At 36.9% G+C, this 71661-nt stretch overlaps 6 protein-coding genes and 1 pseudogene across 12 annotated transcripts in view; 1 reads left to right on the top strand and 6 right to left on the bottom strand.

Moving 5' to 3' along the window:
* LOC142628851 (uncharacterized) overlaps positions 1-903 on the bottom strand; it is a 1969-nt gene extending 1066 nt beyond the window's left edge. The window contains exons 1-2 of the mRNA XM_075802889.1: positions 762-903; positions 1-425 (exon numbers count right to left, since the gene is read on the bottom strand). The exon at positions 1-425 is cut by the window's left edge and continues 357 nt beyond it. Of these exons, the coding sequence (XP_075659004.1) occupies positions 1-425; positions 762-903 (567 nt within the window). The remainder of the gene's footprint in view (positions 426-761) is intronic.
* Positions 904-5940: 5037 nt separating this feature from the next.
* LOC142629384 (peroxidase 11) lies at positions 5941-9953 on the bottom strand. Its single transcript, XM_075803361.1, has 4 exons — positions 9651-9953; positions 9186-9377; positions 6843-7008; positions 5941-6632 (listed from the first exon to the last, which is right to left on the bottom strand). Exons 1-4 carry the CDS (start codon positions 9948-9950, stop codon positions 6208-6210), a joined length of 1083 nt encoding a protein of 360 aa, XP_075659476.1. The 5' UTR covers positions 9951-9953; the 3' UTR covers positions 5941-6207.
* A 19822-nt stretch (positions 9954-29775) lies between these two features.
* Positions 29776-31583, bottom strand: LOC142629683 (uncharacterized). Of its 4 annotated transcripts, none has more exons than XM_075803721.1 (2): positions 31424-31583; positions 29776-30799 (listed from the first exon to the last, which is right to left on the bottom strand). In XM_075803721.1, exon 2 carries the CDS (start codon positions 30730-30732, stop codon positions 29947-29949), a length of 786 nt encoding a protein of 261 aa, XP_075659836.1. In that variant the 5' UTR covers positions 30733-30799; positions 31424-31583; the 3' UTR covers positions 29776-29946. The 4 variants fall into 4 exon arrangements, with proteins under 4 accessions (XP_075659836.1, XP_075659837.1, XP_075659838.1 ...); XM_075803722.1 differs by having other exon boundaries at positions 29776-30747; positions 31424-31570; XM_075803723.1 differs by having other exon boundaries at positions 29776-30737; positions 31424-31569.
* Positions 31584-32944: 1361 nt separating this feature from the next.
* On the bottom strand, positions 32945-39850 carry LOC142629411 (ASC1-like protein). Of its 4 annotated transcripts, none has more exons than XM_075803396.1 (7): positions 39474-39850; positions 37785-38014; positions 37476-37631; positions 37064-37249; positions 35459-35643; positions 34088-34163; positions 32945-33257 (listed from the first exon to the last, which is right to left on the bottom strand). In XM_075803396.1, the coding sequence occupies exons 1-6, from the start codon at positions 39609-39611 to the stop codon at positions 34132-34134; spliced, it is 927 nt and encodes a 308-aa protein (XP_075659511.1). In that variant the 5' UTR covers positions 39612-39850; the 3' UTR covers positions 32945-33257; positions 34088-34131. The 4 variants fall into 4 exon arrangements, with proteins under 4 accessions (XP_075659511.1, XP_075659510.1, XP_075659509.1 ...); XM_075803395.1 differs by lacking the exon at positions 32945-33257 and adding an exon at positions 33277-33848; XM_075803394.1 differs by lacking the exon at positions 32945-33257 and adding an exon at positions 33277-33792.
* A 1166-nt stretch (positions 39851-41016) lies between these two features.
* LOC142628850 (uncharacterized) lies at positions 41017-42417 on the bottom strand. The gene is made up of 4 exons (XM_075802888.1): positions 42340-42417; positions 41791-41973; positions 41363-41694; positions 41017-41038 (listed from the first exon to the last, which is right to left on the bottom strand). The coding sequence occupies exons 1-4, from the start codon at positions 42415-42417 to the stop codon at positions 41017-41019; spliced, it is 615 nt and encodes a 204-aa protein (XP_075659003.1).
* Positions 42418-59408: 16991 nt separating this feature from the next.
* On the top strand, positions 59409-61138 carry LOC142626982 (uncharacterized). Its single transcript, XM_075800752.1, has 2 exons — positions 59409-59887; positions 61011-61138. The coding sequence occupies exons 1-2, from the start codon at positions 59456-59458 to the stop codon at positions 61074-61076; spliced, it is 498 nt and encodes a 165-aa protein (XP_075656867.1). The 5' UTR covers positions 59409-59455; the 3' UTR covers positions 61077-61138.
* Positions 61139-64365: 3227 nt separating this feature from the next.
* LOC142629807 (6-phosphogluconate dehydrogenase, decarboxylating 2-like) lies at positions 64366-66137 on the bottom strand (annotated as a pseudogene).
* Positions 66138-71661: the final 5524 nt, after the last annotated feature.

The following is a 71661-nucleotide window of genomic DNA, read 5'->3' as shown; positions in this document are numbered from 1 at the left end:
ACCAGCTTGTCTGTTGGACGATCTGTCCATGTATATATTCCACTGGGGGTATTCTCCTACCCCCGGGCCTTCTGCGTTAGTGAACTCTACAGTGAAGTCGGAGACCACCTGTCCTTTGATGGCAGTGGGTGGGCAGCATTGTATGTCGAATTTGCTTAACTTTATGGCCCATAACGCCATACGTCCAGCAGCTTCAGGACTGCTCGTCGCTCGCCATAAAAGCTTGTTAGTTAGGACGATCACTGTATGGGCTTGGAAGTACGGCTTGAGCTTAAGGGCTGCTGTGACTAGAGTGAAGGCGAGCTTTTCCATTGGAAGGTACCTTTCTTCTGCACCATGAAGTGCCCAGCTGGCGTAGTATATGGGCCTTTGCACCTTGTCATCTTCCCTAACTAAGGCCGCCCTGACAGATGCCGGGGAGACAGCTAAATACAGGAATAACTCTTCTCTTAGTTACGAGGGACTCAATAGCGGTAGGGAAGAGAGGTAGGCCTTTAGATCTTCGAATGCCTGCTGACACTCGGGTGTCCATTCAAAAGACTTCTTCAGCATACGAAAGAATGGTAGACACTCATCCGTTGCTCTGGACACGAATCTATTGAGCGCAGCTACCTTGTTGTTGAGGCTTTGTACTTCTTTTACGTTTTTAGGAGGTGTCATTTCTATTATAGCCCAGATCTTGTCCGGGTTAGTCTCAATACCTTTCTAGGACACCATGTATCCCAGGAATTTCCTCGTCGTCACTTCGAAGGCACACTTGCCTGGATTAAGCTTCTTGTTGTAGGAACGAAAAGTGTCGAATGTTTCCTTGAGATCCTCCAAGTGATCATCTTCTCTTCGACTTTTCACTAGCATGTCATTGACATAGACCTGGACATTTCTCCCAATCTGCCGTGCGAACATCTTGTTCATGAGCCTCTGATATGTTGCGCCCGCGTATTTAAGGCCGAATAGCATGACCTTGTAACAAAAAAGGCCATGGCTGGTTATGAATGAAGTTTTCTCCTGATCAGCTTCGTCCATTTGGATTTGATTGTATCTTGAAAATGCGTCCATGAAGCTCAGCAGCTGGTGTTGAGCCGTAGAGTCTCCCAGGAGGTCGACCTGCGGGAGGGGGTTGCTATCTTTGGGGCATGCTTTGTTTAGGTCTGTGAAGTCTACGCACATCCTCAATTTTTTGTTGCTTTTCTTGACCATCATGATGTTCGCCAACCAGTTGGGGTAGTAAGCTTCCCTAATGAAGTCTACCTCTTGTAACTTGCAGACTTCTTCCACTATAGCCCGGTCTTTCTCTTGGGTGAACACCCGTTTCTTCTGACCGACGGGTGGAAAAGAAGGCGACACATTCAATCTGTGCACCATGACTGACGGGTCGATTCCTGGCATGTCTTAGTGGCTCTAAGCGAATATGTCCCGATTTTCTTTGAGGAAAGTTGTGAGCGTTTGGCGGACCATCGATTCGGGCCATTTTGGGTACTGAACCCATTAGCTGGATGTTCTGAACCATCCTAAGGTAAGTCTTACAAGCCTTTCTTGACGACCCAGCAGTCGCGGTGCCTCCTACGATCATTCTTATATCTCCTATGGGTGGTCGAGGGCGCTTGTTCTCCTGTTGGGGAGCCTATTCCTGTGATGGGTCCATTTTCTTCTTGCTGACGAACCTTTGTTGCCTTCCTTGCCTGATAAGAGCTTCTATTTGTTGCTTCAAGTCGTAGCAGTCAGTTGTGTCATGGTCATGATCACGTTGGAAGTGGCAATATTTGTCCCTTGACCTCTTGTTAGGATCTCTGTTCAGCTTGCCGGGAAAGGTCAGGGCTCCTTCATCCTTAATTTGCATCAGCACTTGGTCAATTGGGACAGTCAGCGAGGTGAAGCTTGTCAACTTCCCCGCGGGTGGTTTGGAGTGTCTATCCTCCTACCATTCTCCGATTCTAGCCATCTTCCGCCCTTTGTCCGGCTGTACGTCTTCCTGTCTTTCCCTTTTCTTGGGCTTCTCTTCTCAGGCCAATAGTGCATCTTCTGCGTTCATGTACTTAGTCGCCCTGTAAAGCACCTCCGACATGGTCTTCGGGTCATTTTTATATAGAGAAAATAGGAACTTACCCTTCCGTAGCCCATTGGTGAATGCCGCCACGAGTATCTTGTCGTCTGCTTCGCCGATCGAGAGGGCCTTCTTGTTAAAGCTAGTTATGTAAGACCTTAGCATCTCATCTTCTCGCTACTTATGTTCATCAGGAATGTGGTGGATTTCTTATACCTGTGCCCCCCGATGAAGTGCGAGGCAAATTGGGCGCTTAACTCCTTGAAAGTACCAATGGAGTTGGGCGATAGCCTGTTGAACCAGATCCTTGTGGGTCCCTTCAACGTGGTGGGGAAGGCTCTATACATGATTTCGTCCGGCACCCCTTGAAGGTACATTAGCGTCTTAAAAGACTCTAAGTGATCTAAAGGGTCTTTGGACCCGTTGTAACTTTTTACTTGCGACATACGAAACTTCGGTGGAAGGGGGAATGAACTGAAGGATGCTGTGAACGGCGAGTCAGTTTGCTAGACCAGGTCATTAAGATCGCTAGACACTCGTCCTCTGAGGGCGTTCATCATACAATACATCCGTTCCTTTATCATCTGCATCTCAGCGACTATGTGAGGTGGGACGGTATCGGTGACAGATGGTCAGCTCGTGTCACATTGTTCTGGTCTGCTTGGGGCATTGCTACCCTCCTGCCCTTCCTGGTTCCTTCTCTCAGCGCTAGTGCCTTCTTGGTCTTCCTCCTGAGTGTTAGCGCCTGCATTCCTTTGGCGCAGCTAAAGTTTAGACCTGTCTCTCGAGCGCAATTGCGCATGGTTCATCTCCTTAAGCGTTGTTGGTGGTCGTCATCGAGTGAGTAAGTACCATGCAACTCTTTGTCTAGGAAGCGATAGCACGGCTTTTTAAGTCGCTAATCTTTCTCACAGACGGCACTAACTGATGATGCCGAAAAATCGTCAATAAGCCACACAGTCCTCACGTGCCCTTGATAAAGAACCTGCACAACACAAAAGCTGAAGACCTTAAGAAGAGTATCGGTGTGGTACCGACCAAATACCCTCCGACGGTCAAGTTAGAAAAATCTCTTGTTCACAACTCTAGAGTGCTAGAGTTGGGGTGAATTATGTGTACCTTAATTTGTGAGGGTTTTAAGGTATTTATAGTAGTGTAGGGTTGACATCCGTGCCTTGGCCAAGAAGTTATTTCGCTCTAGGAGAGAACCTCTTGGATTTGCGTATCTCCTAGAGTTCTTTCCTTATAGGAGTCTTCTTGATTAGGGTTAAGTGTGCAGCGCAAGATGTCTCCTTATACACGGATGCGTGGAGATCAAGTAAGGCCATGTCAGATTCGACGGAGGTTTGCTTACCCTCTTCAGCTTGTCCTCGTTAGCTTCTAGCATCGTAACCAATGTAGGGTCGTCAACCTCAGTATGAAGCTGTAGACTCTATGATGTAGTCGTTTGTCATAAGCAATGCTGACGAGATTATTGTGTCTATCGCCTTTTCTTTCGTCATGGTTTAATTACAAAATTATCCTTATCAGACCAAATTGACATTCAGCCTAAATTTTAGGGACTAAACATATAGTTTACCCTTATATTTACTTTAGAAAAACAAGAAAACCATTAATGAAAGATACATCCTCGGTTCAAGTTCATATCAAGGAGCTAGCAGAGCAACTCTTTCCTTCAAGGAATGTATCAATAGGGATTTGGTTTGGCGCGGTGGAACTTGGGTAGCACCTTCTTCCTTTGTAGTTTTCTTGAGATGATCTACAATTTTTTCAAAGATTTAACAGAATAAGAGTACTTTGACAACAACTTGAGTGTAAAAATGGATTGGAGCCTTTCTTTGAATCAAGTTTATTCTAGGGAAGTTATAAAGTTAAACTTTTGATGGGTAAAGTGTATTGATTGGAAGAAAGGATTAGCAATCACCTAATGGCTCTTTCCTGAAAGCTTTCTCTAAGGGCCCGTTTGGATGGAGGGAGGAAGGAGTTTGAGTGGAAGGGAGTAAAGTAGAGTTTATTGAAATTAGGCTAATTTTGGGCTAAATATACTTTACTCACATTCCCTCCCCCTCAATCAAACTGACTATAGGAGTGAATTATCTAGTGTTTTTTTGAAAATGGGGGAATTTATTATTCAGACAATGGGGAGAGCATTGGTTGAAAAGTTTATTTGACTTTTAGACTCTCCAAGGCTAAAAGACCTAGCTTATAAAAAGTTAAAATATGATATATATATATATATATATATATATATATATATATATATATGTGGGCTAAAAATTGTAAAAAATCATAAAATGGCTAAAAATTCAAGTTTTGGGGATCAAGTGGCAATTGAAACTTAATTTGGGGACCTAAGTGATGATTGACACTCAGAGCCAAAATCCAAGTGTTGTTCTTGATTTCAATATTTTTAGTAATTTTGATGTTTTTTCAGGTCATTTCTAAGTTTAATATTTTTAGTCGTTTTAGGGTTATAAGAGGCCAAAGGATATATAGGAAGTAATTTATTTAATTAAATACTTGTTTTAAATAGATTTATTAAAATAAAAAATTAAGATTATTTATTCTTTAGAATCATAAAATCTTATTTTAGAATCATATAATCTTATGTGTGATAGTTCACCCTTATCCTTATCCCTAATCAATGAGTTTATAACACATCATCAATCCTAATTTGATTATTTAATAACTAATCACAATTAATTAATTGTAATCACATGTTTCTAGTCTCAATCATAGGAATTGTGTATAACAGTTGAATTTTGACTTGGCTATAATTAATCCAATGGTTTGATTTAAACATACAGTACGTCATTTTGATTGTTAGAACTTCTAGATTTGCTTTCAATAGAATATTGGAAGTTTTAATGGTCAAATTATAAATTTTTTCATATATTACAAAATGATAGTTTTGACCTTGAAATGAGTTTTCATAAAGGTTACAAAATTGGGTGTTTGCTCATGTCACATTAAGAAATGGGCTCTTTACTTCGTACAAAGTAAAAGACTTTGGTACAGTGAATAAGGCAATGAATCATGCAGACATCGTGCAAATTGATGATATTTGTGTTAAAGGTAATACTTGAAGGACTTTGATATTGAAGATTGTGTAACATGTAAATCTAATCCACACGCATGCTTTGAATCAAGTAGATTATAATATCTATTTTGACAACAACAAATGGGAACTTTCTAAAGGGTCATTATTGCTTGTTAGAGGTAAGATTTATACACTTTACAAGATACAAGTAAAATGGTGCGGGGGTGTGAACATTGCAGCTTAAAATGATTATTCGCCTAACTGGTGACAAAAGTTAGTTCACTTGAGTGGAAAACGGTTGCAAATTTTGGCAAATGAATCCCTCATTCTGTTTGCCAAAGGTATGTCAATACATACCTGTGAGTATTGTTTATTTGACAAACATCATTGAGTTTCATTTTATAAATCTTTTATTAGGAAGGCCAATGTACGTCTTGGTTTATTTTGATATATGAGGTCCTACTAAGGTTGAGTTCTTAAGTGGCAATAGATATTTTATTAGTTTTGTCGAGGATTCTTCACAATAAGTGTGAATGTATTTTGTGAAAATAAAAGACAAGGTATTTCAGCATTTAAAAAAATTCCCCGTCGTGGTAGAAAGAGAGAAAGAGAAGCATTTGGAGAACCAAAATTGATTTTTGAAAATCGATTCCAATTAGCACGGGTGAAACACCGGCCAACATTGACTGGATGGTCCAACATTGACTGGAATGGTCGGTTAAAGATGGGAGCTTGTTCTGTGCCCCTTGAGACCAAAAAAAAAAAAAAAATGATTGGATGCAAATGAGTTTACATGATCAAATACAAATCTAATGGAACTATTGAAAGGTTTAAGGCAAAGTACAATCAACAATTTGGGTTGAACTAGGAAATAGGAACAAACTCTAATCAAGTTGTGAAAATGAGTACGGTACATGACAGATTTTCACACCAAAATTCCTTTTGACATGTTATTCTTTGACATCGAGAAATACAAGAATGACTATCATATTTAATAAAATAGAATAAAGAGAAACATCAATTTCCAACTAAAAGTGACACTTTTTTGTTAAATGCTTTCACTTTTTTTATATAACAAACATATAAAATTATCAACTCCATCTTTTCATCAATTCAGAGTTGCAGCTCATGTGTTCACAAATCTGCATTTCCTTCTAACTTCTCCCGTGACAAAGCTATCCGAGTTTATAATATTTCCCAATTTCACCATCGAATCCGAGAATTGCTGGAAGAAAGCAACTGGATCTGCTGCATACTTCTTCACAAGTTCCTTTGTTTCAATTCCAAACAAGCTTGAATACATTTCTTGATCTGAGTTAAGTAGCCCCTCACCTTTCAATAGTATTTGGTAGAATGAATTGTCAAAAAGGTTAGGAGTAACATAGTCCATGGCTGTGATATTGTTGTCCCCACCCCCAGTAGGTGGGCAGATAGATTTCAAGCTGCTGAGGTGTGACTCAGAGATTGGATCATGTCCTGAAGTTGCTTCAAAGTCTCCATAAATCCTTGATCGGAAATTGGTGCAGCGTGCTATGCCTATAGTGTGTGCCCCTGCAGATTAAAAGCAGAGAAACAACCCAGAGGGGAGAGTATGATACCGATATCACTTAGGATTCAAGTGCTGCACATTATGTATGAAGAAAAACCAAAAAAAAAGGATTCAAGTACTGCACATTATGTAGCAAAATATGACTACTAATTAGTCACACAATAGGCGTAACTGGAGTCATAATTGCTCAAGATTCCTATACTAGCCCGCACCTGATAGAGCCACCACGTCTGTAACTGAGAGGCCTTGATAAAGAAACTTAGAAATGATAGAGGGCAAGCCCTCATCTGCTGTTGGAATATTTGTGTTTGCCAATGCATAATTTGCAGTTATAGAATCCTTTCTTCCCAGAGGAACTTCCCAATATGGTCCACCAACCTGCAAATAATATGAAGAAAAAGGCACATTATCAAAATCAGTTCTGCTAGAGGTACCAATTTTTTTTTACATTCTCTCTCACATGGCATTGCCACTTCACTCGACTAGGCTTACCACAACACAAATACAGAAGCAAAGATGTGTAAGATTCAATGAATTATTTGATGTCAATAGACTTATTTTATGAAAATACCTCCATTCCCACCAAGGACCAAGCAAGAAATTTTTGTTAAGGGGACAAATTATATATGGTATTTTATAAACTATAAGATGTTAAAAAGTTTTAACTTTTAGGAAATTATGAATTAATCACTTCATCGTTATTCTAAAACTCCTCCTCATGTGCAGATTTAAACTCCTCCTCAATAGGTGGGGCACAACGCATAAGATTTTTAACTTTTCTTTTTTAACAAGAGGCAAGGCAGAGACCAAATTTTAACTATACAATTTACTCTTATGCAATGATGAACTACTGATTATCCTAAGAGTTTAAACTATTAGGAAATTGTGAATTCCATCACTTGACCGTTATTTTAACAATATTAGTACAATAGTCAAAATAAACATATACAAATAATTAATATATTTCAATAGTTAAACCATGCACTGCAAGGTAAAGTTTGACAAGAAAATTATTTATTTATGATACGTATTTAATTAATAAGTATTAATAAATAAAAATTCAAATTATAAATTCACAAAAAAGGCACACCTAATTTAATTAGGATTTATTAGAGAATGTGAACTTTAATTTAATAAAAATTATATAAAAAAAAGGATTCCTCTCTTCAGACTGGACTTTTATGTGGTTTAGAAATACCCCTAAACTTTACGTTTAGTAGGGAAAAAACTTGAGGACAATTCGGTAAAAATATATCTCCAACTCCATCTAAAATGCTTACAAAAAATGACACTCTTCTTCTAATCCATGTATTCAAAACAAATTTATCAAAAAAATTTTTAAAAAGGAAAATTATGACACTAAACCAACAAAAAAAAAAAAAAAAAGCCTCATCACATGCGCAAAGCGCATGTGATGAGGCTAGTGCATGTGTGTGTATATATTAAAATGATGATCTAAACAAGTATGCATTTTCAAAAGCTAATATAACAATATTAATTAGAATTAACAAAAAGTCAAAAGATTTCATGTTAATATTTACACATAATATTACCTTATGTAACTTTTGATAATGCTACACTACCGATTAGATTATATTGAAGGTGTATTTTGACAAATCTATTGTAATATTATATTTCTTATTGTACTTTCTATGCATGAAAATTTTCAAGATGATTAAAATTAATAGCTACCCCATCCATAAAATCTTTAAAATTCTTTTTTTTTTTTTTTTGTATATTAAATTGTACACAAAACTTGAGTTTGTTAATTGAATATTCAATAGCATCCAATTAATATGAAAATTTTCATTTGTTAAAAAAAACTAAAATTTTAATCTAGTAGTGAAATTTTAAAAATATTAATCCAAAAAGAGGTTATTGATTAGTGTAGCATTAAAAAACAATTACCTCCATAGTAAATTATTCATGTCTCCCACACACACTATGTATAAAAATAAATTAATTTTTTAATGTTAAAGTAAATCATAACTAATAAATATATTGTATAAGAGAGTATGAACACAAGTGAATATATATATATATATATACACACACACATACACACAACAGATCATTTTTAGGACATATTATTGTTATCCAAAATTTTAATGAGTATTTTAAAAGTTGTCTAATTTATTATTTACATGTAAAAAAACATTCTAAGTGTTAGCTTAACATCTTGCATCAAAGCTATAGTCGATGTCATCTTTATATAATAAGATACATTTATTATCATTTTTGCAGTCAAATTCTTAAAATTTAATTTCAATATATATTATCAAATAATCTACCAAAAATGAATAAAAAGAAATCACCATAGAACCAATGGAGGCTTCAAAGTCATAAATTCAAATACATGAACAAATTTTATCATGAAAAGAGAAATTTAGAAAGAAAGAAATCTAAGTACGGTGGTGAAATACAATACCTTTTGTGATGCCTTGATTAAAGCAATTACATTTTTAGATTTTTAATGTAAAGCTCTACTAAACTACGCAAAAAGGAAGTTTAATATTGAAATATTTTAAGATGCCACAAACAACTATTCTTCTTACCAGAATGACTGCATCTCTTGCAGCAGTAGTGAGAATATCTGCACAAGAAACGATTCCGGGGCACTCTGATTCAAGCTTGTTCTTTATACTATCAATAATTTTGAAACCTTTCAAAGCGTTTATGTTGGGGGAAGCTTTCTTCTCTCCTTGTAGTGTGATTGTGTCATCCAGCAATATTGACCCATCACATCCCTGTTCATCAACATATCAAATTATTCCTTACTTTAATTGCTTAAGCAATTCTTGCCCATGTTAGCCATGCCCAAAATTAATTAAATAATTTTGGAAAATAATTTATTTAAGCTAATAGTGTAATATCATTTAAAATTTAAATGATGTGACATTTGATACACTTTTAGAGTTATAGTATTTAATCAGAATTATAGAATGTATCAGTTTCAAACTAATAAAATTTTTGAAGCATGTCAATAATAACAAGGAATGTAATGGAATAAAGATGTAGACCTGAACAAAACAATCATGGAAATGTAATCGAAGTATTAAGGCCGCGTTACGTGGATCAGCTAGCACTGCACATTCCATTTCTTTCTTGATAATTTCGAACAGAGTTGGACAAGTAGATGCATAATAGTCCAATTTTAGAACAGGGTCACTTGCATGTAATCTGGTTCCAAGAATGAACAAAGTTAGAAGCAAGAATTGGAGAACAAGGGGCTTTGAATGGAGGGAAGGTGCCATTGTTGCTGTTATGGTTTTCTTGGATAATTGGAGAGTGAGAGTGGGAGAGATGGGTGGGACTGACATATATATATATATATATATAAGTACATTGAATGCGGAATATTGTATCATAAGTTTTTTTGCAAGGCCGTTTGAGTATTAAGCATAGAATTGTGTTAGTAGTCAAGAGAGGATGCAACTAATATTTGGCCTGGTTGGTGGCCACTCTTAAACCAAAATTAGAGAGAACCATAAAAAGACGTGTACGTGAGCTACTATTACAAAAAGCTTAAAAGATTTGGGCAAGTCACCAAACCGAAAATTGTTAACAGCTAATGTTTACCACTTCAACTCTTACTTAAAGATCTGAACAGGCTTTGCTTCCTTTTTTTCAATTTCTCTCTCAAAAATTAAATTTCAATCACCAAAAAAATAAAAGTATCCCTATCCTTTTATTCCACAAACCTCACATCTAAGTGGGTTGATTATTAAAGCTCCTCATTTATAAGAAAGGGATGTTCCGGTAGATATCAGCCCATTGGAATGTGAAAAGGTTGGTTAGATGCTCCAACCTGAACAAATTAGGTTTAACCATAATGCTTAATTGTATCAATTTAATTCATGTTTATATGTATTTTTAGGCTGATAATTGAAATTCAGGTGTGTAATGTCCAGCTCAAGATGTCACAATCTGATGCTCTCCTCGTGAAAGTTCCATTTGTGTCTTTTGTTATGAAAAATAAAATAAAATAAAATACCCCATTCTATTTGGTAATGTGATTGTCAACTTGCACGTAATCCTATTCACTTTTTCTTCAAAGACAAGAATCATACACTCTTTCTCAGATTCTTGATTGCTTTTCTACATGAGAAAATCTAGAATTGCTGAAAAAAGATATGAGTCATGATCGTGAAGTGCAAGATTAGTATACATTTCTCTTCTTAACAGAAAAAAGAAGCACAAACCAGATTTCTGCCAATTGTCAGTCAAGTAGACTTGTATCAAATTTAGACCTAGTGGAAGTTGTGTGATTCCCAAACGTAGGGCATGGGCCACAATACTACTTTGGGCCTCACACACAACTGCAATTCATCAGCTCTAGGCTAATGTGCCCCAGTTAAATATGGCAAAACAACCTGAGATTTGCTAGTCCGACCCGAATCCAGTCGTTTTCAACTCACCCGTTTTGTTTCTAATTAAATATGGGCCAACTCGCGGCTTGCTTTTTTTTTCTTGGGCCAACCCGACCCGACCCTCGGCCTGCCTGTTTTTCTAACCTTTTTTTTCCCTAAATAATATTCAAAAACTATATGGCATTATGGCAAGGTGTGCTAGACTACTCCTAGGTACATAACATTATTACAAAACGCACAATGAACTTGTGTGTTCTGGCAGTTCTACCCCCTATTTACTAAAATAAAAAATAAAAAGTTAAATGAAAGGGAAAAAGAATATACAAAAGGAATAGTGATATACTAATATCTATCTAGTATCTAACCACGTGTCCAAGTTTTTATTTTTGTTTTTTTATCCAAGTTTGTCTATTTAATTTTAATTTAGTATTAACAGTAATAATGTAATATACTGATATCTATCCATTTTAAGTATATAACTAGCACAAAGCCACTAACCCGATCACATTGAGTCAGTGACAATTGACAAAGTGACAAATAGTAAACAAAACAAAATAATTCAATAGTGACTCAAACAAAATAATTGCAATTTTTTAATGATTAGGAATTTGAGCTTTATGAAAGTTGTCATAGTATCAAAACGAAAACATCTCAATTGAACTTATATTTAGAAGGGCCTAGACTTAGCAAAAAGCAAAATCCAAAGTTGGAATTTCTCCCTTGGTGGAAAGAACATTACAACCAGTTTCCAGAGCTCTCTTTAACAACACAAGATCTTATGAGCACTAGAAAAAAAAAATACATTTGAATCAAGTTTTAGCACAAGAAAAAAATCTTACTCCGTATCTATCATGTCTTTTGTTTGAGAACGTGGAAGCTACGTTGTGCACTAAAAGTTGGTTATATGGATTTGAAAGTATTTTAATTTATTAATAGAGCTATATAAATTATACATTTTTAACTCTTTATTGATAAGCTTTGATTTGCTTTCATGATACACTTACATTATATTAAAATATTGTATTGTAAATGAAGATATTGATGAAATTGGACAACTTGAACTACAATTCGCAAGTATGAATATTTATAGTGCTGAATCTACTACCAACATTGAGTAGATTGAGGTATAATTCTTATAAAATATTAACTTGTTTTTCTTTACTTAATTGGTATTGATGAAGAGTGAAAATCCACCAGTTGTCACGTGGTCCTCACTTTACTCGAAACAACACCTGCACAACAACAAACAAGACCAACAAAGGGCACCGGTGTGGTGCCGGCCAAAAACCCTCCGAAGGTCAAGTTAGAGTTTGTTTACAACCCTAGAATGCCAGAGTCGAGTTAATTATGCATACCTTGCTTTGTGAGAGTTTTGGGGTATTTATAGTAGCGTAGGGCCGAAATTCACGCCTTGGTCAAGAAGTTCTTTCCTTCTAGGAGAGTAACTCGTGGATTTTGCATATCTCTTAGAGTTCTTTTCCTTATAGGAATCTTCTGGACTAAGGCCAAACGTGTAGCGCAAGAACTTTCTTTATATGCACGTACATGGTGGACAAAACGAGCTATGGATGAAGGTTGGGTTACCCTTTCAGCTTTTGCTTCCTAAGGTCGTCAGCCTACGTATGTCTCCGATAAGGTCTTCAGCCTACGCATGTCTCCGGTAAGGTCGTTAGCCTATGCATGTCTCCGGTAAGGTCGTCAGCTTAGGACCTTCAGCTTTGACTCCGTCATCTTTTCTTCCTTCAGCCCAACGCTGTCAGACATGAGGTGTAGCCACGGATGTCAAAAGGAGACGTTTTATTGACCAAAGCTGACGGGCTTGGTAACTTGTAAAATCACCCTCATCAGCTGCCCCCTACTCCGTGACCTCGTCAGCTGTAGCTGACGGGTTATGGAGTTAACGTTATTGGGGGAACCATTCATGCGTGGTAATTCGTGCCATCTTTATTAAATGGTGGGACACATGGCTTGGACTGATTGGCCCCGTGTCTGGACGAGTGTGTCGCTTTGTCTTTTGTGCCCCATTTCGCCTATATATATTTCATTTTTCCACTTGTTCCCAACTTTTCACACCCTGTTGATTTCAAGAGAAAGAGAACGTCACTGCTGATCTTTTCACTCCGTCAACCAGATTGCCGTCAGCTTCTTGAGACCGTCCTTTTACTCGTAAGTTCCCTTTGCTTTACCTTTTTATTTTTCTAGTAATGCCCTTTAGTGAAGTCGTCTGCCTAGGTTCTTAGAATAAAAACCCATCGTTTTTAGGTAGTCAGATGTCTAGGGAGACGACGAGTGATCAATCGTCGATTCGCGACGGAGCGGGTTACGACGAGGTCTTCCAATCAGGCCGTGAGCCCGCGGAGGGCCTATCTTGGTCGTTAGAAAGGGAAACATCAACTCCTTCTAACAGGGAAGTAGGGAGTTCTAGAGAAAGTGAGGTGAGCGAGAATGGTGGAGAAGAGAGGGTAGATGACGGAGTCCAGAGGATCAATGAAGAAAAAGAAAGTACCAGTGACGAGGGTGGGAGTGACGGTGACGAGGAAACCTTAGAGAGTACCTCGGGAGCTTCTGGTGATGATCGTCCTTTCATCCTACCCCCAGAATGGTCCGTCAACAAGTTCCTTCCGACGATGTCGAAAAATGTTTTCAAAAGTTTGCGGTCCCGTTACCAAATACCAGACGATATCCCAATCCGCCTCCCCGAGGAAGGTGAGAGATGTTATTCCGGACGAACCTCGAATGTCGGCATGTATGATGCCATGTTCGCTGCCAGATTAAGGCTACCACTAACAACGTTACACCGTCAGCTGGCTAATTTTCTGGGGATATCCGTCAGCCAGATTGCCCCTAACGCCTGGCGAACCTTTATTGGTGCCGAGATCTTGTGGGGTCGTTTGAGTGGTGGGAACCGTCAGTTAACCCTGGACGAGTTCTTTTGGTGCTACCGCCCTCAGCACATCTCCTCGTCAAAGGGCGTGTATCATTTTGCAGTGAGGGAAAAAAAGTTGAAATTGGTGTCGGACATGCCCGATTCCAATAGGAAGTGGAAGGGCAGATATTTCTTTGTAGAGGGGACGAACTGGGTATGTCGTTAGGAGGAGTGGGAGTCAATGCCTAATGGCTTTTTTGACAACAACTGGGCATATGTTAGGAACTTAGGTTGGTCCCGTTGGCTTTTTTACTTCGTCTACCTATTCGGTCCTTTAACCCGTCTCTTTTTTATTTCAGCTAACAATCGTCCACGCATTGCCGCAGAACAAGAGGATTTTATTCGCCGAGTGACGGCTATCCCATTAGAGAAGCGCAAGTGTCGGGACCTAATCACACTAGATACTTTGCATTTATATTGTGGCAGTCCTGAGCCGACGGAGGAGGCTTGTAAACTAAACGCTTATTCTCGTCGGCGTGAGTATCTCCCGATTTCTTGTCTGCATCCTGATGCTGTCTCTTTTTTAACCTTATCTATCTTTTGCAGAAATGGAGTCAGCTAGGCAAAGAGTGCGGGCTGCCGCTGCGGCCAAGAAGAAGGAGCAAGAGAAGACAAGGGGTGAGCTGACACCACCGTCTGCCCCGAAGCCCATCGGGAGGACAGGAGCCAAAAGGAAGCCTGACGGCAAGGATGATCGTCCCGGGAAGAGGGTTACTATGACTGAAGGAAAAATTTTGGTTTTGTATCTCATACAAAACACATAGCGGAAGCAACAAACAAGGATCTGTTTCATTCATGATTGATAACGTACACTATGTAAATTTCAGAATTTAAGAACAAGATAGCGTACCTTGGTGTAGAGAAATTCAAAACAAAGATTAGAAGCACTTGGGAACACTTTTAATCCTCACTCCAATTCCACTTTACACCCAAGATGTGTGGTCTCTCAATCAGTTTTCAAAGGGAGAATGAAAGTGTGTCTCACACTCTCTCACACACCGTTTCTTATTTTCTTTTTTCACTAATAAAAATTATGTATGTTTCTCCCTTTATAACTAACTGATTATCTAATTGGGCTGGCCTATTGGGCCTTTCCAATTGAGCTTTAGTGTGTGGCTTAGAGTGGGACCAAAAGGGACTAATAAGACACTAACTCCAATGGGCCTTGGGCTTTTCCGTCAATCTTGACAAGTCTAAAGTTACCATTAATTATATTTAATACCACTATATAAATATAATTGCACTCTAGACCTTATTAATAATTATATCCCAAGACTTTATTATACATGCAACCCCTTCATAAAATATTCGTAGTAACACAAAGTCATGAATGTAGACTGTCACTTAGTAACACAAAGTCACTTTAATCCTTTAAAGTTATTCATTATATATTTATGAAATCCAATTTCATAAATATATACTTTAGTAATTTCTTACTAAAGTGGTTAGGCCTAACTTTCTGAATAACTGAACCCATTAAACTTATCTCAAGGGAATATTTTATATCTCCATCAAGAGACTATGAATTCCATCTTGAAAATATATGTTCCATCAACACTAAATGTGGCTACCCAACATACTGAGGTTTTGACCGTCACTTCAGATCTCACTCCTGATATATCAAAGCAACCTACACTTCATGATCAGGTCCATTATTCTCTCAGGATTAAGAGTTCACGCAAATAGAAGTCGTGAGATTTATCATTCATTTGACAGTCATTAGGAGAATAATAAATCTCACAGCGGTCCTGTTTAATATATTTTAACTCTTAAACCATATCAACATATCAACTAGAAGTCTCCACTTCCATGATCAAGACAAATCATCTTAGTTGACACGTTATAGTCTTCGCAGATGAAATGCCCAATTTCATCACCGACTACGAACTATAAATTCTGAGTTTACAAAGAACTTGTGATTTACATCTTCTGTGACTTTTCACATAAATCACATACAATGCATCTCATGGACTATATGATAATGTCCCATATTCATGTTACCATTATTTTAGATAATAATAAAATAACTTTATCAATCACAATATTAAGTCATACATCATGTCATACATAATGTCATACATAATATCATACATAGTATCATACAATAGGATTTAAGGGCACTAATCCTAACAATGACTCCTGGGGACAGATCTTCAAAGAGGTCGTCACCCCCCAGGTCTGTCCATGGAGCACGTAAAGGGTCGATGACCTCGTCAGGCCCCGTCACCCAAGGATCCGTGCGCCGCCTTTTAACCCACAAAGACTATGCTGTGGAGGTGACGGAGTCCTTTTTAAAGGATGAAGAGATGGACCCCTATGCCGAGCAGGCTATTGACGAGATAGGGGTGTCAGGCCTATTTGATCTCACTAGGGTATGCTTCTCTCTTCACTTTGGTGCCCAACTAGTTTCAATATTCTGACGCTGTTATTTCTTCGGCCATGCAGGCTATGGTTCGCATGAAGGCTTTGTCAGAGAGGTGCTTTGCCAAGGAGGGTGTGATCGCCCGTCAGCATGAGCGTATCAAGTACTTGGTTGACGGCCAAGCGCAGTACAAGGATGCGAACCGTGTCCTAGGTACGGGGCTGAAGGACTTGAAGGAGAAGCTGGCTAAGGAAAGTCGTCAACGGACACTAGAAGAAGAAGCTAAGCTGACGGCGGAGAAGGAGCTGAAGTCCATCCTAGTCCAAGTGGAAACAGCCAGGAGCGACGCTGTGGCGGAGTTTAAGGACTCGTCATCCTTCATAGACGCTTGTGCCACCTACTATGGTGACAATTTTAAGGACTACTTAAAACAAGTAAAATCCGTTTATCCTGACTTGGAATTATCCAAGATTTCCATGGATGAGTTTGTCCCGTCAACCCCTGCAAGCGACGCCGTCAATGAGGAAGGTGACGATGCTAACCAGAGGGATGACAGCGTCGTTCTTGCCCAGCCAACCGCGGACCAGCCCGTCACTTTGACTCCAGCAAATTCTCATGGCAACGATCCAAGCGCCGTCAGCCGTTCTCTTCCTTGCGCCCAACCGTTTCTCGCCGAAGATGACGGAAGGCCTCAAGATCTAACTTCATGAACCTTAGCACTTTTTCCTTCTTTTTTTTTTTTTTTTTAAAGGTGTAGACAAACTTCAATGCTTGACGCCCGTTTTTTCTGGGCTTTTGTAAAGACATTGTTTGTGTTAATCTTAATATGTTGTTTCATATTCGAAGCATGTTTCTCTCTTTTTATATTTTATGTTAAAACTACTTGCTGGTGATGACCCCGTTAACATATGGATGACGGCATTGTTTCACTTATTTATCAAAGTAATAACGGCGTCAACCTCATTTTAGCTTTGACCTCGAGCTATTTTTACCAATCTGTCAGCCTTATGGGCAACGGCGTCGGATCAAAACTTAGCTGTATGCCCGCCAGCTTTTAATGTCGTCACCTGTCTTAGCTGATTCGGTACCACTTATTTGTTCGCCGTATATCCGTCACTTTTATGAGCAACGCCATCAGCTTTCTTTTAGCCGATTAAATTATTTTGTTTGCCATATATCCGTCACTTTATATGTAACGTCGTCGGCTTTCTTTTGGCCATTTAAAATTATTTTGAGATGTTTGCCATATATCCGTCACTTTAATCTGACGAAGTCAGCTTTTTCTCTTTGGTAGGCGATGGGTTCAACTTTTTCTCTGCTGATTATTCATCAACTTCATGGATTCTAGTTTAGTTTATTTATTTTGTAGGCTGATCCCGTCACTTTTTTGCCCCTGTTCATTTAGTGATAAGGTCATTCACTTTGTGGACTTAGCAATAAGGTCGTCCACTTTGCGGGCTTTAGTGATAAGGTTGTCCACTTTGTGGACTTGGCCATAAGGTCGTCCACTTGTGGACTTAGCCATTAGGTCGTCCACTTTGTGGACTTTGCAATAAGGTCGTCCACTTTGTAGACTTTGCCATAAGGTCATCCACTTTGTGGACTTGGCCATAAGGTCGTCCACTTGTGGACTTAGCCATTAGGTCGTCCACTTTGTGGACTTTAGTGATAAGGTCGTCCACTTTGTGGACTTTACAATAAGGTCGTCCACTTTGTGGACTTGGCCATAAGGTCGTCCACTTGTGGACTTGGCCATTAAGTCGTCCATTTGTGGACTTGGCCATAAGGTCGTCCACTTTGTGGACTTGGCCATAAGGTCGTCCATTTGTGGACTTGCAATAAGGTCGTCCACTTTGTGGACTTGGCCATAAGGTCGTCCATTTTGTAGACTTGACCATAAGGTCGTCCACTTGTGGACTTGGCCATTAAGTCGTCCATTTGTGGACTTGGCCATAAGGTCGTCCACTTTGTGGACTTGGCCATAAGATCGTCCACTTTGTGGACTTAGCCATAAGGTCGTCCATTTGTGGACTTGCTATCTCCTTGAAGGCATAATAAGTTTACTAGTCGTTTCTGAATAAAACTTCTCTTATTATGATGAATGCATAAGTAGAACTTTGTTCGAAAAAGAATAAACTTTCAGCCCTTTGGGCTTAAAATATTTAGTAGACTAGAATAAACTAGGACAGATAATTAAAAAACATAAACTGGCAATGAGGAGTAGTGTTCTGCTTGCTATCCTTTACTAGTAGTACTTTCTGAGATGCTCGTCGTTCCATGGGTGTCGTAGCCTCTGTCCGTCAAGTGTTTCTAAGTGATAGGTGCCCTTTCTTAGCCATGATGTAATCTTGTAGGGTCCTTCCCAGTTTGGGCCAAGCTTTCCTTGTGCAGGATCTTTGGCGGTGCCCATCACTTTCCTTAAAACGAGGTCTCCGACTTTGAAGTCTCGGCGCTTGACTCGGGAGTTGTAGTGCTTGGCCATGAGGTCCTGGTATAGTGCAAGTCTCTGCTCAGCCATCGCCCTTACTTCGTCAACTAGATCTAGCCGTAGACGTAGCTCTTGGTCATTTCTTCCCGGTCATTTCTTCCCTCGTCATGATTGTCCACCCTGTAACTCGTAAGTCCTATCTCGGCTGGGATGACCGCTTCACTCCCGTATGTTAGCTGGAACAGAGTTTCTCCCATGGGAGTCCTCACTGTCGATCTGTATGCCCATAGTATGCTAGGCAGCTCCTCAGGCCATATGCCCTTTGCCCCCTCGAGCCGAGTCTTGATGATTCGAAGCAAGGATCGGTTCGTGACTTCAACTTGTCCGTTTGCTTAAGGATGGGTTGGGGAGGAATAGTGGTTCTTGATTCCTAGCTCTGAGCAGAAGGTCCGAAAGGAGTTGTTGTCAAATTGTTTACCGTTGTCCGAGATCAAGACTCTTGGAATTCCGTACCTGCAAACATTGTTTTTCCACACGAAATTCCGTATATTCTTTTCAGTGATTGTGGCTAAGGCTTCAGCTTCGACCCATTTGGTGAAGTAATCGATGTCGACGACGAGAAACTTCAGCTGCTTTGCTGCTATTGGGAATGGTCCCATGATATCCAACCCCTACTGGGGAATGGCCATGGGGCGATTATGGGGGTCAATTCTTCCGCCGGCTGTCTAATGATATTGCTGAACCTTTGACATTTGTCGTAAGCTTTTACATAAACATGAGCGTCATTTTGCATTGTCAGCCAATAGTATCCGGCCCGAATCAACTTATGTACCAATGACCGTGACCCTGAGTGGTTGCCGCATATCCCCTCGTGTACTTCTCTCATAACATAGTCTGCTTCTTTGGGGCCTAAACATCTTAAGCACGGTCGAGAGAAGCCCCTCTTATACAAGACGTCCTTTATCAGAACGAACCGTGCTGACTAGACCTTCAGCTTCCTTGCGGCATCCTTCCCGTCAGGCAGCGTACCATCTTTTAAGTAGGAGATCAGGGGGGCGGTCCAATTGTTTTCGCAATCAATCTCCTGTATATTGAGAGCGTCTATTAGCAGTGAGGGCTGAATAAAAGAGAGCACCTTGTCGATAGTTATCATAGACTCCGCAGATGCGGTTTTGGCAAGACGGTCGGCTTGCTCGTTTTCTCCTCTTGGGATTTGGACTATCTTGGCCTACAGCCCATCTATCCTCCTCTTCGCTTGCTCCCAGTACTTCTTCATTTTTTCGCCCTTGCACTCGTACTCGCCATTCACTTGGCTTGCAACGACCTGGGAGTCGTAGTGAATTACTACGTTCCCGGCCTCTACAGCTTTGGCAAGGTCTAAACCTGCTATCAGGGCTTCGTACTTAGCTTCATTATTAGTTGTAGGAAAATCGAGACGAATTATACATTCAATCTCGTCGCCTTCTAGAGATTTAAGCACGACCCCTACTCCACCAACCTTCTTGTTGGACGACCCATCTGTAAAAACGTTCCATTGTGGATTTTCTTCCTCCTCGCCTTTCGCGTTGGTGAGTTCCGCAATAAAGTCAGCAACTGCTTGTCCCTTGATGGCGGTGCGGGGGCGATATTGTATGTCAAATTCGCTCAACTCTATTGGCCACAATGCCATTCGTCCAGCGGCTCCAGGGCTGCCCATTGCTCACCGTAAAGGTTTGTCAGTTAGGACGACTATCATATGGGCTTGGAAGTATGGCTTGAGTTTACGGGCCGCTGTGACTAGAGCGAAGGCGAGTTTTTCCATGGGGGGATATCTCTCTTCTACACCATGCAGCACCTTGCTCGCATAGTACACGGGCCTTTGGACCCTGTCGTCTTCTCTAACTAAGGCTGCACTGACGGCAGCCGGGGAGACGGCCAAATAAAGGAATAGTTCTTCTCCTGGTTGCGATGGACTTAGTAACGGTGGCGAAGAGAGGTAGACCTTCAAGTCTTCGAACGCTTGTTGACATTCGGCCATCCATTCAAAGGATTTTTTCAGTGTGCGGAAGAATGGTAGACATCTATCCGTTGCCCTCGACACGAATCTATTAAGCGCGGCGACCCTGCCATCAAGGCTTTGTACTTCCTTCATATTTTTAAGAGGTGCCATCCCCATTATGGCTCGAATATTGTCCGGGTTGGCCTCGATGCCTCTTTGGGATACCATGTACCTTAAGAACTTTCCCGCCGTCACTCCAAAGGCACACTTGTTTGGATTGAGTTTCATGTTGTAGGAGCGAAGAGTGTCAAAGGTTTCTTTGAGATCCTCCAAATGATCTTCTTCCCTTCGACTTTTAACTAGCATGTCGTCGACATATACTTGGACGTTTCTTCCAATCTGTCGTGCAAACATCTTGTTCATGAGCCTCTGATAGGTTGCGCCAGCGTTTTTCAAGCCAAAAGGCATGACTTTGTAGCAAAAAAGGCCTTGACTTGTTACGAACGAAGTCTTCTCCTGATCAGCTTCGTCCATTCGGATCTGGTTATATCCGGAAAATGCATCCATGAAGCTCAGCAGCTGATGTTGGGCCGTAGAGTCCACCAGGATGTCGACCCGCGGGAAGGGGTAACTATCCTTGGGGCATGCTTTGTTTAAGTCCGTGAAGTCGACACACATCCTCCATTTTCCATTGTTCTTTTTTACCATTACGACGTTTGCCAACCAATCAGGGTAGTAAACTTCCCTGATAAATCCCGCCTCTTGTAGTTTGCGGACTTCTTCTGCTACTACCTGATCTCTTTCTTGGGCGAAGATTCTTTTCTTTTGTTGGACGGGCGGGAAAGATGGCGACACGTTCAATCTGTGTACCATGACTGACGGGTCGATTCCTGGCATGTCTTCGTGGCTCCATGCGAACACGTCTCGATTTTCTTTTAAGAAGGTCACGAGTTCTTGACGTACCGTCGAGTCTGCTAGGGTGCCGATTTTGGTCATCCGCTCCGGGTGAAATTCGTCAAGAGGTACGTCTTCGAGCCTCTCGACGGGCTCTGTGGCCACCCGACGTTCCTCTATGTTCATGGCCTGATTGTGGTTGTCCATCTCTATCATGGCTACGTAACATTCGCGTGCGGATACTTGATCTCCTTTCAATTCTCCAATTCCATAATCAGTAGGGAATTTTATCATCAAATGGTATGTCGATGTTATGGCTTTCCATGAGTTGAGGGTTTGACGTCCTATGATGGCATTGTAGGCTGACGAGCAATCGACTACAAGGAATGCTACATTCCTAGTGATCCGTTGTGGATAGTCTCCAATGGTTACTGCCAAAGTGACAACGCCAAGTGGAAATACCCTCGCTCCTCCAAAGCCAACGAGCGGGGCGTTAGTCGGAACTAGTCATTCCCTTTCAATTCCCATTTGTTGGAAAACAGGGTAGTAGAGGATGTCTGCTGAACTACCGTTGTCGACGAGGACTCGGTGTATGTTATAGTCTCCTGCCTGTATAGTGACGACCAGCGCATCGTCATAGGGATGGTGAAGACGTCGGGTGTCTTCTTCTGAGAATCCAATGGGGGGATTGTCAATCTGCGACATTTTGGGCGCAGAACTTGTCATCTAAATGTTCTGAACCATTCTGAGGTATGTCTTTCGGGCTTTCTTGGATGACCCGATGGTCATGGTGCCCCCTACAATCATCCTTATATCTCCTACGGGTTGCCTGGGGCGATCATTGTCTCGTCGAGGGGCTTGATTTTGTGGCGGGTCCGCCCTCTCCTTGTTGACGAACCTCTGTAGCCTTCCTCGTCTAATAAGAGCTTCTATTTGCTATTTCAAGTCGTAGCAATCAACGGTGTCACGGCCATGATCTTGATGAAACCACAATATTTTTCCCTTGGTCTCCTATTGGGATCTCCCTTTAGTTTGCCAGGAAATGCCAAAGTTTCTTCATCTTTAATCTGCATTAGTACCTGGTCGATAGGAGCGTTTAGGGGAGTGAAGTTCGTGAATCTTCTTGTAGGCGGTTTGGGTCATCGATCTTCCCATCGTTCTCAGGTTCTAGCCACTTTTCGTCCTTTGTCCGGTTGTGTATCTTCCTGCCTTTCCCTTTTTCTAGGTTTGTCCTCTCGAGCCAGCAAGGCGTCTTCTGCGTTTATATACTTCGTTGCCCTGTAAAACACTTCGGACATAGTCTTTGGGTCATTCTTGTATAGAGAAAACAGGAACTTACCCTTTCGCAGCCCATTTGTGAATGCTGCTACAAGTATCTTGTCATCTGCCTCATCTATCGAAAGGGCTTTCTTGTTAAAGCGGGCTATATATGACCTTAAAGTCTCGTCTTCTCGTTGCCTAACGTTCATCAGACACGCAGTAGATTTCTTATGCCGGTGACTCCCGATAAAGTCTGATACGAACTGTGCGCCTAATTCCTTAAAGGCACTGATGGAATTAGGTGTCAGCTTACTGTACCAGTCCCTTGCAAGCCCTTTCAACGTGGTGAGAAAAGCTCTACACATGATTTCATCCGATACGCCCTGAAGATGCATTAGGGTCTTGAAAGACTCCAAGTGATCCAATGGGTCCTTGGATCCGTCGTAATTCTCCACCTGAGGCATGCGAAACCTTGCAGGAAGGGGGCATGAATTCACGAGCGCTATGAAAGGCGAATCTATCCTATGGACCAGGTCGTCCAGGTCGCTGGAGATTCGTCCTCTGAGGGCGTTCATCATCACATCCATACATTCTCTCATCTCCTGCATCTCAGCTGCTATGTGAGTCGGCATGGTGTCCGAGGTGGATGGTCGGTTGGTCTCCTGACGCTCCGGTCTAGTCGGGGCGTTGCTACCCTCAGGCCCTTTCGCGTTCCTCCCCTCCGGACTGGCACCTTCCTGGTCTTCCTCTGGTGCGCTTGGGTGTGCATTCCTTTGCCGCAGTTGTTCTTCTAAATCATGATTCTGCTTGGTGAGGCGCTCGACCGCCGCCGCAAGCATTTGGACTTGCCTCTCTAGAGTCGTGGCGTGCGGTTCGTCGCCTTGATTGTTGGTTGTTGCCATCGATCGAGTGAGTACCATGCAAATTTTGTCTCAGGGATAGAGCAAAGGCTAAATAAGTTCCCACAGACGGCACCAACTGATGAAGAGTGAAAATCCACCAGTTGTCACGTGGTCCTCACTTTACTCGAAACAACACCTACACAACAACAAACAAGAACAACAAAGGGCACCGGTGTGGTGCCGGCCAAAAACCCTCCGAAGGTCAAGTTAGAGTCTGTTTACAACCCTAGAATGCCAGAGTCGAGTTAATTATGTGTACCTTGCTTTGTGAGGGTTTTGGGGTATTTATAGTAGCGTAGGGCCGAAATTCACGCCTTGGTCAAGAAGTTATTTCCTTCTAGGAGAGTAACTCGTAGATTTTGCGTATCTCTTAGAGTTCTTTTCCTTATAGGAATCTTCTGGACTAAGGCCAAACGTGTAGTGCAAGAACTTTCCTTATATGCACGTACATGGTGGACAAAACGAGCAATGGATGAAGGTTGGGTTACCCCTTCAGCTATTGCTTCCTAAGGTCGTCAGCCTACATATGTCTCCGGTAAGGTCGTCAGCCTACGCATGTCTCCGGTAAGGTCGTCAGCCTACGCATGTCTCCGGTAAGGTCGCCAGCCTACGCATGTCTCCGGTAAGGTCGTCAGCTTAGGACCTTCAGCTTTGACTTTGTCATCTTTTCTTCCTTCAGCCCAACGCTGTCAGACATAAGGTGTAGCCACGGATGTCAAAAGGAGACGTTTTATTGACCAGAGCTGACGGGCTTGGTAACTTGTAAAATCACCCTCATCAGGTATGTTCATTTTTAAAGTTTTTATTTTATATTTAGTTTAGCTTTCTATATAATCTAATGTTATTGTAGGGACACAATTTTCACCTAAGCCCAAAAGAAGGAAGGGAATAGGCCCAAAGAGCCCAATACAATGAATTTGTAGAGAGTGGGTTAAAATCGAGGTTTTAATGAGTTATATATCAATTGTAGTGGGCCAATAAGACCATAGAACAAAGATGAAGTAGTTTTGTATAATGAAAATTGTCCTTGAACTCAATCTGAGGAGGCTAGTACTTCTATATATCTCACTTAATGACAGATTACAAATATTGTTCTTCAGTCTACAGTGTTTTTCTCTCCTTCTTCTCTGATCTCCCATCCTGAGTGTCTCCTCTCCTTTATATACCATCCTCCCTCCTTTCTCTAGCCTCCACGTATGGATCAAATTGTTGGCTTGGATACTTGTCCCGTTAGCACCTTCCTAAAGCTTTTTGAAGTAGCTGTAAGACTGAACACTACTGCTCAAGCATCACTTCCTCATTAATGCGGTCAGAGAGTCAGCTGCAAAGCATTCAATGCGATGATAGCAGCTTTCTCTTAGATTTTTCATAGCCATTCCTTATCCTATATTCTCACGATGTATATTCGTACCTACAAGATCTCCTAAAACGTTGCTTTTGGGTGGCAGACCGCACCTTCTAACCTCGACTTTGCTTAGCCAAGGAAGTGTCCTTCCTTGGACCATCTTCTCATATGATCTTGATCAGACTTTACCTCTTTACTTACCAACACGGATTCTTGAGAAGATATTTTCCCGTCCTCGAACTACTTAATGTCCTCAGATTGAGCCTCTGGCCCAATAGATACATAGATATATACTCCTGGGCCTATCACCCCCCACAGTTATTATTATTTTAAATGCAACAGGGATTTATGCACTTAAGAAGGTTGATAACTTGACATAGTCCATAACATTTAGTTTTATTATTATTATTATTATTATTATTATTTGGTTCTTTTGTGGGAATAATATTATTAGTGAACTTTGAATTTGAAGTATGTAAAGAATTTTAGTCATGCTCAAAAGTAAAAACTGTTTGAATTGTAAGGATACGAAAATCTTTATATTTTTTTGGTTTGTCTGTTTTTGTCCCTTCACATAACATGTATAACAATAAATTAGTAACAAATAGTCTAACTATTTGATTTGATTCATTCTCTCTAAAAAGTTGGCATTTATTTTCTTTTTAAAATGTGAAAATATGGGCCAACCTAACCAGACCCACAACCCGATTGACCCGACCTGCTTTCAACTCGTTTAAAATGGCCCATTTTTGGCCTGCAACCCAAATAACCCAACCATTTGCCATGTCTAGCACCAATGCCAGTGGAATAAGATGCATTGGAATAAGATTTAAGCCTATAAATTTATTCTTATATAAAAAAATATTAAAAAAAACCTATAAATTTATTGGCAATAATATAGAGACGCCAGAGAAAGGTTCTCTGTAGTTAACATTTCATTATATCTGTTAAACTTGTAAACTATCCCTTTTTTAACCTCATTTTATCTATGTGAGTTCCAATTAACTCAACTAGTAAAGTATTTTATCATATAATAATAAATTTGGGATTCAAACACCAGAAGCTCCTAGCGCCACCATCATGTTAGCCGGAGTCATCTCAATATCAAACAAACCCCCAATGTCCGCCAAAAGGATACCTCCTGTAAACCCGACCCTTTGAAAAAAGCAATCATCATAAAATGGAAAGAGATCTCATACAATTGATATATGCATCCAACTTCTCACAGTGTGTGAGGCTACACACAACTATGAGACCCACACACTGTTAAAGGGAATGCATATACATAAATAGGATAACTATTGGTACTATATTCAGAAGGCACTATCAGGAATCAGCCATTTAATGTCAAATCCAATAACCACGGTCACAATTGAAAAGTTATTTTTTGATTTCATTAACAAACGAACACTTTGATTTGAAGCTACAAGGCTGAGGAAAGCGTCTATAGTACGGGTGGCAAAATCAATCCAAACTCACCCACTTAAATAAAACCCAAACCCACCCATTTATTAATTGGGTTAAATGGGTATAAACCCAATTAAACCCAATTAGCATTAATGTTAACTGGATTTTAACTGGGTACCTAATTAGACCCAATTATGACCCAAGTATTATTTCTACAAATCACCCAACTGTAAAAAACCTCAAAACCACTAAAAAGACCAAAATAGCGATTAAACCTCAAAAATTACAAAAATACCCCCAAAAACTAGAAAATTACATAAATATCCTCGAAACCTAAAATTTACCAAAATACCTCTCTAAACCTAAAAACTAACCAAAATACCCCTTAAACCTAAAAATTATCAAAACACTCCAAAAACCTAAAAAATGACCAAAATACTCTCGAAACCTAAAAAATTATCAAAATACCCTCAAAACCTAAAGAAAATTACCATAGTACCCCTAAAACCTATAAAATGATGAAGTACCCCTCGAAACCTAAAAAATGACCAAAATACCACCTAAACCTATAAAATGATGAAATACCCCCGAGACCTTTATAATGACTGAAATACCCCTGAAACATAAAAATGACCAAAATACCCCCTAAAACTAAAAAAAATTATTAAAATACCCCCTAAACGTAAAAATTGACCAAAATACCTCCTGAAACCTAAAAAATGACTGAAATACCCTTAAACCTATAAAATGACAAAAATACCCATAAATCTTTAAAATGACCAAAATACACCCAAAACCTCTAAAATTACCAAAAAAATACCTTGAAACCTCTAAAACAACCAAAATAGCTCTAAACCTCTAAAAAGACCAAAATACCTCTCAAAATATCTAAAATGACCAAAATACCACTAAACCTATAAGATGAACAAAATACACTTGAAGCCTCTAAAATTACCAAAAATAGAGGTTTGGGGTATTTTGGATGTTTCAAGGGTAGTTCGTCAAATTAAAGGTTCTAAGAGTATTTCGATCATTTTGTAAGTCTCGAGGGAATGTCTATAATTTTTTAGGTTTTAGCGGTGTTTGTTAGTATTTAGATTTTGGGGCTATTTTCAGGAGCATTTTGGTTATTTTTTAAGTTTCAGGGATATTTCGATCATTTTTTAGGTTTTAGGGATATTTTGGTCATTTTTTGGTTAAGGGGGTATTTTGGTCAATTTTTAGGTTTCACGAGTATTTCAGTCATTTTTTAGTTTTTGAGGGAATTTTCATAATTTTTAGGTTTCAAGAGTGTTTTGGTCATTTTTTAGGTTTCAAAGGCATTTCGATCATTTTTTAAGTTTTGGAGGTATTTTGGTCATTTTTTTAGATTTTGGGGTGTTTCGATCAATTTTTAGTTTTAGGGGATATTTTGGTCAATTTTTAGGTTTCAATGATTTTTTGGTCATTTTTTTGGGTTTAAGGGGTATTTTGGTAATTTTTTTAGGTTTAGGGAGTATTTTGGTAATTTTTAAGTTTCAGGAATATTTTGGTCATTTTTAAGTTTCGGAGGTATTTCGGTCATTTTTTAGGTTTATGGGGTTATTTTGGTCAATTTTTAGGTTTTGGGGGTATTTGGTAACTTTGTGGTTTATGAGCATATTTGGTCTTTTTTTAGGTTTATGGGTATTTTGTTAATTTTAAATGATTGTAGGAGTACTTTGGTCATTTTCAAGTTTTAAGGTCATTTTAGTAATTTTGATTGATTGGATAGGTTGGGGTTTACTCATAATAATTGGGTTGGGTTGGGTTGGGTTTGGGTTAGAAGTAAGTAGTTAAATTGACAATAAATGAGTTTTATGTACTCAACCTAATTATGCTCACTCCAAACTCATCTATTTGACACCCTTGTCTATAGTCAAGGGATGCTTGCAATTTAGTCAAGAGAATAGCATGCCCGACAAAGTATGACATGCCACTGGAAAAAACCATTCTATTTGATTGTGAAGATCGAAGTTAGCCTTATGAAATGAGGTTTAAAACAGGGATACAAACCAAGTTTTTTATTTTCAAATTCATGTTAGTCCGCAATAAAAAATAACAAAAAATGCATGGTCACTCTACAGATTTGATTGATCATTTCCATGAGACAAGGACTGGATAGGAAGCACCACTCTAAAGAATCATGTGTTTCAGTGAGGTTTAGAGCCTATCTAATTTGTCTTGTTTCTATTATCCATCACTCATTTTTCATCACTCATTATTCACTTTTGGTGGTTCCCACACCAATTACATCTGTTAGGCCAAGTTTTCTTTCATTCCCAATTCTCATCACTCATAACTCAAAATATTGAGAATGAGTGATGAGAATTGATAACAACATTTTGGTGTTTTCAAAATTTGAGTTTTCAGTTAAGTGGCATTTTGGTAATACAATAAGATAAGTGGGACCCACACTATACATATCTATCACTCTACCAGCAACTCTTTCTTTTCTCTTCACGCCATTTTTTTTTCTCTCAACGTTGTTCTCTTCTTTCTTTCTTCATCACTCCTATTTCCTTTATAGGGATTCGGGTTGCCGATTTAGGGATTTGTGTGTTGATGTGTTTGGATTTGGACGTGTGTATTGGTGTGGTTGTGGTTTGAGGCTTGCATTGTGATGGAGATGGGTTTGTGTGGCCATTGGTAGCTTTTTCGGCTGATCATGTGGGTGTTGCTGATCAATGCTTTTTTCTTCTTCGGTTCATATGGGTTGTTGTGTTTGTTTGCTATTTGTGGTCTTCAAGTTTCGATGCTATGGCGGGTAGCAGTTTCTGATACAGGTCCCACCAAATGAGTTAAGAAGAAAAATTGGGAATTATGTGTTATGAGAATGAGTCATGAGTTGTGGGTAATAAGTTCAGAGAATTGAAATATGAATTATGAGATATGGATGAGATGAGAACCAAATTGTCATTGTCAAATTGTGGCATGAAAAACTAATGACAAACCCAGACTACCCAATACAATAATGTTGTACTCTACTCTACTCTCCTTGTACCAGTCAAATGCTAAGTGCGCTATAATTTTGTCAAAATTGCCACTCTGCCAGTCTTGCCTACAGGTGAGGGTAGTCAAGAAAAATGGTGGTTTTATTTATTTTTGAGGCTTTGCTGAATCAACACAATCGGCATAAGCCAACTTCTCATTGAGCAGCTGCCAGAAGATAGATTAGAGGTAAAAATCTGCCAGCAATATGTAATTTTCACATATGAAAAAAAAAATTCCAATAAATTCAAGAGGACAAAAACATCTAGAAAGATTGAATGATGAATATTAGAGCTTGGCATCATAAAGGCAAATAATGTGATCCTACTTGGTCATGAACTCTTTTCAAAATCTTAAGATGGTACAAAAAAAGGAACAAAATTTAATGAAACAGTTTTACGACAGAGGGAAACAAAGCATCTCAAACCTAGTTCATTAGGTGTACAACTCAGAATCAAAAGGATGGTCCTTGGTCCAGCTAATCACACCATCAGCATTCATGCTCAAGTCCAAACCTGGCAACACATTCCTCTGAAGAAGAGATTTAACCAGGGACACCGCAGCCCCGCCAAATTCAGGCCACGAAACACAGAGAGTCCCCTTGATGTTCCTCATCTGGCACCGGCCCAGCAGAGCAGCTGCCAAGCCATCTAAAACACTTCCTGATGGAAAATAGTTTATACCCTTCAACAATGATGAATCATCCAGCCCTTCTCTTTCTGATGATGTCTCCAGCTTGAAAGCAGATGTCTCATCTGGTGACAGCTTACCTCGGAAGCTTTGACTCTGAACTGAATCCAATATCAGAACCCTCTCAGGAATTATTTGTTCTCCAATCAGCAACTTTGCAACAATGTTAGATCTCTCGGCAGCAATGGAGCACTGAACAGAGATGATGATAATTGAATCATCAGCATCATTATGTGTGTAGATGTTGCAGGATTTGTCTCCAAGAGAGGGTTCAATAGAGTTTCCAGAGAAAGGGATCTCAGGGAGAATAAGACTTCCAATAAGGGTTTTAGAGGACAGTTGATGGAAGACATATAGGGATGGGGAAGATATGGCCACGATGAGGAGAGAGGGGCGGAGAGGTTCATTTGGTTTAGGATTAAAAAACACAAGGAAGGGAGACGGGAGAGGGGGTGACGGAGGGGCGAAGTTGTTGAGATCTTCCTGAAAGAACCTTGAAGGTGGGGGAATCTCTGTTAGGACATCTTCCATGTCTCCTGGCAAATTCTGAGACTAGTTACAATATCAGTAGAAGACTTCTGGTTACTGAAACGCTATTCTACAAAATCATTCAACATTCTTTATTCAAAATCAATTACTTAAATCTATTAATTAAACCGTTCTTTCTCTCCTGTTGGCAAATCAAATCAAACAGATACGGCATTATGCAAACAGAACTTCATTTGATATGAACTCCCTGAAGAATTATTTATTAAGGCAATTTACTCTATAACCTACATGTTTGACATGAACAAGTTAAGTACGCCTCGTGTCTCAAAGAATACACTGCACTGAAAGCCCTATGGTTTGCTTGTCTGGTAGAGACCTTGTCAACAAAGCCATCACTTTTGGAGATAAAAACAACCCTTCATATATATATATATATATATATATATATATATATATATATATATATATATATTAAGCAATAATTATCCTAGCATTTGAGATTGAGAAGAACCTTAAACACACACACACACACACCCACATGATTTTATTCCCGAAATCTACCCCATAAATTTTAATTTCTCATTGGTAAACCAACACATGGAGAAGAAAATTAACACATAATCCATATATTTCTTGCTGCAACTTGTATTAAGACTCAAGAAAGCACGGACACGGCAATTTGCCTGCCGTGCCCGTGTCGTACGCGTACCGCGAGGAGAGTAAAAATCCTAACCTGAAACGCTGCGTTTTGAGAGAATCCCTTGCACCCAAAATCAGTTTACTCTCTCTCCTTCTCACGCCGATCTCCTCTGCCTCTTCTTCTTCTTCTTCTTCTGTGGGAGAGATGATCAGCCGATCTTCTTCCCTCTTCTTCTTTTTCCTCGGCCAGATATGCCCTCACAGATTTTACTGTTTTCCCCCTTTTGCCCTTACATTTTTTATTTTGATAGTGTACTTTCTTTTTCTTTTTTTTTCTTTTTTGGGTACGAGGATAGTGTACTTTTTTGTTAGTATAATTGTGTGCGCGGGAATATTGATTAATAAAAATGAGTTCTAATTAGTTCAATCGAATTGAATAAGAATTTTAAGATTTAATTTTGTTTATATTAAAAATCGACTGGTATTTTAGCTTGATGATAAAAAATTTATCATTAGAAACGAATCTCATAAAACTCAAAAAAAAAAATATTGATTAATAAAAAAAGAAATAATATATAGATTTAATCCACTTATAGTTAGGCTGATTTTGACTAAACCGTCTGTATTTTAAAAATTATCACTTAAGGTATCTTAGGTTAGACAGTCGTTACCCAACTCTCCTGTGTAGATACAAAAACGCATTTTATGACAAAAACATAAAAGAAATTGGATCAAACTTCCAAGAAAAACCTTCACACTCTCTTAAGCCGGTCTCTTCATGTCCCCCTGTCTTTGACCAATTATTTGGTGCAATATATATACATGAATTGGTTTTTGTCAAACTAGCTAATGATATATATATATATGCATCCAGTATTCCATTAAATGATGTAGAATAAAAGTTTACAAAGGTTGACAGAATAACATAAACTAGATGTTTTTAAATTTTTAAACATTTCCTATACAAAAAAAAAATTTTTTAAACATAAAATGAACTTCGTAGTTGAAATTCATTTTGGGCAAGTTTTTACAAAAAATATTTTAATTTATATATTTATATATTGCATTTTTCCTCAAATACTCCGTACTCTCTTATATAGTTTGAATCTAAACATAATATTTAAATTATTTGAAACATATCAAGCTAAGAATTATATAAACTATATTGAATTCATATATTTAGACCATTTTCGTTTTATTAATTATTATCAAATGAGTTGAATTAATTGAATCAAAAAAATCAGGGTGTGGGAAACCGTGAATTTTAATTAGCTTAATTAATAAAATATCTTGTCGTCAAATAAGAAATTTAAATTCAAATCCAGTCTACACCAAAAATTAATTAGTGTCTTAACCTGATAATAAAGAACAATTATCATAGTACATGACCCAAATGTTCTGATCAATTTGCTCCTATTTTGTATTAGAAATTAGGGCTTTGATGACATTTTTTTTATTAGACATGCCATTTTTATTTGATCACATTTTTTGCATTAAACATGATATTTTTTATATCGTGTCTCGCACTCTTGATATAAACTCTTTGTATACATCATGTATTAAATGCGGACATTTTTTAAAATTATATTGTATGAAGTGTGTAAGTAGGAGTGTGAAATAATAATTTTCCTCAAATTTAATGACAAAAGTATGGCAAAAGTGTTACACATCTCAGTGCACAAGTCATTAGGTTAGTGAAGCTAATTTTTTCAGGTCCCATGGACCAAGTTTCACATCAGTGAGAATAGAGTACATATGTGAGCGTTCAAGTGCATAAGCTATCTTGAAGATCAAAGTACTGCTTTCGTGGTAGGCTTGGGATTCATCCATTCATCTCCAACCTCACTCCTCTTGCTTAGGGAATAAAGAAATTTTTACAACGAAGAATTGATACTTAATAAATGCGTTTCCTGTAAATTACCACCACCCTAGATAGCAACATTAGTTAAGAAATTCAAAAGTCCAATAGACAAAATGCAAATTCTGAAAGTGTTTTCTGAGTTAATATGAATGAAAAATAAAAAGTAAGAAACTTGTAAGTCGGCTTACACCAACAACCAAGCAAATTATTGACAAAATCTACTCACCCTTGGAGACATTGGACAACAATAAGGTCAAAGAACAACAGTGACAAAAAAGTTCATCAAAACTTTCAACAGAACTAACAGAATTTCACAATTGGCAGCAGGACTAACTTTCAGTACAAGTAGTTGACTCACAAGCTACAGTTAACTCCCTTATACAACAGATCATTTCCCTGGCTGCAAACTCAAACTTAAGGAGGCAAGTTGCATGGGCCAAAATCTCAGATAAAGAATGAAACTTCTCACCAATTGCTACCCTCTAACCTGCTTCTGTATCTGATATCAAATTGATTTACGGCCCTCTCAATTACAAGGGAAGTTCTCCAACCACAAGTTTCTCAATATGGCAAAAAAAGCACATCAGAAAAGCAGTTCTCATCTGCAGGAGAAATGACAGAAGATCTCTATCAAGTCTCAATTGAAGAAAGATGGGAACTGCCAATAGGAAATTTACATGTTTTGAGAATAAATCTTTCTTGCAGCACTTTATGCATTTAGTTTTTCATATCTGTGCTCATAATGTAAGATCATTTTAAATACTTAAGAAGAAAAATAACAATGGTAACTCCAATTAAAACCACACGTGCACTAGTTCACCGTAAAACACTAGGAACACTAGATAATCAGTTGGTTTCTTCCATGGCACATCTATATGGTTTCAACTAAATACCAACCTTTGCAATGATCATACACAGTAGCCATAAATTTTGTTCCTCGATCAATCTTGATGCTCATGCTCATCTTCACTATCTGCATATGAACCCCCCCAAAAAAAGTGTTAACCATTTTTTTTAATAAAATACCAAAACTTAGTTTAGGTTCAATTGGTCAAGTTCATCTTAAAAACAATCATATTAGCAGTAAGATAGATTATCAAAATCTATCACCCAATAGTTATCTCTTTTTTCTTTTTTTTTTGGGGGGGGAACTGTGGGGTGGGTGAAGTGGGGAGGAGAGGCAAGAACCAATATATAGGATCTCATCTAGTAGATCCCACTGAATATTAGTATTCATTAGTATTGATCATCTATGCTGCATCCAAGCCCCACCACTATGAACTGTCCGTTTCCATTTTATTAATTATTTTTGGGTCCTTGGTTGGGGTATGGGCCCTGCCTGAAGTTGAGGGACAATAGGAACTGAAGAGAAGGGCCAAGCATCAGACCTATGAAGCCTAACCTGGCATTCACTTTTTGTTGTTGTTCAGCTTGGAACCCAAACCCCAGTGGCCACCATAGAGGTGTTGACATGAGAACAGAACAATTGAAAAGAAATGGAGTAAAGAGACACAAATTATATAGTGTTTCGTGCAACAAGAGCATGTCACATGTCACATGGGAGAATCTGTACCTTGGACGATAAATATGATGATTTCAATTTACTCCAAATCACAGGAGGGTTCAGTTACAGTTTCCAAAAGATAAGGAGGTAAATCCATAATTTCCCCTAATTATCGGGAGGCCATTTGCAATATATCTCTGAAATATTAGTAATAAACTAACAATAGCTAGAAGGAGTAATAAGGTTTTGAGCTAGAGCTCACTCCTGGTTTACCTTATTGGCTCTTGTATGGTAAAGTCAAGAGAGTGAATTGGTTACAATGCTGTCCAACATTCTGTACTGTTTTATCATATTAAATACTGCACTTTTATCATGCTGTGAAAAGTGAAAAGAAAAAAAAAGCGAAGTCTTGTTTGACCCATGCATGAGTTATACCCTTAGGATATAATTGGACCAATGGCCCAACAACCCCTTACCACCTGCAATAACAAAATCAAATACCCCTAAGACATCACTGTTCACTTCACTACAATGTCCCATGGAGTGCAATAAAGAAAAACCTTTTCCAGTTGCTAAAATGATAGATCCCCTAAATGCAGTCATTTTTATATCCACATAGTTGCATTGAAGGTGGATATCCTCATATCCACTTGAAAATTTTCCCTACCAAAATTCATTTATGGTTTTATACTTGTTTATTTCTACAATCATTAATGTGCACATTCACTTTACACAACCACTGAAGGAAAATAGATTTTACTTACCAGATCGAACATCGTCACTAATCTGGCCTCTTGCTTGGATTTGCTTAACAAGCATCCGGTACATCAACACCCACCAATAATAATGAAGAACAAGCAAGCAAAATAGAAGAGTATTGAACACATAATAATAAATTGGTCCATCTACTGGGTGTTTTTCCTTGTCCAAGGTCAGGGTAACTTCATAGCTGCATTAAAGGGAGAAAATCAAACAATAAATATAAAACATAAAAGAATAAAATATATAAACAAAATCAAAGGCCTTATTCATTTTCTTATTCATTTTTATTTTTTATATAAGTAATGGTGTATTATTAAGTAAACAGATTACTTCATGCGTGCAATAATGAACACAAAGTAGCCTTTACAACAGAATTAGGCAGAAGAGGAAGGTGATTCTATAAAGTCTATGAGACAATTGCCATTAGTGAGACCCCACGCATGAGACCAATCATAGAGCGTCCTAATCCAAGGATTCTAACTGAGACATTGAATCCTCTGTTTCATTAACAGTGCAACTATTTCGTTATCTTCATAGTGCACACATCACACATAAGGGAACCAAGTTCCAAATATCCAATGAGTGCTCCCAATATCAAAAGCCTATCCTTTAGAAACAGTTTCTAGTTTTTTTTTCCCCTGGGTTTTCTGAGAAATCAAGATTGCAATATTTCATTGACAGTAAGCGTTGCATGTGCAAGAATAGTTGGGAGTCTGTGGACCACCTGCTCATTCATTGTATGTATACTTATAGCTTATGGACCTTTGTGTTTTGTTTGTTTGGTATATCTTGGGTGCTGCCACAGCACGGGGTGGAGCTGCTGGCGTGTTGGAGGGGGCTTTGGTGGATTATTTGGAGCAAGCACAATCATCAAACTTTTGAAGGGGAAGAACATTCTCTTGTGGATCTAAAACGGTTTTTCTTGCTCTCCTTATATTATTGGATGAAAGAAATGAGCAGTCCTTCGGCTTCCTCATTTGAGGAATTTTTAGATTTATGTGTTTATTGTTAAATTCATAAAGCTTCCCTCAGTACACTTCCAGTGTACACAGAGTTTCTGTAACTTTAGTTTCTTTTCAATACAATTTCTTATTGACTATCAAAAAGTCTCAGTATATATACAAGATGGGTTCAAGATACACTTGAGGTAACAATAAGTAATGTTACACTACTTAATATTTTTTCATTGGATGCGGATTTTGACGAATCCATCGTTTCATTAAATTTTCTTTTATACCTAATGTTTGCAAAATTTCAAGATAACCAAAGATCAATAACCATGTCATCAATCAAATGTTTAAATTTCAAGTTTTTTTATCTTCAAAGTATGCAAAACAAATGAGTTTATTGATCAAATAGTAAAAACATCTTATTGGCACAAAATTTGGTTTTGTTTTTAGAACATGGAGAACATGTAATCCGACATTTGAGATATTCAAAATATTAATTCAATAAAAATTAATATATGATAGAACATTGCTTAAAGTTACATCAGATGTAACTATATACCACTTTATCTTAAGACCATGGCAGAACATAAATATAGAAGCTAAGGAAAATTAAAGAAGTTTCATAGCTAATCTAAATTAAGCAGGCAGCTTACGAACCTAGTACTCCAAAGCACCCAAAATGGGTAGTAAATGAGGCGTAGTACGATCCAGGAAAAAACAAAAATAATAAATGCAAAGCTAGCTAGCGCTTCAGCACCACTGTATTTGGACATCTTCCCTATCTCCAGAAACACATCACTAGCATCATGAATAGCCAAAACAACAGAACCAATACGGGCAAACCTGCAAGAAATATGAGAGAAATTCTTGTATAAAGCCTTTATCCAAGACATTTATAGCATTGCATGCACTTGATGCCATAAACTTTTCTAAATAGGCACTAGGAAAACACATTCATAACTTCAACAATACCATCCCTTATAATTTCTATAGATCAATTGAAAGTAATATTGCTTCCTTAAAGTTGTGATTAACAGAACGTGACTGAGATACTCACAGAAAAACCTACCTATAAATGAAAGATAGCACAATGAGCATTAGGGTTGCAAAATGATGGCCCATGGACACCCCAAAGTCAGAACGCCTTGTTTCCCAGAAAATCAGAGCAAATATGGAGTACGTGTAAAATCCAGCAGCAAACATATACAAAACCTTCAATTTTAACCTGAAAGTCAATAATTAGTAAAAATTGACTAAATAAACCAAACATCCTTGTTTGATTAAAAATAGAAATGAATATATGGATAGCGCTAAGCCAATGTGAATGCTACATCAAACAACCACAGCATTTTTATATATATAATTTGGGAAGTCTTACTTAATTTTTTGATCAGGCCAAACCTGATTTCCTGGTCCTACCCAAAAGCATATTGTTTTCGTAAACCAAGGCTCATTATAAGTTACAGATAAAGCGAAAATCTCCGCTGTAAGATAATAAATAAATTTCCATGCTGACTCCTTAAATTTTCTCATCTTCTTCATTCTCTCAGTTGCGTCAACATCCTTCATCTGATTTCCCTTTTCAAAAATTAACCGATTTGCCACTTTCTGCAATATGCACATTCATTTCAGCCACCCCAAAAAAGAAAATGCAAAAAGGGGGAAGATAAGTCTGAGAGGAAAAAGAAACAAGCAAAAATCCAACAGAGTCAAAGCAATCTCATTCAGAGTTCCTGATTATGATTATATTTGCTCTATTTGGAGAAAGCACAAAAAGAAAGTTAAAAATTAATGAAACAATGGAACATGGAATGGAGCAATATACTGACTTTTACAATTTTCTGGAATAAAACCGATGACTTGAGTTAGAAGAACAATGGCCAAGCTTAGCTCAAGCATGAGCAAAGATTAGCGAATTGAAATTAAATAGCACAGTGATACATTTGACCTATCATCATTAGAGCATGAAGAAAGCCATCACATTTCTTCAAAATGATGAAAAAAATATTATTCCCTAGTCTTCATTATGTAAACCATCAAAATTTAGGATAACTTTCTGGTATACAGCATAGCTGAACAAGCACTAAATATAGAGCAGCCTTTAATATAATCAAGAAGAGGTGAACTTTCAAGAGAAGCATATATAATGGTACTGTAAAATTGTCATAACAATAGGGACAAAAGGTAATAACTCTATCCATTTTAATGTTCATAGATTGCATGTCACAAATGATCTACACAAAATAATAAGGCTCATTGATCAAAATGAAGATGTAGTTATGAATGCTGTTGCTTGCTGCAAAAATCTAAATTTACTAATGAAGACCCTAGTAGGAGTAATGCTAAGCTACTTAGAGACTTAAAAATACTTTAGAGTCATGGGGCTTTATAACAAGAAAAAAACTAAATCAAGGCATATCTACAATCATGATCAGTGAAATAGGCTACATTGATAGCGAAAATAAACACACAAGGTACCATGCCCATTTATTAAAATTGGTCAAGCATGGAACAAGGCAGCTATAAAATTCATGGTACAGACTGCTTATGCATTAAAACCATTGCATTTAAGTGATAAATTTACACACACACACACACAGCGAGTATTGAACCCACAATCGTACTCACCACCCTGAATTTATCAGTCTCTAACTAATTACAAAAAAAAAAAAAAAAAAAAAAACATCAACCCAAAATAAGAAAAAATAAAAGACAATTTAACTGACAAAATGTGGAATCACAAAAAGAATAACACCAAGATTCTAAGGCCATAACAAAAGCTGTACAAATATTCATCATAACAATAGCATATCACTGACTGCAACCAAATGTACGACAACCAATTATGCATATCACAAAATACAAAACCAAGCAGAACCCATCATTTAAAAAAAAAAAAAAAAAAAAGTGAAAAGCCTATCTGGGTCAATCAAATTTTGATTTAAAAAAGAAAAAAAAAAAAAAAAGCGAATCATGAATAATCCAATAGATTGAAAAGGGAGCTAAGACCTTGACAAAGTAGAAGTGCGTAAACCAAAAAGAGATAAGGTAAATAATGAGAAAGTACCTCGAAGATGAATCTATCTAGGAAAAATCGAACAGAGGGAAACAACAAAGCAAAGAAGGGAAGGATGAAGAAATCCTCGTATGTTGGGTATGATTCATATTGCCAATCGATGGAGCTTAAGACTGCTGTCAAACTCATCTCGGATTTTCCTTTTCAATGATCCGAAATAGAGAGAATGTAAATTTTCCTGGGAAACAAACAGTAACTATGTGTGGATCACGTATGGAAGAAGCAGAGACATACGTCTCTGTTGGTTTCTAAAGCCCACAATCACAGTTTTCGTACTTTCCTATGGTTTGGTTTCGTTGAAGCAGCAAAGGTTGTATGTACGCATTATTGAGCTAATCGCCTAGAGATTTTTGATTGGTTGTAGGGTTTGAGGTGGCCCATGGTGTTTTGTGTGAATTTCGGCATTGCCACATCTTCTTTTATTTTTTGGGTTGACGAAATTGCCCATTTGGGCCGGGGTTGACTTTTTTATGGTTCAGAGAGAGAGAGGTGAGTTTTTTTTTTTTTTTTTTAAGAAAGAAAAGAAGCTGATGAGTTTGATTGTGATTGTGACTGTGACTGGGATTGTGATTTGTGGGAAAGGAAGATTCGCATTTTCATGTGATCCGGAGAGAGCGTGCGTCTGTGGAGGCGGAGCTCATTGCAATTGCATCGCCAGAATGCCACGTGGCACTTTACTGGCGGGAGTTGGGAGCCTGCCACAGCCACAGCTACCGTCATAGCCACTGCCACTGCCACGTAGCACCCTTCTAAATACATAAAAAAATAAAATAAAATAAAATAAAAGTAAAATTGACCTCTTAATTTTCAGTTTTTTTATTTTAGTTTTCTAACTTTTATTTTTGTTATTTTAGTATTTTAACTTTTAATTTTTGTCAATATAGGACTCTGCTAAAACTCAGTTAGGAGCTGCCATTAATTGAGCCAAAACGACGTCTTTTTGGCTTTTTTTTTTAATTTCGGAATTTTAAAAAATATTTATCTGTAGAAAAAAAAAACCCAAACCAGAGAACTCAGTTGCAGCGAGAGTCAGAAACCAAAAGAAGAAGAAGCAGCACACACAAATGTCTTCCTCAACTGTTATTCAAGAGCTACAGCGCGATTTCGAAGCCAAATCTAACGATCTCAACAAACTCCAAAAAGGCATGTATTTTTTTTAATTATATGGTATTAGTATTTACACCCAAATTTGGGTTAGCGATGGCTAGATTGATTTCAGCGTTTGTGAGAGATTAATGGGGTTTGTGCGATTAGGAAAATGGGTTCTCATATGCTGGATCTTCTATAACTTTAGTTTGTCAGATATTGCAAAGAATCACCAAGTGAGAAAGAAGTACACTATCCAACTTGGCGAGAATGAGCTCAATTCAGTGATGGAGTTCTGATGGAGTTCTGAATCGGTTTCTTTTTTCTTTTTCTTTTTCTTTTTCTTTTTTTTTACATATTTTTTTTTCTTTAAATTCCGAAATTTATTATTAAAAAAAATTAAAAAAAAAACTAAAACGACGACGTTGTGGCTCAATTAACGGCAGCTCTAACTGAGTTCTAACGAAATCCTGCATTGACAAAAATTGAAAGTTAGAGGACTGAAATGACAAAAATAAAAGTTAGGACTAAAATGAAAAAGACAAAAAGTTAGAGAATCAGTTTTGCATTTTTTCAAATAAAAAATAGGAGTAGCATTTTTTAATACTATATATCAGGGCAAGGAGTAAGGATTTTTGGGCAGTGAGGCACGTGGCCACCAGCATTTTTTTTTTTTTTTTTTGAAAAGAAAGCATTCATCAATAGTATGTAAAGAGTCTTGGTACAAAGTCTCCACCGCCGGCGGTGGTGAATCCTCTATCCAATAGATTACATCATCAATATTTTTTGCATACCTAGCTAAAGAATGCGCAGCCATATTCCCCCCTCTCTTAACACAACTGATTGAAATCTGCCTCATCCCATTCAGATAAACACAAATATCATCATAAATATGTCCAAGCAAGAAGTTACGATAGGACACACCTGATATAGCTCTCATTACTGTGTTGTTATCGCCTTCAACTACAAGCTCTGAAAATCCAGCTTCCATGGCAAAAACCACTGCCTGTCGACACGCCAAAGCTTCAGCCTCTTCGCTATCTCTCACATAGGACCCCTTAGCCGACATCCCAGCCATTACTTCCCCTTGAGCATTTCTGATTATTGCTCCAACCCCAGAACATTGCTACTCCATGAACACAGCTGCATCAAAATTCAGTTTATACATATTCAGAGGTGGAGGCTGCCAATGGTGTCCACTTGATGTTGTGTTCGAAATAACCAGTTGCTCTTGCGTCGTTCTGTACTCTTCCATGTAATCTACCGCTCGTTTTTTCAACCAGCAAGGATGCTTCATCTGTCCGCCATGCACCATTGAGTTCCTTTGGTTCCACACAGTCCAAGCTTGCGCCACAAAGATCTCCATCCCAGCTGCATCAAGTCTGTTCAACAATACCTCAATAAGCTGCATAAAATCATGAAAGTTAGTAGCACATTTTCGCATCATGATGGAACTACCCGCCTACACATCTTGGGCTGCTGGACACTCCCAAATGGCATGAATCACGGTCTCTGGAGCTCTCTGATAGCAAAGGCATAAATTGTCTCCAATTATATTTCTTTTTGCCAAGTTTACACGGGTTGGCAGTATCTCATGACAAGCCCTCCAAGCAAATACTTTCATTTTGTTTGGCACCCTTATTTTCCCCAATTTCTTTCATAATTGCTGCCCAACACCTGTCAAACTTTTAGCCCATTCCCTTAATACTTTCCTTGCCACATGATATCCGGATTTATCTATGTAAGCTCCCTCTTTATTATGCAACCATACCACAGCATCAGCCACACGCCTATTGCTTAAGGGGATTTTACATATAGCCTCTGCATCCTCTCTATTAAATGTTGCCATGATGGCATCTCGCCTCCACCCATGTAAATCCGAATCAATAAGATCCGAAACCCTCCAATCCTCCTCTCCTAATTTATTTTTCCATTAATGGTACTATATTGGTGTCATGTACATATTTAACTCAAGAATACGTGGGTGGGTTCTAGTTAACTTAGCTGGAAAAGTCTCTGATGGTTGTATAAGAGATTTGGGATTCAATTCCCGCCTACACCAATCCATAGGTTAAAACCCTCTCAAAAAAAAAAAAAACTCAAGAATACATGGCTTTTACAACTCTATTTTTACTTTATACTTAGTGTGCGTATAGATTGGATGAAAAATTAAAATTATTTTACTATTTAGTTTATTTTTGCTACTATTTAGTTTATTTTTGCTACTATTTATGGGCATCACTGCATTTTTTGGTACTATTTATGGGGCTCACTGTATTATTTCAATTAACTTTTACATTTATTTACAGTACTTTCAGTAATAAGTTTTCAGTTTCATCAAAATAAGCAGTATCCAAACAAACCCTTATAGTCAGTGTTTGGCTCCAGCTTAAAAAGCCAGCTTATTTTACTATTCAGCTTATTTTTGCTACTATTCAGCTTATTTTTGCTACTATTCATTGGTCTCACTGTACTATTTCAACTAACTTTTACTTTTATTTACAGTACTTTCAGCAAAAAGTTTTCAGTATCAACAAAATAAGCAGATCCCAAACAGCAATTTGTCACATAATCTTTTTTTTATCATGAATTTATAGAATATATAATAAAATATTATTTTTGGTCTTTATCATGGGTCAGATTGAAGAGTTTTTTCAACCTAACACACCACCACATGGATCAGGTTAGATCCATGGGTTGGACTAGAATATTAAATTGAGAATTAAAACATCACCACCACAAATAAAAGAAAATTTATAACCAAATAATATTGATCATGACCAAACCTATACATACTATATGAGTAGAATTTAAAGTTTGAGTTTTATTTAAGATGGGTAAAAAAGTAAATAACAAAATTGTATAATATATTTTTTAAATTTAAATATATAATAAATATAGGTGGGTCGGATCGAGTTAGGCAAATTTGTGAATCTTATGACCTGAATTCAATCCTACCAACTATAAAAACAAATTTCACAACCCAACCCAACCCAACCCAACCCAACCCCTCAATGCTTGCTCACTCCCAAGTGCAGGAGATCGTAGCAATATAATTCTCGAAGTACCGAGGTCGAACCACAAGGAGCTGGATAAATTCAAAAACAATATAATTAAACAACAATTTGGATGAAGAAGAAAAATACTTTTGCTTGGTGATTGTTAATAGGAATAATAATAAAAACTTATTTCAATCAATAATGTAAATACTAGGGCATCGAGGTGTTTTCCTATATTGATATGAAATTCTTTGTGATTTAAGAAAATATATATATTTCATAATTAATTATTCTTATACAATTAAATACTTATGATTCGGTTGAACTGAAACAATTCAAGAACACACGATAACTTAGATTGATAATGCGGTTAGAAAAGTTTTTAAAAAACTCATTCACTTTAAAACCTGATTTCTAGTTGAAACTATTAGAAATTCATCTAAACAATAAGAAAAACATGATTGAACTTATTGAAAGTATGGAAAAACTAATACATCAAAAGAAATCTAATTAAACAATCAAATATGTCGTTGATAAAATCCTAGAAAGAATCACATTGAATATTCATACAGTATGGAAAAAACATAACCCTTAGCCCTAAAAAAGAGTTTAGGCTGCCATTAGAGAAAGAAAAATACAAGGTTTTCTCTGCCAAATTCGTCCTACCAGCCTCCCTTAAAAAAAAATGTCCAAAGAAAATAAAACTTTTACTATTTTAATTTCCATCTAGATTTATAGCAGCAACTTGTAAGTTAATTTCGGCCTTCAAAAATTGAGAATTTCAAAAAAGTCAAAACTGAAAAGTTGTATATATTTAAGTCACAGTTCCAACCCATCTGGCCTTGTATCAATTGGATTTTTGAGGAGAGAGATACGCCCAAAATACTGATGAATACTCAAATCAGATTTTTCCTTTTCAGATTCCGCCTCTTTGATTTCTTTCCTTATTTGAAACTTTCAATCATGGTAGACGATCCAAGCACTCCAGCTGCACCTCCTTAAACATTTAAGCATGGTCCTTTAGCTCCACTTTAATTTTAGTTTGGCCTCCATTCTCTCAAAAATTCCTATAAACTCATCTTTCTCACATGATTTCATGAAAGTAGAAAAACTACACACAATGAATGACATCTTATTCAAGAAACTATGTAAAGATAAATAATAGAGACTAATCCAAATCATGGCTTAATTATACAAATTAAGCATAGTAATGAGGAGATAACACCCACATATATAACAAGTATACATTTTAAGGTGTTATCACCCAACTTGATAGGTTGGGTTGAATCAGGTCAGTTTTGGTGGATTGGTGAGTTGGCTACACACCCCTATTTATAAATACTAATTATATTACGGAAGTAATTACAGGGCACTCTCTCGAAGTCTCCAATTTTATCAGGTCTCATACAAAACAATGATATACATAGTGTGGATGATTGTCATATACTACTTCACAGCTTGTTTGTTCTCTACCCCTCTTTGCACCACTTTGACTATGTAACTATCTGTTTCACAGAATGAGTGTCCTAGATGGACAGTCACTACAAAAAATAAGCTTATTTGCGACCGTCAAAGTTCGTAACAATTGGACAAAAAGTCATTGCAAATTCGTATTACCGACGACAAAAAGCTATTGACATCCGTCGGTAAAAGCCTCGTTGGTAATACTATATTGCCAAAAAGGCTATCACTAACACTTATTTTCGACAGCAAAACTCTGTTGAAAGTACTTAACAATTGCTGCCACAAATTCAACTTCATATAAGGAAGTTGGACGACCAAATACAGTTTGCGACAAACTAAGGTCATCATTATGTATTTTTTTCAACAACTAAAAGTCATCATAAATACTTGCCTTGTCGTCGAAAATAGAACTTCAAACGAGGAAGTTGAATGACCAAATACCTTTTGTGATGAACAATGACTGTCGTTAATGTATTTTTTCAACGACTAAAAGCCATTGTAAATTCCTAGTTTTTCATGGAAAATATAACATCAATGCAACCAATTACTTATTTTTGACGAACTTTAACTGTTGTTGAAAACCATTTATCTTGTCACTAATACATTATTTGCAAAAAATAACTCCATTGAAAAAAAAATTATGATATTTTTATTTTATTTTAAAATATCAAATATTTTTGTATATAGTATAATTAATATATAAATTGCAAACACATATCCATAATTGTTTATAAAAGTTTCTCCATTAAAATAACAAACACAAATCCATAATTGTTCAAAACTAATAAGTGCATTAAAAATGAAAATATGAAAAGGTCTACAAAACAGCATGTTGTTCAAAAATACACAAAGGCTATATTATATCTATATAGTCGCAATTTGTACCTAAGCCTAACAAAAGGAAGGGTATAGGCCCAAAAAGCCTAATACAATAAATTTATAGAGAGTGAGTTTGAAATCTTGTTTCTAATGAGCTTAAACGGTAACAACAATGGCCCAAGATTATAAAATGATAAGGATGGATTGGTTTGTATGATGAAAATTGTCCTCAGACTTAAGCTGAGGAACATATTCTTATATTTCTTCTCTCTTAAAGATTGATTACAGATATCCAGTCTACAATGTTTTTTTTCTCACTTTCTCAATTTCCCCTTTCTCCAGGACCTTCTTCCTTCTTATACTTTCTCCTCCTTCTCACTTTTGCTCTCCACGTGTAGGTCTAGACTGCTAACGTTGATACTTGTCCCATCAGTACCTTCCAGAAGTCTTTAGGTAATAGCTGTAAGGCTGAAAATCACTGTTCAGATATCACTTCCTCATTAATGCGGCCAGAGACTTAAGTATAGAGCATTCAATGCGGTAGTAGCAGCTTTCTCTAAGATATTTCCCGACCGTTCCTGCTCTTTGTGCCCCCATGAAACATATCTTCATCCACAAGACCTTCTAAAAGATCATTCTAAACAATATGATGTACCATCTGACCCTTACTTCACTTAGCCGAGGAGATACCTCTTCTCGGATTACTTCCCTTAGCTTCTTCCGTCACAATTTGCTTGTGGGTCTCTAGGTCCGACGTCTTTTTCATTATCAATCCGTTCTTGGACAAGTAAACAACCTCGGACAAAGCCCATGGCCCAAAAATGCACCTTGGGCCTTTTATCCCTACAATATCCTTTACCAAACTTGAAAGCATAAATATTGGAAGATCAATTATCATCTTAGTCAATGTCGTCCTCCATCTAAGAGTCATCTTCCTCCTCATAGTCATTTTGTGTCATTATTTACATTGTGATCTCCTCCTTCGGCATTGGTCTGCAATATTTTAGATTAAACTGAATAAATATATAAGAACATTATAGTGCTCCAGTTGATGAGGACTTCAAAGAATACATTTGCCACCAATAACCATATTAATAGTACATCCCCATCACCCTTAACAATATATGCATCACCACAACAGGTCACATGAAATCACATATGTATCAACAATAGCAATTAATTGAAAATTATACTGAGCAAATTTATCACTTATTTAGACATCCTAATTAAAATTGCAAAAAAAAATTAATGTTGATTATATTGAGAAAATATATATGTGTAGCAGTTGCTTGCATATAATTAAAGCCCATCGATTTCAAAACATTTTTTTATAATAAAAGGTAGCACATCTTTCAATTGACTGATTTTTCCCTTCAATAACCATTTATCATAAGTTTATAGAAAATATTGGAAAAAAAGTTTAGGACTTTAGTATTTTCCATTTTTAATATGATTATAAATAAAATAATATAACTTTAGAGATTGTTAAAGTTAATAAGCCTTCTATATGTGTGTGTGTGTGTGTGTGTGTGTGTGTTTGAACTACATGTACTCATTAGTATAATATGATCTATCAATATATATTGCATATATTAAATAAAAGAATAATATAATCATCAATCCTATTATATAACTATAAGCTACTTTTATCTTTACTCGGAAATTTACTAACAAAGAAGAGGCAAACTCAAATAGGGCAAACTCTAAAAGATTAAAGCAAAAATTGAACAAAGCACTATTATCAAGTGAAAAATGCTTCCCATGAATCAACAGATTGGTCAAGACCACCAATACATCTATTACACATAGCATAGTATCTCATCCAAAGCAACAAACAAATCGTGGCAGAAACATAGGCATTGCACGATCAAAATAAACATGTGATTGTATCTAATCATCAAGAACAACTCATCCAATCCAAGCATATTCATATTTATCATCAAATCACAAGATAAATGCATGTTCATAAGAATGCATGACTTATCTCACTTATCTTGCTGCATTACAGCATTTATCCATCAATGTATGGTCCTATGAATGTATGTTCATGGCAAAACAAAGAAAACATTATAGGAACCCTAATCTAGCATGTGAAGAGAAATCAAACAAATAATTAAAGATACAAAGACTTATAAGCATAAAGAGGAATAGAGCAAAAGCATATTATATAAGAGAAATAAAAGAAACAGAAGCAGAAAGGGTTGGATTAAGGAATCTGGGCACGAGTGTGCGTGTGCATACATTGGACATGCGTACATAGCTCAACTGTATGCATACACATACTTCGAGTATGTGTGCGCATGTAGAACGCATGTGTACGAACACACACCCTAAAATCCTAGCCCAAAAACAAGAAACACAGCAAGGTAGAATTTAAATTGCAGAAATGCACTTTTCGTCCCTATGTTTTGCTTCGATTCTCATTTTGGTCCCTATATTTATTTTTACCACATTTAGAAAAACGCCATCCATTTTAATCCTTTCCGTTAGTTCCATAACGACAAAATCCTAAGTGGCAGACAAAACTATTAAAATGATGATAAAATTTTTTTATTCTGGCATTAAAAAATGCCACGTCAGTTTACCACATCATATTAATATTTTTGGCATCAAACAATAAACACATAAAATTCTAAACTTTAGATTATTTAAAAAAGAAATCAAATTAATTAAATTAAAAAAATTCTTTACATTATGTTCTTCCCAGTCATCATGAAGAACATGTTCATGTTCTTCCTTAAATAATATGTTTGGTTGCCGAGGAAATTAAAAAAATCAAGAACATACCCAACATGGAACAGGTAAAATCAAAGGGCACGGATCTACAAAATACAAAGACCCTCAAAGATTCAAAACACAAAGACCACAAACCTAAACCCAAACCCAACCATCAATCTCCAACAAACCTAGAACATCACATGAACCCAGAAAAAGAAAAATCAAACCCTCTGTACAAATATCAAATCCAGAAACAAACCTATAAATTTCAAACTCAAAAAAATTCGAGAAAAACAAAAACTATAAGATCCAAATCTCTTTAAATCCAACTGATTCTTGCAATTTCCTAATACAACCAAACCCACATGAAACTGAAAATCCAAACCCTGATCCACCAACTTCAAACCCCACCAATGGCCAAAAAATACAGATCTACCCACCACCTGTGAGCCCAGCCGACCACCGCGACCCAGACCCATAAAACCCAACCAGCACCATCGATCTCCACCTCCATCGATTTGAGCACCGATTTCAGTCTGTTTCTTTCTACCTCCATCGCTATGCTCCACCTCAACAGGCTCCATGGTGGGTGTGCCAGACGGTTAGGTTGTGGGGAATCTGGGTTTGGTGAAACCCATTGGAGCAAGCCTCCGAAACGGCCAAGTTTTAATGGGAGTGGAAGATTGTAGGGCAAAGAGTGGAGGTGTTGCTGTTGTAGCCATTGAATTTAGAGACAAAGAGAGAGACTAAGAGGTGTTTGTTTAATAAGAAAATTTGTCTCCAATTGTGTTCATCTATTTTAATCGCATATTCCTCCATATGCATTTTTATATTTTAACGTGGGAGAAAAAAAAAGTTAAAGATACAAAAAAGTAATTCTGTTTTTAATTTTTTATTTAGTTAAAATTAATAAATTAAAATTTTTAATTTAGATGCTAACATGACATTTTTTAATGCTAAAATAAAATTTTTTATTATTATTTTAATAGTTTCGTCTGCCATCTAGGATTTTGTTGTAAGGGCACTAACGGAAAAGACTAAAATGCATAGGGACGAAAAGTGCATTTTTGCAAATTTAAATCTAACAACCTAGCATGCTTAAGAATAGAAAAGTTGTGCAAACCTAAACTAAACAAACATGTTATAGCATATTCAAAAAGAAAAAGTCAAGAAAAACCAGGATTAAAACAAGTGTACGTGCAATTTAGATTTAGGCTTATATCGAGAAATGAACTAAGCTATCTAACAGTACATTTACATGAGAAAGCTCGAAAATATGCAAGTTTTGACATGACACTTAAACAAAAAAGAAAGAAAGTGATGATAGGACATGGGAAAGACGCACATTTAAACAAGAAGAAGAAACTGATTACTAAAGCAACATAGGATGTATGTGGAAAACCCAAAAGAAGGGATAAAAACCACGGTTTGAGCAAGAACGTAACATTCTTGCTCTGCTTAACTTGTATTATGTTTGAAAAGAGATCAGTTTACAATCAGTTTGTCTTTCTTTCCTACCAACTCTCCACTTTCCTCTCAGAATATTTACTTGGGTTCTTGCCTTAATAGCATAGCTACATTTTCCTCTTATACTCTGAGGAATATGGATGAGTACAAAGGCAAGTGTAAGTCATCATTTTCTCTTTTGGACCTTTTCACAGTTGTGATATTATCTACTGACTAAAGGATAAGAACTGCGCCAGTGTGGCACTGGGACCCCATAGGTAGGTAGCTTTGCCACTGCTTGAGAGACAAGTCTTGGACGTTGAGAGGGACATCAGGAGTACTATGATTGGTACATATGTCTCTGAGGTGACTTATTGTGCATTTAACCAATAAGGGGTGTCCTCATAGCCTTTGACCTTGGAAAGTCACTATATCCCTTTTTGGTAAGTGCTTGAGTACCGTGTCAGGTGTAAATTTCACTTCCTTCCTAAGGCAATCACGCCTTTAGCACAGACCAAGAAAAAATCTCTTAGCCAACACTTCCTCTCCCTTTTTCTCGTAGCTTCTCCACGTGTAAAGTCCATATTCAACTACTTATGCATTTTTCCATTCCTTAGTGGTGTTATGTACAAAAAGAAAATGCTAAGAGAAGAAAAAGAAAGTTTAGAACTTATACCTCAAAAACACAAATCTCCTTACCTTAATTTTGATCGTTCCCCTCAATCAAATCTATTCACAATCAAATAAGGAAGTGATTGGTAATCTTAAAACTCCAAGATTAAGACCTGAAAAGGCCTCAATCAGAAAAATATTGACTTGAAGATGTTTGTGAAAAACTCCCTCTTTGATTCATTATTTCTAGTGAATCTTATGTTTTTCCTTAGGATTTTCTATGAAGGTACAATGTATGACTTTTTATAGTTGAGAAATGGAGGTTTGAAATGGCTCCAGACGATGTGGGATTCATTCGAAACCTTACACTTAATGTTAAAAAACTTGCCTTTCATAGTTTCTAGAACCCTAGCATGTGTGTGCAGGCCCATGTATGCGTACACATGTATGAAACATGCACATGCAGCTTTTGGACATGCATGCACATATGTGTGTATGCGTACGCATGCCCTAGGGTGGTTTTTTGGCCTTAATTTTCCAAAAATAGATTTATATAATTAATGAAAAAGTTATATTTTTTCGAAAACACTTTCCTTAAGTCAATTTCAATCTGATCGAGCCCTAAACTAACCTTGGGCTTTAGAATTCCAACATCATTGGGGAACGGGAGCTCGAGTCGTAAGGGGTACAAAATACAGTGTTTGCAGACTCCAATGCTTATTCTCTAAAACACACTAAAATCACTAGAAAAATAGTAATTTAAGATGAAGTTTTTCTTTAAAATACATTCAAACTTAAAGTTTTATTAGCTGAGACCATTTCTTGGTCTAAATCCCCTTAATAAAACATTTACTAACCTACTAAATTTCTGTAGCTTTTGTTTTGATCAGTTGACCGAGGGGAGTGGTCCAAATCAAGCCTTAGGCTTATTTGCTTTAAGGTATTCTTCTTCCATTTTCTTTTATTTTTTCATTTCCTATTTTAATGCTTTTTAGTTTAGTTTTATTGCTTTATTAGGTTAGTTGCATTCTAGGTTAGAATAGATATAGTTTATTTATTTGCTTGTATTCTGGTTTTAGGGTGAGTTGCATACCCAACTCCATGACCCTAAAACTTGTGTATGCAGGCTCACCCAAAAAAAACCTAAATATATTTGTGTTATGTTTTCTATCTGTTGTTTAACTTGATAGAATGCATATTTAAGCTTTTGTTTATGTTTAGAAATGTGCTTAGGTCTTTGTTTGCTTAGGACATCTTTAGTTTGTTCTAATTCCTTAGTTCAATGTCTAAGGTTTTGAATGTACTTGAATGTGAACATGAACATGCATATCACATGTCATGCATTTGAGAGTATGTGGTGTTGTGGTAATAAGTATGGTAAGTGCATCTACTTTAGTATGTGTAGACACCCCATTTTGTTCCAACCTATATCCAAGCCTCCCGATCCCAATAACGAGAAATCAAATCGCTATCAAAATGATCAGTACCGTATGTGGAGCACAACCTAATAGAGCCCAAAATGTGACCCCAAGAAACCAAGTCTAAGCCTAAAATCCATTTTCAAGCCGAAAACCCTTTTTTAAGCCTAATTTTCAAAAGGCTTACAAAAAGTGCGTATGCATGTGTATAGACGCGTATGCACTTAATTCAATGCCTACACACTCTTTTGGTTCAAAGCCTAAAATTGATTTTTTTCTTTTTAGTGGGACTTTTTGTCAATCGATATAGCTCGTTGATTATTTAAAGCGTCTCACCATAAACCCTAACCTCCACTAAGCCTATAAATGCACCCACTTTCCACCACCAAAAGGATCCAACTTTTGACCCATAACGAAAGCTCTGTCAAAATGACCCCAAAATACATAGTAAGTTTTTAAGAGTGTATGGACAGTTTTTATGAACACTTGATTTAGTTTTCTAACCATTTGGTTATTAGAAAACTAACCTTTTTCTCATGATTTCTTAATCACACTAATCTTTTTGTGATCCTATGGCTACCTTCATTAGTCTTAGGTTTCTTAATCATATATCTAAAATAAACCTTTATACAAGTTGTTAACCCACACACAAAGCTATGGTAGCCGATTTTAATCAAGGGATCGGTCAATTAACATCATTGTGAGTGCCATGAGGAGGAAATGTAGATCTTTTCCAAGATCCACATTCTCCTCCTCGATTTCTAGTTTCTTTTATGTTCTTTGTTATTTTCTAATTATTTAATATGTTTATTTCTACATCATATTATGTTTGTGGGCTCCAATTAACTCAACTAGTAAAGTTTATAATAGTTGAATAAGAGATTTAGAGTTCAATCCCTATCTACACCAAAAAATAGATTGGTGTCTTGGTCTACTGATAAAAAGCTATATTAGGAGCAGACACCATTAGTTAAAACTCTCTAAAAAAAATTTGTTCAGGCTTCTTTGTGTGTTCTATCTCTCAAATTTTCTACAAATCTATGAAGAACCCTAATCTGCCTCAAGATGCGTACACATGTGATAAGATGTGTATGCACCCATATTCCAGCGTACACACAATTTATACGGCTATGGTTCTTGTTCTTGTTGTTTTCTTGGAAAACCAATTTGAAGCTCAAATGCGTACGCTAATAGAAGGATGCATACACATTCTTCTTATGGCGTACGCCTACCTGAGGAGAACTCAAATTTCTTTCATTTTTCGGTATATCATATTTAATGTCATGTTTATTATTGTTCTTTATTTGTTTTATTTGCTTTAAGTGCATGTGTTCTGATTTATTTTGTTTCCTTTTGTATCATATGCAATATATTTAAAATTCCTGAAAGAGAAATGATATGTCCATAATAATTTCACAACATTTTTACAACAAATCCTAAGTGGCAGGTTGTTATTGGTTGTTATTGTTGGGGCAAAAAAGTAATCTTCGTGTTAGGTTCAAATTTGAACCAATAACAACTAACCACCTGTGATTTGTTGTAAAAATTTTGTAAAAATGTTATGGACGTAGCATCTCTCTTCCTAAGAATCTTGTAGATAAATGTCATAAAATTTGAAAGATAATCATGGAATGTAATTAAGCATTAATGGAAAGATTTTTTCTAAAAGATAAAAGTCTAATTCTAGATTAAAATCTCTTTCCAAGTTGGTTACAATAAAGCTTTAATGATGAGATGATGACTATTTTTAATTTAAACCTAAAAGTCAATTAAAGAAAACACAAGTGATTAATGGGGTATTAAATGTTAATCTTTCTTAAAAGGCTTAAGGATTTATTTCCAAAGTAATTGACAAATATTAATATATTGAAGATAGTTGAATTTGAATTTAAAGGTTAATTAGGAAAGGACAAAGCAACCAATGACTTATTTAATTTGAGGATCCTTCCTAAAAAACTTGGATATTTGAATTCAAACTAATTTGATATCTAAGGCAATAAAGGTTGATTGATTGAATCGCATTAAAAAGCAAGAGCACAAAGATCAAGAGTACATTCAATAATTGATTTTGAGTTTAATAAAGGAAAAACATTTATGACTTGATGAAGACTCAACTTTAGTTAAGTGTCACTTGTCCATAAGAGTTAATCATTAATTCTCATTAAGCATCAATCCTTTATTTGTACCCACATGTGCACACATTTGGATTATGATATATCTATATGTTTGGAGGTTTATGCAATCATGCAGTTGGATGTTCATGCATTCATGCACTTTGATGACTGTGCTTAAATTTTGAGGTGATTAGGCGATAAGAGGTACATGCTTATATGCTCACATGTTTGGATGCTCATATGTTCACATGCTTGCATGCTCTTAAGCTCATATGCTTGATTACCCACACACTTGCATGCTCTTATGCTCAAATGCTTACATGCTTGGATGTTCATATCTTCACATGCTTACATGCTCCCATGCTCATATGTTCACATGCTCACATGTATAGATACTCATATGCTCACATGTTTAGATGCTCACATGTTTACGTGCTCGCATGTTTAGACGCTTCCATGTTTACATGTTTAGATGCTCACATGTTCACATACTCACATGTTTAGACACTCTCATATTCACATGCTTGCACATTCACATATTCACACACTTCCATGTTTGCACTCCCATATCTTCACATGCTTCCATATTCACATATTTATGTTTACATGCTTCTACATTCACATGATCATATATGCATATGTTCATACGTTCCTTTGACCTTCACGTGATTGATTACCTTCCATATGTCTACTATGCTTTTCATATCTGTCTCATATGACCCGTAGACGAACTCTAGGGCTTAGATGCATACATGCGTTCATAAAGGGTAATTAGATAGACACCACTATCTAGTAATAACATATGAAGACCAGCTACAGTTAGGCAGGATTGGAGTGCCTAACATTTTCCCATCCTGTACCCTAACTCTAGACCTTGCATGGTAGAAAGACCTTCATAAAGTAATGTTTTTGGTTCTTGAACCTATATCCAGGTGGTGACTCCTTTTTCCTCTTTTTAAAAGGCACCGCATATTCCTAGGCTCACACTAGCTTTGAGAATAAAACCTCTCCCAAGGAAGTTAAGTATGGTCATCCATGTCATCTAAAAGGGGGTATGGATCATAGAACTTACAGTATAATCATCCATGTTTAGGATAGGATTGGATTTTTTTTTTTTTAAAGTTTTAAGAAGATTGAATATTCTGAACATGATGAACTTGTTGGGAACATGATGAACATGTGGTTTAAGTGATGAATATGAGATGTGATGAGCATGAACGTGATATATGTATGCTTACTGGCTATAACATAATGTATGAGATATGATGAGACATGATATGGATATGTGCTTATGTTATGTTATTCTAGAATAAGATAACATGTTGGGTGCAATAGAACTAGTATGTGTGTGTGCGTGCACACACTTGGTTAGAGTAGCTTATTAGAGGATTCCTTAATAGAGCTAGGGTATGGAACACAATGAATGGAGGCCAGCCTATAGGTTGGGAGGAGTTGGGTGCCTAAAGGCTAGTTCTAAAAAATGAAAAAAATCCACACACGAACATATGATTTCAATGACTATGTCGGTTCATCCTTGTAACTTATCTTTGGACCTAGAATTTGATATACAAGACCCTTCACAAGGGCCTAGTTGGTTTCTGGACCTGAATTAGGTGGTGACTCTCAAAAACTCTGCCTTTAGTGCATCCAACTAAAGCGTACTCCTTAGAGAATTGCAAGAGCACTTGATCGAGTAAGACGCAAACCCAAGCTTGTCCCCTAAGAAGGGGAGGGGCAATTGGGTGGTGCATTTATAGCCCGCATATTTGAAGTCAATCTTTACCCACCCAATTAAAGAAATGACTTAAATAGGTAAAGATATATTGCGTAACCCAATTATATGAGTATTAATAGGTAACCACACACACACACACACTCTCTCTCTCTCTCTCTCTCTCTCATATGAACTAATGAGACCTATAGAGTTTCACAAATCTGAATTAGAGAGACTTAGGGCTTCGAAAATTTGAACCAACAAGACCTAGGGTTTCTAAAATCATCGATAAGAATAATGACACCAATTTTATGTCTCCAACATTGAGACAAAGGTGGAGGCATAGGGTAATGGCAGGGCTTGTGGACATCATGGAGCCCACATCGTCTAAGACAGCTCATCACTCAAGTCACCAACCATAATCTTTTTGTCAAGGCCATACACTTCAAGCTCAAGCGGCTACATCGTCTAATTACAAGTTTTGTTTTGTAATTATTTGGATTTTTTAAGATTGGGAATTTTTTTTATTCTATTATTAGTGTTTGATTATTTATTTTTGTATTATTTTTCATTTATGGTAATTTGGAATTTTGATTTTTTTTGGATTTTTATTTTATTTTATAATGTACTGGTTTGATGAGTATTAGACATGTGTTTTTTCATTTTCTAGATGTTTTCTTTTTTGAAATTTAAATTTTAGATAATATCGGCTTTAGTTAAATAATTTATGTTGTTTTTAAATAGACAGGTTGGGTCTCATTCAAATCAAGTGGGATGGATAGATAATGGATATATAATTTATATTTAAATATGTAGTAAATGGGTATTATGACTTGGTTCAAAACCCACCTATTTGTCACCCTAATGCCCTAACTGTATGTTTGTTGGATTTGTGATTAGGTTGTTGTAGGAATGTTTGATTTGGTAGCAAGGGGAACAGACTTGACCATGGTGGGTCTTGGCTATGGTGAACAGGTTGAGAAGAAAGGGAGAAAAGAAAGAGGAAGAGAGGGGAGAGAAGGCTTTTTAAAAACAAGAAAAAAGAAAAGAGGATGCAATTTACCTTCCCCACGCCCGAAATTTACACCAGATTGATGTCTAATGGATACCATGTGCATATCTTGCAAACACCATTAACATTATGCGAAAATACCTAATTATTGTGTAAGCCTTTCCACAACATGGAGGGTTATTATTGCACCTAAATGATTTGCCCCACAAGCAAATTTCTACCGAAGGTGATTTGCATCATGGAACAATTAAAATTGTCCAATCCCTCTAATAAATTTTATGTAAGTATTTCTATTATAATGTTGCCAAACGGATGCAACCACAAGTTTATGCAGCCATCAGAAGCACCATGTAAATATAACTCTTGTCTATGGTATATTGCTTGATCTTTTCTAGAATTTCAGGAAACTTTTGCTACCTAATGTTGCAAACTCGGAGATATTCTATTGCTGAAGATATGCCGCAGGCTAATGTAACTTTCTTTATACTCAGTTTTTGATTCTAAAAAAGAAGAAGGTTTTTTAGTAACTTCAGCTGGTGAATAACACTAAAGCGAATGCAAAGCTGATCATGTGATCTCCAATGAATATAAGATATAGCTATTGGCCATTGGAAGACTGAAAATACTTGAATTTGGTTCTAAAACATACTTTTCAAAAAAGAAAAAGAAAAAAAAGGGGTTCTAAACATATCCATACATACCCAACCTCAATCTGAACAACAATGTCAATGCATTCAGCAAAAAGCAGAGGACTCTCCAATAGGAAGTAGGGTTCAATAATTTGCATTGCCACACAAACGAATGAAGTTTGAGAGTACTAAATCAGTAAGACATCAAATGACATAACAATGAGCTGTCCAAGATGTTCCTCCTTCCTCTTCTCTTTCTAGTTTTTCTTATTTAATTTTTTATTGCCTTATATTACATTTGTTACTCTGCAAAAACAATTTCAAGATAGACCAGGGCCATAAGCAATATGGTCAAGCTAACCAAGACAGAAACCCTCTTTCTCAGCTCTAGCATAGACAACTTAAATGTTAGGAATAGCAGACCTATTTTGAAGCGTAAGTGTAGAATTAATAAAGGCTTCTACAGACATTAAATGAAATAATAAACATGCATTGGTAAATCAAACTTAACCTGTTTGATTTCTCCAATTTGAATTGTGGAAAGTCCATCCAAAGGTAAACAGAAATGCAAATGATGATTAGATAACCCAATTTAGGCCATTCTGTCTAATTATTAAAAGAGAAATCAGAGAGTTCCATTCACATGCAGCACAGAACCAAGAGCAAGTTGAAGCAATCCCCAAAGGACATACACTTTAAAGGAAGAATCTGGCGAGGGGCCTTACTTGTCTAACCTACATAGATAACTAGTAATGAAGTGGGGAACCATAGAAATGCCTATATGATGATGAAAGCATGCTCAACCACTTAACTACAACCCAAAATGTAGGTGGACTTAATCACAGTATCCAATTATCCAGTTAAGGTGAAATAGTGAAAACGATATTGAAGAGTCATTGAATGTCAATTAGCCACTAACGCTTATATTGCTATTGTTGCTACTGATGCACCCAATATTAATACTTGTATTGTTATTGCTTGTACTGATGTAATAAATAAATTCTCATGCATTGGAAATATGCATATCGCTTTCACAGACACATTCTGTGAGACATGTAAGATGCATATAACTGATGCAATAGATAATTATTGCAACTCCTAAGGACAGTTGTAAATTGTAATTGAGTTTCCAAACTTTCCATGATCTATCCTCTATAACACAAAGGACATTAGCTAGCCTTCTTTTTGGGAAGAAAAAAAACAATTAGTACAGAAGAATAGAAGCTAAAATGACCTTTTGGCAACTTCATCCAGTCCTACTGATGATTCTTTTATTTATTTATTTTTTTTGCGCCAAAACCCAGCTGTTTTCTCTGCATTTCATACAAAAAGGCCTGCTCGTTTATTAATGACAAGTCAGAGTTTTAAAGATGTGAAAAATTAAAATACTATTCATGATAGAGGAAGAGGCACCATTGTAAGCTATTTAAGAAAACGACTCTCATATTCTCTTCCCTTTTGGGTGGGGCTCATCTGTTTTCACCCTAAAAGCTGCTCTTTATTTATGCAATAGGAAGAGGGAAATAAGATGGGCTTTTTCAGGTGAGGTTAAATGACCAAGTCAAAAGCCCCGATACTACACAAACTTTCTCTCTTATAATTTGAGATAGTACTCTTTTTATCAGAGAAGGCTTGTCTTCTAGTAATTGAAACCATAGACATTAAGGTGATGGGATTGGCAGGGGACATGTACTCTGGCAATTTAATAATGAGGGTTTAATGTGCACTGTTGAGATAGGTTTCTTTGTCCTATGTGTGGAAAGCAGCACTTGGTAAAGAGCCAGATAGACAAATATTTAAGTGTATTTCCCAGGTTATTGATGAGGATTGTATATTGCAGGTTGTTTAGAAACATCTGATATCAAGTTTCTAATACTTGCTTTTCTCTCTCTTTTTCATTGGACTATGTTTTTCCTTATATTCTGTTCCTAAAGCTACAGTAATGGAGTCTTCCCAAGCTCATGCAGCTGCAGAGGAACATAGTGGCAGTGAGTCTGGGTGGACAATGTATATCAGCTCCCCTATACAAAGTGAAAATGACAACTACAAAGATATTCATGTTGATGATAATGATGATGATGATGATGATGATGATGATGGTGATGGTGATGATGATGAGAGTGATAACTCTATGGCTTCTGACGCCTCTTCTGGTCCAAGTCACCATGAACTTCCATGTGGAAAAGGTGAGGGAAGTGGCAGCATTGCTCAGAACAAGCATGCAAAAAATGAAGCAAACAGTAAGTATTCCTCCTCAGGAAAGAAACCATGCAAAAAAGGGAAGAAAAGAGAAGAAAGAAGAAGCAAAGAAGAAAAAGAAGAGTCAATGCAGTGGGCACTGAGCGCTGCAAGTCAAGTTTCAAGTGGAGTCAAGGTAAGAAAAGACAAGATTTTCAAAGAATAGAGTGTTTATTTTTTCTGCAGATCTACCCCTAGAACGATTGCATTATCTTGATCTGAATCCAATAAGTTTAGGGTAACTAAAGGCAGAGAGCCATCCATTACTGTTTTATGGTTCTAGCTTTTCAGAATTAATGGTGAATCAAGATAAGTAACTGGTACATGCATATATAAATCATTGATGCAGATGTATTTTTTGTTAAATGTGACATGTATGCAAGAAAATGGCTGCTTTCCTATTTGTCTCCTTTGTATTTGATGTAGAACGTAATTTACTGTTTAATTATTGTAATTTATTATTTTTGGTATTTTTATGTAAAAACGTTATTTTAGGTTTAGGTGATTTATTTCCTTATTTTTAGGTGCATTTAATGATTTTTAGGTCAAATTTGATTCCTGATATAGTAAGGTATCAATTAGGAGTTATTTTATAATATATTTTCTTGTCTGTTAAGTTTTATGGAGCCCTTAAATAAGCTCTGAAGTTTGCAAACCTTTTTTTATAATATTATTGAATAGAAATCAGAAAAGGTGAGATTTTGCTCTTTTTTTGGTTCTTCAAGAACTGTGAATTTATCAAGGATTCTTCCTTGTGGCGTTCAAACTTTATACCTTTGGTTCGTGATTCTTTATAATCATTGGGTCAAGGTCAACTTATACCTTTGGTTCGCGTTTCAATTATAAACGTTGGGTCAGGGTTTCTATCAAAAATCTGAATTTTAGCTTTCTTGGGCAAGTATTCCAATATTTTTGTTGGGTCTCAAAACGTGTCGATTGAGGTTCGCATCATTTGGTATCAGAGCACAGGTTCTAAAATCAGTTTTCTATCATTTTATCTTTTGTTTCCTGTTATCATCCAAAAAAAAAAAAAAAGTGAAAAAAAAAACTTGAAAAAAAAAGAGAGATAGTAATTATTGAGAACATTGTGGAAGATTCAATTGAGGTCAAATATAAGGATGAGTCCACAACTCACAATCCTCAAGTCTCAGTTGATTTGTTGAAGATTACTATACAATATGTTGATTTTCTTGGAGTAGAAAATTTTAATTTTATTATCAACCCTTTATTGATTGATGTTGCAAATAAATTGAAAGTAGACGAGAAGAAATTTTCTGCTACACTTTATGAAGGATTCAAATTTCACAACCGGATCAAGTCATTAAAGCATTCGAAGTATTTGTTTATTTGGAGCGGAAGATTTCAGATTTCAAAGATGAACTCGAGGACGAGTTTGTTTCAAGTGGAGGGGTCTGATGTAGAACACAATTTACTGTTTAATTATTGTAATTTATTATTTTTGGTATTTTTATGTAAAAACGTTATTTTAGGTTTAGGTGATTTATTTCCTTATTTTTAGGTGCATTTAATGCTTTTTAGGTCAAATTTGATTCCTAATATGGTAATGTATCAATTAGGAGTTATTTTATAATATATTTTCTTGTCTATCAAGTTTTATGGAGCCCTTAAATAGGCTCTGAAGTTTGCAAACCTTTTTTTTAATATTATTGAATAGAAATCAGAAAATGTGAGACTTTGCTCTCTTTTGGTTCTTCAAGAACTGTGAACTTATCAAGGATTCTTCCTTGTGGCGTTCAAATTTTATACATTTGATTCGTGATTCTTTATAATCATTGGGTCAAGGTCAACTTATACCTTTGGTTCGCGTTTCAATTATAAACGTTGGGTCAGGGTTTTTATCAAAAATCTGAATTTTGCTTTCTTGGGCAAGTATTCCAATATTTTTGTTGGGTCTCAAAGTGTGTCGATTGAGGTTCGCATCAGTATTAGTATCATTAAGAAGTAGAAAAAGAGCAAGTTAAGAATTGAGATTCCTAAGAGTTACAGCTTGGTGGCAGGTGACTCAACATGGCATATGAAAAATCATGCAAATTATTCTTTAGCCATTAACATGAAAAAGATTGGGTCATATCACAGAAATAAAAAATTGGAAGCTCACTAGATTTTAATTTTCTGTCATGATATTTAACCATTTAAGTATCTCTTTCGAGGTTCAAGCAGGTAGCTGAACTGCTTAATCTCCTGCAAGCATGGGGCAATTTGCGGATTCAGCTTCTAACAAAATTAAAAGTGCTAGGAGGAAGAAATAGCTAGGGAATTTTACTATAAATTCTTGATGTAGGAGAAGTAAAATGTAAATATGAACACATTTTGTGTGTAGCTGACCTCTATTGTACACTGGTCCTTTATCAGGCTTCATCAAAAGTTAAGACACATTAAGAACAAGGAAGTACAGATAAAACTTAAGGTCTATAAACTGCGACAACCAAGGAGGTTTAGGGTGTCGCTGGATGTTTGCTGACCTAGCTAGTGCCTAGTAATCAGCATTAATCCTCAGTATCAGCTGCAAGCACAAAAGTATTTGCTCCTCTCTATGGAGTCTAATGTGTAGAAATTTAAGATCCCTACAAAAGCGGTACTTCTACTTTAAGACCCCTGCTTTTTTTTTTTTTTTAATATAACAAAAAAAAAAAAAATGGAATTTAAGGTATGGTCACTGAGCCACGCCACTTAAACCTTGCATTGCTTCATCGTATGGGATCACTTAGGTATTAATGAAGCTTGACATTACTTGAATTCACAACTCCTGTGCCCATAAGTGCAATAGGTCACAAAGGCTTTCTAGGACTACCTCTTCTATGTTAAAACTAAAAGTTGTATAGTTTCTAGCACCAATAGAACTAATCATAACATATTTGCTATAGGATGGGCAACCAACAAGAGACAGTGTCTTGGAGCCTGTAGATAGTGTGTTGTGCCCAGTTAGAAGGTTTCAGATATGGTTCCCACAGAACATGAGAATGCTCGGTTACTAGTGCACAATCGATATCACCAATCCACTTCCAATGCTGCACCACTTAGAGCATCCACATCAGTGTATCTAAAATCATGTATAATGCAAATTTTTTTCAATTTTACACATTTTGAGCTACATCAGTAGAGCTAAAACTGGCTAAAATAGTGTAAACCCATCCCCGAGCTACAGTACCGTGTAAATATACACGGTTACTGTAGCTCGTTTATACAATATTTTATGATTTTCCTTCGCTCCTTTTTTTCTCTCTCTGATCCGTTTGCAACAGACTCATCCTCTCATCTTTTTCTCAACACAGAATATACAGATATAAACTTTGCTAAAAAAAAAAAAAAAAACACAGACATACACAAACAAACATTGATCGATGCTTGACTGGTCGGAGCTCGTGGGTCTTGCCGTGGATCGGAGTTGGCGGACGTTGGATCGAAGCTGGCGGATCGGCGATCGGAGCTGGCGGATCGGCGACTGGAGCTCGCGGATTGCGATCGGAGCTCGAGGATCGGCGATCGGAGCTGGCGGATCGGCGATCGGAGCTGGCGGATCGGCGACCAGAGCTCGCGGATCGGCGATCGAAGCTCGCGGATCGCCGATCGGAGCTCGCGGATGGTGATCTGAGCTCGCCAATCGGACTCTCGGACGCTGATCTGAGGTGGTGATCCAAGAGGTAGTTGATGGAGAGGGAGAGGGAGAGGGAGAGTCTGAGAGATGGGTTTGGAGAGAGAGAGCAAAAGTGAGAAATGAGCTGGGAGAGAGAGAGAGCGGTAATTTAAGAGTTAGTTGGTGTAAAATAATAAAATATTAAAGAAAATTAATTATTTAATTAAAAAGGATGGTAGGATAGATGAACTGATGTGGAGGTTTTGTAAAATTAAATGTGTAAAATTAAAAAAAGTGGGTTTTTAGTGTAAAAGTGAATGTGTAAAATGGAGGAGCTGGTGTGGATGCTCTTAAAAGTGAAAAATCACAAGTCAACAAGCAGCCATGGGCATATAAATTAGATCAAGCGTCTCAAACAGGTGCTTCTTCACAACAGGCTCCCTAGCCAGAGCAAACATATAATAAAAGAAAGTTGCAAGAGCCAAAAGGAATTTTAGTTAATTAAAGGAAGTAACTACGTACCATCTCTTCAAGGGTAGTTGTATTATTTAATACAAAATTATACATTCCCCCACTCCGTTAGAGACAGGTCAAACTTTACTTGATGCTCCACTAATTATAAATCCACTTGGTACATCAAAAATCAAGAAAACTATTTGAATTTTTATAACCATTAAGAAGGTATTTTCCTTAAGCCTTGTGGTTGCAGATCCAATAATAACAAAAAGAACATTTAGTTTACTTATGTCCCACCAGCACCATCAATTATATAGATAATGCCCGCCCAGAACTGTATAACATTTCTATTTATGATATAAGATCTCCTCAAAAGACTCTTTAAGAATGAAGACTTTTGAGTATAAGAACTTCACCACTGCTTCGGGAGTTGAGTTAACAAAGTTACCATTTTGAGTGACAAACACTAGAAAAAATAAGGAAAATATTGAAGGGGACGAAAAATTATTAAGACAATGGAAAATACAATTTTCTAGTAAATCATTCTTCAATAGGCACTCAAAGGAACAGTGTTTGGCTCCCCAAAAATTATAGGGAAATATAGATGCTCTTATTGTACATGAAGGATCATATAGAATTGAAGGAATTTAATAATTAAATTAGAATGCCAAACCATGTTGGACGTCCACAATAAACAGAATAAATATGATTTACGGATTTAACATTTTCAATAAATATGAAGAGATGCTGCCTCCAAAAGTTGATGGGATGATATTCCAATTTATCAGTCGCAGTGGAAACATTATTACATTTGCTGATAACATTTTCCCCAGGCAGGTCAATGATCAATCAGTATGGTATGGAAGGATCCATCCTGGTATGTCAGTCCTCTCATATCATATGTATGAGCTCCAAAGTAATCTCTTTGAGCTTGGACCAGATTAGCTAGCAGCCTGTCCCTCCTATACGTATACGTGTCAAAATAAGCAAGACTAGATCGAGGACATACCAGGAGTGCTAATGCCTGCATTGATAGCAAGGCAGACAACTCTTCGCCAAGCAGATTATTGCTGGTCAATGATCTCCTTTGCAAACTCTGGATCCACAAGGAGGCTGGCTGGCGAGATCTGTCATAGGCTTTCTTGATACGGTCCAAAAATACAGCCTCCCTTCCAAATCCTAGCAAGCTCCCCCAACCTTGTTCAATGCTCTTTGCACGTATCAAGTTCGTTCATTCCCTGGGCTGGGCATAGCTACATATATATTTTGGATGCATAAAGTGCTTGCCTAACATCATTGATCAACTTTAATTTTCCTTATCCACGGCTTGATCAATAAAATTGTTACCTACCAATGCCACCTGACTTTTAAATACTTTGTCTGCTTTAACTCTTTCCTCCTTCAAACCACTGAGTGAGGAACCTAGCATCCAAGGATGATGCTATAGTGGGGGCTGCAACTGACAACTCAGCAGCTTGCTGAACTGAACTGTCCATTTACCAGTAGTTTTATCCAAAACCATGTCTACTAGATAACCGTCTCCCTTATCATCCTTAATTCCAAATATATCTGCAGTGACCTCGATCAAGAAGCTCAAAAACATGATTCAATTCCTCATTAGAGAGCTTTCCAACTGATTTAAGAACGTCATGGGCCTCTGCTATTAGCTGCATGCATATCTCCATGTTCAATCATATCCCATTGTAACAAAATTGCCTTTACCAATGTAATGTAAGTAACACAAGGGCCGCTATCAGGAACCTGGGCAGCGGGCAGCCACCTTAAGCAAGATATCTTCAATGTGCTTATAGGCCTCAAAGGAACCTCCAGCTCCTTCTTCACCACCTGAAACTCATCATCCCATTCCAAGATAGAGCAAACCAAGTTCACCCATGGCTTTCTCCCTCCCGCCTCTCAGGGTTCGTTCTCATACCACTCGTTACCACCATCAATGATACAGTCTCCTTAATTTCTCCATGTAAACTGATAGGGTTTTGATGGTTTGATCAACTGGAGTGGAGACCCAGCTTTTACAAGCATGATTATCAGTATCACACGAGGTTTTTGGATGGAATGAACAAAGGATTCAGGATCGTGTTTGGCTCGCTCTACTGTTTCATCAACTTTTGATTTGAGGTGGTCCGATTATAAACAGAAATTAATTGGAAAGCCCTTCTCAGCAATATTGTTGAGGGCTAGATTTTGGCCCATGACAGCAAGGCCAGCGAGGCCAATTCTGTTTAGGGTAGCCATTCGTAAATTCTTTACAAGGAAAAGGAATGTGAGTGTCACTGTGATTGCATAACACAGCATCCATGATGGCATGAAATGAGAAACAAAGATCAAAGTACCTAAAAATATATCTTCTGAATTTTATTTTATTTTATTTTTGATAAGTTATATCTTCCGAAAAATATGAAATGAAGGTCAGCTGTCAGCAGAACAAGGGGAGCCAAATACTCTCAAATTAATACTAGTAATAGGTAAAATCTGAATCTATTATCTACCAAAGCTAGTGAATAGAATATGGTCTGCAAACAATTAAGCCGTGCATAAGATAAGAAAAGAGATTATTTCCAGAGAGTATGGATCGGATTCAGTGCCAATATCTATCCCATTTTTCCATTCCCCCCCCCCCCCCCCCCTCCTTTGTTTTTTTTGTCCTTTGCCTAGCAAGATAAAGATAAGATCTACCCTACCACAAAGAAAGCCAACAGTGTAAGGCCAAACTCTTAAATTAATAATTGTGCTATCAATTGGCTAAATGCTCGATGCAAGTATTATTTATTGAAGACGGTCAATATTGAAAAAAGAAGTACAAACATCTGAGTTTTGCATAAGAAAATGGCCTTGCTGAGAGCATTTATCACAAAAGATCACTGAGAACAAGAACTATTCTTTTTTTTTTTTTTTTGTCCAAACAAGATTTGACCCTAAAACATATACTTATCCTATGTACCCCATTACCACTTCACAGTGCGGGAAAAAGAAAAAACCAAAACTCATAAGTAAAGATCAACCTGAAAATTCACTCATGATTTGTGATTTCCACTTAAACGAAAAAAAAAATGTTGGATCAAATTCAAAATCATGTAGAAGTAATTCGAACTAAGAAATATTCCAAATGCATACCAGGATTTAATAAGTCCAACACAAGCAAAAACGCAATTTTTGTTTCATTTTATCCAACAAGAAGTAAGGCCATTATCCATCGTCGGCTTGAAAAGTAGGGAGGCATGTGCAAATGGTCCTAACCTTCAATTTGCAATGAAGTGACCAATAACCTCCCCTCATTTTTGCAACAAAGTGACCACTATATAATAATTCAATGTAACATCACATCAACTAAAAAAGAAAAGAAAAGATAAAGAAAGGCATTCATGGTTTTAAAAGAGGCCACTTATAATGCCACCGGCATTATTACCTAACAAGTTACCACTTATCCCAAAAAAACTAAGCTAATAAGAAAAGAAAAATTTAATCATTTAACAATTACTGTAATAATCACCCTCACATGATATGGCCTAGACTCCCCCATCAATAGGTGGGGCCCAATATGTTTAGTTTTATATATTGTATCTAAATGACAAGTAGAGTGAAGACATGATTCAAACTCAAAATCAAATGATCTAATACCATCATAAACTGCAACATATCCCAAAGCCTATAAGCTTATAGTAAACGTTGAAATTTAAATTTAATCATATAATTGTTATTTTAACACTCTGCTCACGTATGGTCCAAAATCCCCTCGATAAATAGATCCAATTAACAATGGGAGAGAGAGCAAAAAATGGAAATAACAGATTAACAGGTCTAAATCCATTATCCTAAAGCAGTTAAGGGAAAATATATTTGAACAAAATCAAACAAAAAATAATAGAGGAATGCAAATGGAAACAACAAAATTGAATAAAAAAAAAAAAAAAAACAATATGATATGATATAGTATCTTTGTATTGAGTAAATAGGAAAAAAAAAAGGGTATAACTAACCTGAACTTGAAAGTGCAAAGACTATGAAAATAAGGTGGAGGCTCAAGTTTCAGGAAGTGGGTTTTGCAAGATTTTGATGGAATTTGCTATTGGTTCTGATAAGGGTAATTTTGTAATATTGATACTCACCCATGACAAGGCAAAAGGCGACAATCATAATAAGGTCGTCAGCATTGCTCATGAGAGACGACAACAGTGTAATGTCTACGGCTCCACCCCGAAGCTGATGACAACATCTTGGACGACGATACAGGAAGCTGACGGGGATAAGCTGAAAGAGATACGTAAACCTTTTACAGGTCTGACGTGGCCTTACTTGGTCTCCATGCATGCGTGTGTAAGGAAACATCTTATGCCCCACGCTTAACCCAAATCAAGAAGACTCCTACAAGGAAAGAATTCCAGGAGCTACGTGAATTAAAGAGGTTCTCTCTTACAAGGAGAGAAATTTTTTACCAAGGTGCGGATGTCAACCCTACGCTACTATAAAAACCACAAAACCCTCACAAACCAAGGTACGCATAATTTACCTCAACTCTGGCATTCTAGAGTTGTGAAGAATTCTCTAACTTAACCTTCGGAGGGTCTTTGGCTGGTACCGCACCGGTACTCTCCTAGGGTTTTCTTTGTCTTTGTTTCGCAGGTCTTGATTCGAGCACGTGGGTATTGTGCGACTTACTGACGATTTTCGGCATCATCAGGTTCTATAAATAGGACTTTGATTGCGCACTACTAGTACTAGTTTAGTTTCACACGAAGATGGTAGGTTTGGAGTTCTGTTCTGGGTATTTGAGTTTGAACTTTGAACCAGTTATATTATATAGGCCAAGGAAGGGGAAGGAATTCAGAACTCAACCACTACTGTGCTGCTGAGCTGTCGCCCTCTTTTTTCACTGTATCGTATTCCTTGGGGATATTCCCTTTTAATCTCGTACTGTGTCATCACTCATAAATAACTCGTGTCTACTTTTTAGTATATAAATAAATAATTTTTTTATTTTTAGTTTGTGGTTTGTTCAGCATTTTTCAAGAGGCAATTTGCATAATAACATAAGTTTGCCACATTATGTAGTTAGTTAGCAAGATTTGGAAAGAAATGAGGAGAATAACATCTTGATCCTGTGAGGCTTGAGTTTAGAGGAAAAATCGAGCCTTAAAGACTTGAGTTCTAATTGCTGACATGGAGATGTTTTTGTCACATGGAACTCGAGTCTTAAAAACTCGAGTTCCAAAGAAGACGAGGAACGAAGATGACGATGAAGGTGAAGAACCAAAAATGAAGGGGAAGAAGAAGCAGAACAGGGGAAGAAGAAGCATAAGTACCAGATTTGAAAACCTCTTTGGAGAACGCAGATCTGATGAAGAAGAATCACGGGCTGAAGGAAAGAAGAACAGGGGAAGAAGAAGTAGCACAGGCTTTGGGAAAGTAAATGGTGGAACTCGAGTCTTAAAAACCCGAGTTCCACGTGTATTTTTTTCCACCTTAGCTACTACCACTTGCAACTCGAGTTTTAAAAACTCGATTTCTATCTTGGAACTCGAGTTTTGGACATTCGAGATGCTACTTTGCTGAATAGTTTTGCAAACTAGACAACTAACTAAAATATTATAAAAATAAAACTAAATGCAAAAGAAATTCCATTTTTCAAGTACTTTAAAACTATTCAGTTTATAATTTTTATTTGTTTTAAAAGTAGGCGAAAATATACTATTAATCCCTAAAGTTTACTCGCTAAGTGCTTTTGGTTCTTAAAATTGGTCGCTAGTGTTTAAAAAATAAGTATTATAAGTCCCTTCATTAAATTCTGTTAGTTCTTGTATTTATTTATGTGTCTAATAGAGTGATGACAAGTCATTTCTTTATTGACACGACAACTATTTTCTTAATAAAAAATTACGCATCAAGTTCGAAGCAACCTATTTGTATTACCCACCTAGTTCAATCAAGTATACGTTTGGGTACTGATGAAAAGGCCAGCATTTTTGTGTCTGCGTTTCCTTTTTTTAGTTTTTATAGAAGCGTTTTTGTGGCTGTGGTGGCCTTTCTAGTGGTCCCGTTCATTGTTCACAGGATCCACAAACCTCTTTTTTCAACAAAAATTTCATTAAAAATGGGTCTTACAACACTATTCACATATTTAAAAATTATTTTGCTGCTGTGTTTTCAGTTTTTAGTTTTCAGCAAAATAAGCGGTATCCAAACACATCCTAAGTCTAATGGATCTCTCGCTTAAGTTCCTCGGAAGTCTAATGGATCTCTCTTTCTAGTTTGAAAACCTCCAAACATGGTCTGGTCACCAACCTTCTTTTCTGTCATTGTGATCTCTTCTACTTGTTGATCATGAAGCTTGATAACAGACAAAGGAGACCAGATAGAAACCGTTTTGAATTGGATGGGTAATAGAAATAGGTTGCTTTAATGTGTAATTTTTTATAAATGAAAGGTTGCCATGTTAGTTAAAACATGTCATGTCATTATTTCATATATATACACTATTATTTAAAGGATTTCCTCTGTTTGGATTCCTTATTTTTTTTAGTTCCAAAATGCCCATATACATCTATGTTTAAGTAGAGATAAAATTAAAGGACAATCTGGTAAAAATGCAACTCTAACTCCTACTAAAATATTGCCTAAAAAATAGGACCACTTTCTTGTAAATTTTCAAATTACTTTATGCATTTATAAATTAGATTTTCAAAATAAGAATTATATATATAAAATAAAAAAAACACATTTTTTTCTACAAAATAGGACCACTAAAAAAAAGAAAAAACCTCATTGCACGCGCTTTGCGCATGTGATGAAGCTAATATATATATAACCGAAACTTTTGAAACTCACATTTTTACACATCAACATTATTAAAAAAAAAAACTAAAACCCTAAACACCGTAACTATTTCTAACCCAATAACTATTTCTCCACAAAACTATTTCTAAGTCTCTGTCTCTCCTTCAAACGCAAACACAAACTTAGCCCAACAAAGACTGCAAGACCCATACGCAGGAACCCAAAAAGGGAAAACCTAGACGCAGAGCTTTCTCTTTTCCCTGGTGACAGTAAACAATTAAAAGTAAATAGAGAAAATTGTTTTCTATTTTTTCACCGTTCAGTTCAATTGAAGAAAGTGAAGGTAAACACTAGCAAAAGCAATTCAACTAAGCCACAAACGCTTCGCCTCATGGTTGCAAAGTCCTCCACCTCGGTTACTACTTCACCAAACTGCACAACCAACCTAACATCAGACTGCTGGAACGGCTACTAGTAAAATCTTGGCGAAAATGCACTTTTGGTCTCTACATTTTGGGCCGATTCTCGATTTAGTCCTTAAATTGATTTTGCTTCTAGGCCAGTCCTTGATTTCAGAAAATTGATTTTATTTTGGTCTTTACCATCAACCAGTAACAGAAAAATCTGACCTAGCAAATGGAGTACTATGTTGGCACCTTAAATGCTGACGTGACTATTAAAATAATAAAAAATATTTTATTTAACATTTTTTAAATACCACATTATCATTTTAATATTTTTTTTAAAAGCCACCTCAAAAAATTTAAACAAAAAAAAAAAAAAATCTTATTTAAACTAAAATCATTTCTAAAAAAAAAACGATAATCATTATCTTAGTCTTTTTCTTTTTCTTCTTCTTCTTATTTCTTTAACCTTAAAAAAGCCTATTTCTTTTTCTAATCTCAAATTCTCTCTCTCTCTTCACCCTCCATGGACGGAATCTCTCACTCCACTGTAACTCCCTGGCCGGTGCTCACAAGCTTGATTACGAGAAAGCGATCTACCATGAATGGAGAAAACGATCTGCCATGGATGGTCTTGATGCGGTCTTGGGTCTTGGTTCGGCGGAG

This window comes from Castanea sativa, chromosome 3, assembly GCF_040712315.1.
Source record: "Castanea sativa cultivar Marrone di Chiusa Pesio chromosome 3, ASM4071231v1".
Lineage (NCBI taxonomy): Eukaryota > Viridiplantae > Streptophyta > Magnoliopsida > Fagales > Fagaceae > Castanea > Castanea sativa.
This window is presented reverse-complemented; position numbering and strand designations above follow the sequence as displayed.

Coding starts and splice junctions, on each gene's coding strand:
- LOC142629384 (XM_075803361.1), bottom strand. CDS start 9,950: ATGTCAGTCCCACCCATCTCTCCCACTCTCACTCTCCAATTATCCAAG. Junction 9,378..9,650: donor TCCATGATTGTTTTGTTCAG/GTCTACATCTTT, acceptor GTTGATGAACAG/GGATGTGATGGGTCAATATT. Junction 7,009..9,185: donor CAAGAGATGCAGTCATTCTG/GTAAGAAGAATA, acceptor TATTATTTGCAG/GTTGGTGGACCATATTGGGA.
- LOC142629683 (XM_075803721.1), bottom strand. CDS start 30,732: ATGGAAGATGTCCTAACAGAGATTCCCCCACCTTCAAGGTTCTTTCAG.
- LOC142629411 (XM_075803396.1), bottom strand. CDS start 39,611: ATGAGTTTGACAGCAGTCTTAAGCTCCATCGATTGGCAATATGAATCA. Junction 37,632..37,784: donor TGGCCTGATCAAAAAATTAA/GTAAGACTTCCC, acceptor ATTGACTTTCAG/GTTAAAATTGAAGGTTTTGT. Junction 34,164..35,458: donor TAGTGACGATGTTCGATCTG/GTAAGTAAAATC, acceptor GTTCATATGCAG/ATAGTGAAGATGAGCATGAG.
- LOC142628850 (XM_075802888.1), bottom strand. CDS start 42,417: ATGGCAACATTTAATAGAGAGGATGCAGAGGCTATATGTAAAATCCCC. Junction 41,974..42,339: donor GGCGTGTGGCTGATGCTGTG/GTATGGTTGCAT, acceptor GATTTTATGCAG/CTTATTGAGGTATTGTTGAA. Junction 41,039..41,362: donor GCTGCGCATTCTTTAGCTAG/GTATGCAAAAAA, acceptor TTGTCAATGCAG/GATTTCGTTAGAACTCAGTT.
- LOC142626982 (XM_075800752.1), top strand. CDS start 59,456: ATGGAGTCTTCCCAAGCTCATGCAGCTGCAGAGGAACATAGTGGCAGT. Junction 59,888..61,010: donor AAGTTTCAAGTGGAGTCAAG/GTAAGAAAAGAC, acceptor AATTGAAAGTAG/ACGAGAAGAAATTTTCTGCT.